Below are 72,089 nucleotides of genomic sequence, written 5' to 3'. Positions count from 1 at the left end.
ATATACTGCCTAATTATTTAAAGACAGAAATATTATTTCTTTACATAGATAATTCACAGTTTCTATTCTACTGGACTTGGCCATTAATTACCTCATTGAATCTGTTACTACATACATAGAAGTATGAATGTACTTATCCTAGAGACAGTGTTTAATAGCACTACATAGCCAATTGTGATGTACTTTAAGGAAATGAGAAGTAACTTTAAGTAGAGAGCCCTAATTGGGATGTATACATACTTTCTGGCAAGCCATATTGTACAGATCCTCTTCTCTTGAGAGCCAAAGGGCCAAAGGTATACAATACAGGGTACTGAATGCTTTTGTACAGAGAAATATGGAACAAGTTGTTCGTCAAGCAGGAAAAACCTTGGCCCCTCCTGACTTATTTGATTACATCCATGTTCTTCACTTAGCCTGCAAGGTTTACCTTTACCTGGCCCCTGCCTCCTTTCTAAGCTCCCCTCCTAGTGGTCCCCTTTTTAGCGCACACTATATATAGACTTGCACAATTAACATTGTATCTTCCCTTCTTTGTTCAATCAGCTCCATCTCAGGGAATGGGGTCACCACATCCCTTCCTTGCTTTCCTTGGCTAATAGCTACTTATACTTTAATATTCCATTCAGAGAACAAACTACAGGAAGACTTCTCTGTTCTTTCATCAATTTGTGCACATATTTGATTTAGTCTCCCAGTATATATACTATCTTTACAACTTGATGCATTGGTGTACTTGACCTACTTATTTATCCCATTCCCTGGAGAAGAAATTTTTTAGAGGAGAAGATGAGCTCTAACTTTCTTTACATTCTCTAAATTTAGCAGAACATCCAGAACACATAGAAGAGTTTCAGTAATAGCTTGATGAATGAATAATAGATGAATGAATGATGAAGACTTTGGATGACTACCAACACTGAAAATCAATAAACATGAATGCAGGGTAAGAAAATATCAAGACTTCAGTTTAAATACAGGTCTAGTTTGTTCTAAGTTGACCCTTAAATAAGGCTATGATGCACATAATTGTTAGATGGTAGATTTATGAAATATTATATTAATTCCACAGCTAAATGAAAATGTGAAATTCATTGTAGAGTTTTTTATAGATCATTAATTAAGAAATGGTTTAATATACAAAAATTTTTACATCCCAGTTTAAATTATTTTTCATATTCATACATACATATGAATATATATAAAATATATATATACATATGAATATATAATATAAATTTTATATATATATATATATATATATATATATATATATATATATATATATGAATGATTATAGTAATTTTACTCTGAGGAAAAAAATCATAATTATTCATGTATGTATATCTACATCATCTTATTCCTTAAGAGCTAAAGAAAACAAGAATTAACTTTTTAAGAGTTAAAGAAGTCAATTGATTAGTTCTATCAAAATCAATTAATGATATTTAAAATGTCAGACCAACTCCAAGAACTCTCTATTTTTTTTTAATTCCTATGAAAAGAAAAATTTCATTAAGTTTCATCAGCAAAAATAGAGATTGCCTAAGACCAACACACTTAGAACTAGATTCTAGTAATCTAGATGATTAGGACTCTGCCTATCATCAAAGCATTAGACCATTACTCTCTCTTACTATTTAATTAGAATCTGGTAATTGTCATTTTGCACATAAATTAAATTCTTTGAGGCACATTAGATCATACCCTAACATTTAAATAATGCTTTTCATCTTTAATATAATTTATAAACATGAATTAGTAATCTTCCAAAGTGGCTATTTGAAAATTTTATCTCCCTTGGAAGTAATTATGCCTAAAATTTCTACTTAGTGGCATTGTACTTAATTTTGCAACTATTACACTTCATAACTAAACTAATCCATCACTTTCTCCCCAATTACCATTTACTTTGATACTAAATGAGATAAGCATTAGACACTTAAATAGTAATTTTATCAAGGACTGAGACCAGTGAACAGTTTGACCTGCATATTCTAGTTCTTGTGCTTCTGGAGCGGGTCTCAATGGTGGATGGAGTTCTATTCCTTGGAAATAAACTGGACGACAGTCTTTTATACCCGGTTCTTAGTAAGAAAGAATGTTTACCACTGAAAGTATCACTTAGGTGTCATATTACTGGTGAAATGAAAGGGAGAACTGTGTTATGTATCATTTTTTGGTTCGCACTCAATGAACAGAGACACGTTCAGATAATGTGAGTAATGCAGGTTTATTTTGACAGGAGAGAAGACAGGAGACGGGAAACAGGAGAGAAGATACATATCTGCGAATGTCACATTCAAATTTCCCCACTGAAGGGAGATAAATGCCCCTTTGGGCTCTTGATATATCCTACATTAAGCCCTAGGCTACTAGCTGTTTGCTCAGTCGACTGGTTACAGACCAATTAAATGCTGGACAGAATGGCAGGGCCACATGATATAAGGTATAGTGATCTTTGTATAAAGATCTTTTTGGTGGAGAGCTGAATAACCATCAAATCCTTACCAAATGTCCAAAGGACAAAGTAAGTGGCAGGTATATGAGGCTTATCAGAAGAAACACATTACAACTGGTGATGGTGAAACGTCAGAGTTTTTCCAGTATAAAAATAATCATTTATGGAGTACTTACTTTGTGTGATATACACTGCATATGTCAATTATTTTATTTAATCATTATAACAACACAGGAAGGTAAACATTGTTAGCCTAATGTTGTAGATGAGGCGCAGAAATTTAAGGAATTTGATCAAGTTCACATGGTTAATAAGTACTAAAACCAAAATATCAGCTCAGGTTTGCCTGTTATTTCCTCAATTAAACCACACTGCCTTTCTTGGTAATTATTATAAACTCAATTAATGGCTGTAGGTTGATGCTCATGCTGATTGGTCATATGCATACAATAATCTCTTAATCTTGCTAACTTGGAGGAGATTCCTCTCCTATTTGGGAGAGGGAAACAAAAAATTATACACGTTCATGTATGTGGAAGAAATAATTATTTTTCTTTGGCTCAAAACTAATGGGCATTCAGCATAGACAAGATCATTAAAAACAGTCAGGGAGTACCTTGTCCCTTGTCCTCTGTCTCCTAGGCTGGTGCTTCTTGAATGGTACCATGCTGCCTCATTGCCTGCTGACCTTTCTACTGGACAGTCAGCATTCTTTTTATAGCTAGAAGAAAAATGCAATAGTTCAAATCACAGGTAAATCAAATATACTTTGATACGATGTACACAGCATTTTGCTCTCTATAGAACAAATTCTGCATTGATAAATAACTTTTAGAAAACCACATATAAACTACATGGACTCCAAGAAAAATTTAGACCTTTGATCCTAGAATAGAATGTCTTGAATATTAAAATAGGTTTCTCACTAGAATTCAGCAAAATAATAAAAAAGAAACCTTTGATTTTGCTTTTTGAAAAAAACTCTTTAAATTTTCCATATTGCAATCAAATTTTTATTGCATAGCAACCAGCAAAGATGGTGGTGATAAAATAGAAGAAAAACTAAATAGCAAAGTACTTCTGAAGCATATCATGTTCTTCTTTTACTGATACAAATTTTGAAAAGTCTCTTTGAACCTACAAATTGACCTATTTGGAAAAAAAACACCCAAATATATATAATGACAGTAATGTGATTTGTGAGCATTAAGGCTTTCAAACCAACCTCTATCCCTGAAAAAAAGGCATGCTTCATGTATTTATTATCTGAAAAAGAGGAAGTACTTCTAAAGAAGCTTTTACTTCTATGTTCTAATATATATATATATATTTTTTTTTTTTTTCTGAAACCTGAGAAAATACCCATAAAATTCAAAAGACTGTAGGAAGTGCTTGCTCTTACACAGGCAATAAGAATTCCTGTCTTGCCCAGAGGCTACAGCAAATCTAGTTCTTTTTAAGAAAACTGGCTTTCTTGGCCTATGGAATTTTGTTTAAAATGTGTTTTGCCTTATGAGTAATGTAGTTTCATCGACTCCTTATGTCTATATAAAGCACTTTATTCCTGTGATACTAAACAGCAGTATTAGTCATTCGAGATTTTCAAGTTGTCATCTCTCTGGATCCCTCTGGCTAATACCGTTCTCCTTTCCTCTCTTCCTCCCCTAGGAAATAAGGTTTCTATTTAAACAAAACCACAAAGTAGTCAAAATAATTTACCAATTTCCAAGAAGGAAGCTAAATGCAAATATGCTCTCTTTTGCACAAGGTAAAGAGTCAAATGAATAGATATTCTAGCAACACCTCAACAATGAGGAGGTCTTGAGAGTAGAGTCTACTGACTCAGAAACATTACATGGACTACATGGATGACACAGACATTTCTTCTGCTTCCACACCACACAGGAAAAGGTAAACTCTGGGATCTTGCTGCATTCTTGGCCCCATCAGACAACAGTGGCATGAGGCTTCTTCTGATCTAGTTGCCATAGGGGTTCTATCATCTCTCTCCTGGGAACTCTAAGACACACTAGCTTTTAATCTTTAGACTTTTCTCTCATTCTCCTCTCTCTTTCATCCCAGACAGGGCAGAAATTTTAACCTCACAGATAGAAAAAACTGACGTTGACTGATCAAAAAAAAAAAAAAAAATCTAATCCTTCTGCCATATGGAATAGTTGGAAATATCAAAAAAAGAAGCTTCCATCTGTTTACATCTCAAAACATTATCCTCACATACTTATTCAAATTGATGTCTTTCAGCAGATATCTTTGCCTGCTAAAGACAAAAATGTCACAAAAATTGGGACATTTGACATCTCCTTATTATGTAGATGCTTTTTAAAATCGTGGCTCAAATCTTTTAAGGCACTATATAAAGAACCCAATGCAGTTCCTGAAACATAGTAAATATTCAACTAATGATACTCATTTTTGATTATTATTGTAAGACTAGGTTTATAATTATTTGGAGTAGGACCTGCCACCAGAAGAATGTGACCCAATTTCAAACTCTGTTTAGGTTGACCTACTTCCCCAGGTATCCCAGCTCCAAAGTTACCTTTCTTTCATTGTTTTTAGTCTTTTAAACTGAATTTTGTCACTCATTATTCACAGTCCTCATTCAGCAAATATTCAGTAAGGTAGCAAGCATTATACTAAATAAAAATAATAAAATAATAACATTATTGTGTTAACAATAACTAACACAACCTTGCCTTCACAGAACTATAGTCTAGTGACAGAGATAGGTATTAACCAAATAATTACCCAAATTGCTATTATCATACGTGCTAGGAAGGAAAACTGCAAGAGAATATATTTGTCAAGGAAGTCAGGGAAGGCTGCATTGCTTGATCTGAGACCTGAGAAATGTCTCAGACTCCTTCTTCAGTTAGGAAGTGGAGGAGAAGGGAAGAAATTATGCTCCAGGCAATGAGGATAACATATACAGAGACCCTTGGGTAGAAAATTACATGACAGTAACTATGGATTATTATAAGAAGGGAGAACAGAAAGGACAAGAGAATAGTGCAAGATGCAGTTAAGGTTGGGGAGTTAGATATAGGTGAGGTCATTCAGGCTCTTAGGCTTTAACATGGACTTTAGCTTGACATTCGTATCACAACTGAGGGTTGAAAACATGAGAGTGACATGGACATAATAGAAAATAAATTGAGAAGGGAACAAGTGGAAGCAGACTGACCTGGGAAGTAGTACTTTTCACTTGTACTGAAGAGATGCAGAGAACTGAGATGTCAGCTCGCACGAGGAGTAGAATGGTGGCAGGGAGAAATGATGGAGTCCTGAATATTTAGGAAGAGAAGTCAACACCACTGCTAATAGACTACATGTGAGAGAGTGCATGAGAGGGAGGTGTTAAGGATGACTAACTGATTTCTAGTCTGGGTTCTGAATTGCAGGGACTAGGTTGGAAAGAAGTGTTTTAAAACAAGAAAATGATGTAGGCAGTGCCTTTACATTCATGGCCTGTTTTACTCATGTGTGTACAACAGCTAGTACTCTGGTGACAGGATGACTATGATTTTCTATAGATTTATAATTATTCCTCTACTAGAAAAAGTACAAAGTTTAGTTTAACTTAGTTTCCTCTTCCCACCTCATATGATTACATTATTATAGAGGAGTAAGCCAATCCATTCAACAAAATCATATAACGTCAGCAATTCATAAGGATTTTAGGAGATGTGTGCCATTTTGAAAAAGGAAAAGATTGAAATAAGTCTACAAATATCAGTAAATTCTTAATATATGTCAGATATTCTCTACTTAACATCAAAAGTAAATATATATGACCTATCAGTACTTTGGAAAATAGGAATATATGGGAATGTATGGCAGTAGTAGAAATTCATCATTTATTTCCAAAAATCCAATGTTTATAGATAAATAACCATATAATCATCCCCAAGCCTCTAATAGCATTTTTTATGGACTAGATTTCTATTAGTATTGTACTCTGACTCAACTCCACACCCTGTAAAGTAGCACATCTAATTTTAAGTCATTGCTTACATTCAGTGTCATGGCATATGCTATATGAAGCTTGACTGTGGACCTATTTCCAATAACATAATCCCAAATAAATATATGTAACTTATTTCAAAGTAATAAAGAAGCCTTTTACTAGGAAATAGTGAGCATAAGTGATTATTTCCAAAATATGTTAATAATTAAATAACAAATAATACTGTTTTGAAGATCAATAAATACATATTCCATATATAATCATAACTTTACAATAGTGTAATCCAAGTTAAACCCCATCTCCAAGTTTCACCAAAAACACATTCCTGCTTTATGAGCATATATGTGACAGTTAAATTATGTGTTTATCATTTTCACTGAGAATATTTGACATTTATAGGTTGTGGTAAAAACAAATAGGGTAATTTTGCTGCCTTAAAAAAGACAAATCCACTACAAAAACTGGATGATCTCTGCTTTCAAAGGAGGACAGATGCTGTTTCAAATGGGGTTTTTACATTTTTTCTCACATGTACATAAAATAAACGGAATTGCAGACACTGACAAGCTTTGTCAACCAAATTTTTATAAGCAGGATACCTTAGTTCTGGGCTAATAGTCATTTAAGAGACAAGCCACTTATTGACTTAAATGAAATAAAATCATTAACACATTTCTCTTGCTGGGACAATCTGTGTTGTTATTCCCAGAATGTTCTGCTGAAGCAGACTTATTTTGCATTGTAACATATGACCAAGGTTAGAGGTGTTCTATGGAAGCACAAGTATATCTAAGCCCTACCACCCAACCAGAATTATTTGCAACGTTTCCAGGGCATTACAATAGAGTTTTGTGTGACGGTGATTGCCATCAGGAAGGTCTACATTTTATCCCTACATTCTAGGTCAAAAAGAACAGCTTGACTTTCAGGTCTTCACCTTCTCTTGGGGGAAAGGGAGGTGTAAATTAGATACCAGAGAACCTTCTAGTCACAGCATTTAAGCTACAGTACTATAAAATGCTTGCTAGAGATTCAGGTTTTGATTTGCAAGATAAGTATCATAGAGTTCTTCTGTGCATTCTCAAGGAAATAACCAAAACTTAAAAGAGAGATGGGATTCCTCATTACAAACGAAATTATATTTGTAATTTTGGAGTTTTTATTACTCATCCTGTAAATAAGAGAATCCCTAAATGATACTTATCTGCAATAGATCATTAAGACAACATATTGTGAAAGTATTATTTAGTATCCAGTATCCAGTATTCCATCCTATCATGTTGTAAGACATTTAACCAGGGAAATAAAAAACAAAATGGTGGGGGCCCTGGGTGGCTCAGTCAGTTAAGCTTCCAACTCTTGATTTGGGCGCAGGTCATGATCTCACTGTTCATGGGATCGAACCCCAGTTCGGGCTCTAAGTTGACAACACGGAGCCTGCTTCGGATTCTCTCTTTATTTGACCCTCCCTCATTTGCTTGCGCGCTCTCTCTCTCTCTCTCTAATAAATAAACTTAAAAAAATGGTAACTAGGGGGCGCCTGGGTGGCTCAGTCGGTTAAGCGGCTGACTTCAGCTCAGGTCATGATCTCGCGGTCCGTGAGTTGGAGCCCCGTGTCGGGCTCTGTGCTGACAGCTCAGAGCCTGGAGCCTGTTTCAGATTCTGTGTCTCCCTCTCTCTCTGCCCCTCCCCCGTTCATGCTCTGTCTCTCCCTGTCTCAAAAATAAATAAAATGTTAAAAAAAAAAATGGTAACTAGCAAGTGTCACAGTTTTATGGCAAGATGGCATTGTGACTTGGGGCCAGAAAATCTGAAATCTTAATCTAATACTGCAGAAGGGTGCCCTGTTGAACTTGTCTCGAAATTCCACCATTTCCACTAACATCTCTTAATGCTTTCAAGCTGCACATCCCACCAAAAGAGTGACTGATCCTACTTTTGTGGTACATCAGACTCCTATGTCTCATTTAATCACATTCTTTCATTTACTTAATAAATAAAGACATTAATTCTTTTAATATGTACATGAAAAAAGAAATACCCAACATCTGGACAATGCTTAATTTTAGATTTCAGTCATATTTTTCCATGATGTATCCTACTCCTTAAATACTGTAAGATCCCTTTGCATTGTTCAAAATATGGAAAATGTCTACTTCTCAGGTTTATTATCAGAATGAAATGAGACACCAGAATATATTAGTTGAATGTCCAAAACATTATAAATCTAAAAAAAGAGAGCAGAGAACTCTTTTAATCTTGTCAAGACTTTAAAATATAAAAAAAAAAAAATCTCTCAAATAGTTTTTGGTTTAAAACCAAAACAGACTGCCTAGAAATGAGCACTAATGAAAATATTACATTCAATAGTCTATTTAACACATGTAAAGTAGTCTTTAGAGAAATATTGAATAGTTTAATGATTTACATTACTAAGCAAAAAATAAATACAATAAATATCTAACCTAAAAAGTTAAAGAGCAATAAAGAAGGGAGAATGTATTGAAAAAGTAATAAATAGCCATATTGAACTAAAAAGTTGAATTTAGTTTAATTTCTGAGAAATGCAGCCATAGTTAAAATAAAGAATAAACCAGATAAATCTTTAATCTTTTAAAAAAGGTTAAAGATGCAAAGATGGGAGAGACAGGGAAGATGGCGGCATAGGAGGACGCTGGGCTCACCGCGCGTCCTGCTGATCACTTAGATTCCACCTACACCTGCCTAAATAACCCAGAAAACCGCCAGAGGATTAGCAGAACGGAGTCTCCAGAGCCAAGTGCAGACGAGAGGCCCACGGAAGAGAGTAGGAAGGGCAGCTAGGCGGTACGAGCTCCACGGACTGGTGGGAGGGAGCCGGGGCGGAGGGGTGGCTCACCGGCCAAGCAGAGCCCCCGAGTCTGGCTGGCAAAAGCAGAGGGGCCAGACGGAGTGTGTTCCGACAGCAAGCGTGACTTAGCGTCTGGGAGGTCATAAGTTAACAGCTCTGCTCAGAAAGCGGGAAGGCTGGAGGACAAAGGGAGGGAGAGCTGCTGAGCCCCGGGACGACAGAGCTCCGTTTGGTGGGGAACAAAGGCGCTCCCCAGCGCCATCTCCCCCGCCCATCCCCCAGCCAAAATCCCAAAGGGAACCAGTTCCTGCCAGGGAACCAGTTCCTGCCAGGGAACTTGCTCGCTCCATGCAAATACCCAACTCTGTGCTTCTGCGGAGCCAAACCTCTGGCAGCGGATCTGACTCCCTCCCGCTGCCACAGGGCCCCTCCTGAAGTGGATCACCTAAGGAGAAGCAGCTAAGCCTGCCCCTCCTGCCCCCGTGCACCTTGCCTACCCACCCCAGCTAATACGCCAGATCCCCAGCAACACAAGCCTGGCAGTGTGCAAGTAGCCCAGACGGGCCATGCCACCCCACAGTGAATCCCGCCCCTAGGAGAGGGGAAGAGAAGGCACACACCGGTCTGACCGTGGCCCCAGTGGTGGGCTGGGGGCAGACATCAGGTCGGACTGTGGCCCCTCCCACCAACTCCAGTTATACACCACAGCACAGGGGAAGTGCCCTGCAGGTCCTCACCACGCCAGGGACTATCCAAAATGACCAAACGGAAGAATTCCCCTCAGAAGAATCTCCAGGAAATAACAACAGCTAATGAACTGATCAAAAAGGATTTAAATAATATAACAGAAAGCGAATTTAGAATAATAGTCATAAAATTAATCACTGGGCTTGAAAACAGTATAGAGGACAGCAGAGAATCTCTTGCTACAGAGATCAAGGGACTAAGGAACAGTCACGAGGACCTGAAAAACGCTTTAAATGAAATGCAAAACAAAATGGAAACCACGACGGCTCGGATTGAAGAGGCAGAGGAGAGAATAAGTGAACTAGAAGATAAAGTTATGGAAAAAGAGGAAGCTGAGAAAAAGAGAGATAAAAAAATCCAGGAGTATGAGGGGAAAATTAGAGAACTAAGTGATATACTAAAAAGAAATAATATACGCATAATTGGTATCCCAGAGGAGGAAGAGAGAGGGAAAGGTGCTGAAGGGGTACTTGAAGAAATAATAGCTGAGAACTTCCCTGAACTGGGGAAGGAAAAAGGCATTGAAATCCAAGAGGCACAGAGAACTCCTTTCAGACGTAACTTGAATCGATGTTCTGCATGACATATCATAGTGAAACTGGCAAAATACAAGGATAAAGAGAAAATTCTGAAAGCAGCAAGGAAAAAACGTGCCCTCACATATAAAGGGAGACCTATAAGACTCGTGACTGATCTCTCTTTTGAAACTTGGCAGGCCAGAAAGGATTGGCACGATATCTTCAGTGTGCTAAACAGAAAAAATATGCAGCCGAGAATCCTTTATCCAGCAAGTCTGTCATTTAGAATAGAAGGAGAGATAAAGGTCTTCCCAAACAAACAAAAACTGAAGGAATTTGTCACCACGAAACCAGCCCTACAAGAGATCCTAAGGGGGATCCTGTGAGACAAAGTACCAGAGACATCACTACAAGCATAAAACATACAGACATCACAATGACTCTAAACCCATATCTTTCTATAATAACACTGAATGTAAATGGATTAAATGCGCCAACCAAAAGACATAGGCTATCAGAATGGATAAAAAAACAAGACCCATCTATTTGCTGTCTACAAGAGACTCATTTTAGATCTGAGGACACCTTTAGATTGAGAGTGAGGGGATGGAGAACTATTTATCATGCTACTGGAAGCCAAGAGAAAGCTGGAGTAGCCATACTTATATCAGACAAACTAGACTTTAAATTAAAGGCTGTAACAAGAGATGAAGAAGGGCATTATATAATAATTACAGGGTCTATCCATCAGGAAGAGCTAACAATTATAAATGTCTATGCGCCGAACACCGGAGCCCCCATATATATAAAACAATTACTCATAAACATAAGCAACCTTATTGATAAGAATGTGGTAATTGCAGGGGACTTTAACACTCCACTTACAGAAATGGATAGATCATCTAGACACACGGTCAATGAAGAAACAAGGGCCCTGAATGATACATTGGATCAGATGGACTTGACAGATATATTTAGAACTCTGCATCCCAAAGCAACAGAATATACTTTCTTCTCAAGTGCACATGGAACATTCTCCAAGATAGATCATATACTGGGTCACAAAACAGCCCTTCATAAGTTTACAAGAATTGAAATTATACCATGCATACTTTCAGACCACAATGCTATGAAGCTTGAAATCAACCATAGGAAAAAGTCTGGAAAACCTCCAAAAGCATGGAGGTTAAAGAACACCCTACTAACGAATGAGTGGGTCAACCAGGCAATTAGAGAAGAAATTAAAATATATATGGAAACAAACGAAAATGAAAACACAACAATCCAAACGCTTTGGGATGCAGCGAAGGCAGTCCTGAGAGGAAAATACATTGCAATCCAGGCCTATCTCAAGAAACAAGAAAAATCCCAAATACAAAATCTAACAGCACACCTAAAGGAAATAGAAGCAGAACAGCAAAGGCAGCCTAAACCCAGCAGAAGAAGAGAAATAATAAAGATCAGAGCAGAAATAAACAATATAGAATCTAAAAAAACGGTAGAGCAGATCAACGAAACCAAGAGTTAGTTTTTTGAAAAAATAAACAAAATTGACAAACCTCTAGCCAGGCTTCTCAAAAAGAAAAGGGAGATGACCCAAATAGATAAAATAATGAGTGAAAATGGAATTATTACAACCAATCCCTCAGAGATACAAACAATTATCAGGGAATACTATGAAAAATTATATGTTAACAAATTGGACAACCTGGAAGAAATGGACAAATTCCTAAACACTCACACTCTTCCAAAACTCAATTGGGAGGAAATAGAAAGCTTGAACAGACCCATAACCAGCGAAGAAATTGAATCGGTTATCAAAAATCTCCCAACAAATAAGATTCCAGGACCAGATGGCTTCCCAGGGGAGTTCTACCAGACGTTTAAAGCAGAGATAATACCTATCCTTCTCAAGCTATTCCAAGAAATAGAAAGGGAAGGAAAACTTCCACACTCATTCTATGAAGCCAGTATTACTTTGATTCCTAAACCAGACAGAGACCCAGTAAAAAAAGAGAACTACAGGCCAATATCCCTGATGAATATGGATGCAAAAATTCTCAATAAGATACTAGCAAATCGAATTCAACGGCATATAAAAAGAATTATTCACCATGATCAAGTGGGATTCATTCCTGGGATGCAGGGCTGGTTCAACATTCGCAAATCGATCAACGTGATACATCATATTAACAAAAAAAAAGAGAAGAACCATATGATCCTGTCAATCGATGCAGAAAAGGCCTTTGACAAAATCTAGCACCCTTTCTTAATAAAAACCCTTGAGAAAGTCGGGATAGAAGGAACATACTTAAAGATCATAAAGGCCATTTATGAAAAGCCCACAGCTAACATCATCCTCAACGGGGAAAAACTGAGAGCTTTTTCTCTGAGATCAGGAACACGACAGGGATGCCCACTGTCACCGCTGTTGTTTAACATAGTGCTGGAAGTTCTAGCATCAGCAATCAGACAACAAAAGGAAATCAAAGGCATCAAAATTGGCAAAGATGAAGTCAAGCTTTCGCTTTTTGCAGATGACATGATATTATACATGGAAAATCCGATAGACTCCACCAAAAGTCTGCTAGAACTGATACATGAATTCAGCAAAGTTGCAGGATACAAAATCAATGTGCAGAAATCAGTTGCATTCTTATACACTAACAATGAAGCAACAGAAAGACAAATGAAGAAACTGATCCCATTCACAATTGCACCAAGAAGCATAAAATACCTAGGAATAAATCTAACCAAAGATGTAAAAGATCTGCATGCTGAAAACTATAGAAAGCTTATGCAGCTAATTGAAGAAGATATAAAGAAATGGAAAGACATTCCCTGCTCATGGATTGGAAGAATAAATATTGTCAAAATGTCAATACTACCCAAAGCTATCTACACATTCAATGCAATCCCAATCAAAATTGCACCAGTATTCTTCTCGAAACTAGAACAAGCAATCCTAAAACTCATATGGAACCACAAAAGGCCCCGAATAGCCAAAGTAATTTTGAAGAAGAAGACCAAAGCAGGAGGCATCACAATCCCAGATTTAGCCTCTACTACAAAGCTGTAATCATCAAGACAGCATGGTATTGGCACAAAAACAGACACATAGACCAATGGAATAGAATAGAAACCCCAGAACTAGACCCACAAACGTATGGCCAACTGATCTTTGACAAAGCAGGAAAGAACATCCAATGGAAAAAAGACAGTCTCATTAACAAATGGTGCTGGGAGAACTGGACAGCAACATGCAGAAGGTTGAAACTAGACCACTTTCTCACACCATTCACAAAAATAAACTCAAAATGGATAAAGGACCTGAATGTGAGACAGGAAACCATCAAAAGCCTAGAGGAGAAAGCAGGAAAAGACCTCTCTGACCTCAGCCGTAGCAATCTCTTACTCGACACATCCCCAAAGGCAAGGGAATTAAAAGCAAAAGTGAATTACTGGGACCTTATGAAGATAAAAAGCTTCTGCACAGCAAAGGAAACAAGTAACAAAACTAAAAGGCAACCAACAGAATGGGAAAAGATATTTGCAAATGACATATCGGACAAAGGGCTAGTATCCAAAATCTATAAAGAGCTCACCAAACTCCACACCCGAAAAACAAATAACCCAGTGAAGAAATGGGCAGAAAACATGAATAGACACTTCTCTAAAGAAGACATCCGGATGGCCAACAGGCACATGAAAAGATGTTCAACGTCGCTCCTTATCAGGGAAATACAAATCAAAACCACACTCAGATATCACCTCACACCAGTCAGAGTGGCCAAAATGAACAAATCAGGAGACTATAGTTGCTGGAGAGGATGTGGAGAAACGGGAACCCTTTTGCACTGTTGGTAGGAATGCAAATTGGTGCAGCTGCTCTGGAAAGCAGTGTGGAGGTTCCTCAGAAAATTAAAAATAGACCTACCCTATGACCCAGCAATAGCACTGCTAGGAATTTACCCAAGGGATACAGGAGTACTGATGCACAGGGGCACTTGTACCCCAATGTTTATAGCAGCACTCTCAACAATAGCCAAATTATGGTAAGAGCCTAAATGTCCATCAACTGATGAATGGATAAAGAAATTGTGGTTTATATAGACAATGGAATACTACGTGGCAATGAGAAAGAATGAAATATGGCCTTTTGTAGCAACGTGGATGGAACTGGAGAGTGTGATGCTAAGTGAAATAAGCCATACAGAGAAAGACAGATACCATATGGTTTCACTCTTATGTGGATCCTGAGAAACGTAACAGAAACCCATGGGGGAGGGGAAGGAAAAAAAAAAAGAGGTTAGAGTGGGAGAGAGCCAAAGCATAAGAGACTGTTAAAAACTGAGAACAAACTGAGGGTTGATGGGGGGTGGGAGGGAGGGGAGGGTGGGGGATCGGTATTGAGGAGGGCACCTTTTGGGATGAGCACTGGGTGTTGTATGGAAACCAATTTGACAATAAATTTCATATATTAAAAAAAAAAGATGCAAAGATGTAAATTTTCTTTTTTTTTAATTTTTTTTAACGTTTATTTATTTTTGAGACAGAGAGAGACAGAGCATGAATGGGGGAGCGTCAGAGAGAAGAAGACACAGTATCTGAAACAGGCTGCAGGCCCCGAGCTGTCAGCACAGAGCCTGATGTGGGGCTCGAACTCATGGACTGCGAGGTCATGACCTGAGCCGAAGTTGGCCGCTTAACCGACTGAGCCACCCAGGCACCCCAGAAGATGTGAATTTTCAAAGATGACAGTAAAGAATTATAAATAAACAATGAAAATTAATTTGCATATGTAGACAAAATAATAGAAGATAACTCACTCCAGATAGCATAAATTGAAACATACAAATTACCACAGAAGAAATAGAGAAACTTGTCAACGAACAACCTCTCACCTCCCACACCTCTGAACACATAAACCCATTCAAGATAAAGCACTAATTACAGATTCCTCAGAAAATTCATGGAATTCTACCAATTATTTAAGCAACATAAAATTTATACTATTTAAATTGTTCAAGAGCATCTTTAGCAAATCTAAACAAAAGTGAAAGACAAAGAAAATAATACATTTTCACTACTGGACACAAATCATAAATTAAGTATTAGCAGACAGAATATAGGAGTATAATCATATATTAATGCATATTAATGTAAATAATAAGAACAATATTTTATTAATTAGAGTCTACTGGATTCAGGTATAAGTCAGTATTTGTTAAATTTTTTTAATTTTTATTTATTTTTGAGAGAGAGAGAGAGAGAGAGATACAGAGCATGAGTGGGGGAGGGGCAGAGAGAGAGAGGGAAACACAGAATCCAAACCAGACTCCAGGCTCTGAGCTGTTAGCACAGAGCCCAATGTGGGGCTTGAACTCCAGAAGGACAAGATCATAACGTGAGCTGAGGTCACACGCTCAACCGACTGAGCCACCCTGGCTCCCCCAAGTATAGTTCAACATTGAAGGGGGTGCCTAGGTGGCTCAGTCAAACATCCAACTTTGGCTCAGGTCATGATCTCATGGTTCATGGGTTTGAACCCCATGTCAGGCTCTGTGCTGACAGCTCAGAGCCTGGAGCCTGCTTTGGATTCTGTGTCTCCCTCTCACTCCACCCCTCCCCCACGAGCATTGTATCTCTCTCTAAAAAAGAAATAAACGTTAAAAAATATTTCTAAAAAGAAAATTTTAAATATTGAAGGAATCTACTGATATTGTTGGGCACCTGCGTTGCTCACTTGGTTAAGCATCCAACTCTTGACTTCGGCTCAGGCATGATCTCATAGTCGTGAGATGGGAGTGCCACATCTGGCTCTGCATTGACAGCACAGTCTACTTGGGATTCTCTCTCTTCCACTCTCTCTGCCCTTTCCCTGCTCACTTTCTCTCAAAATAAATACACAAACTTAAAAAAAGAGAAGGAATCTACTATTATAATTTGTATAACAATATAAATGTAAAATATTTATCATCACTTCTTAAATGGTAAAAAGGTATTTGATTAAAATTTTACATCCACATCTGATTTAAATAGTACATAACGAATTTAAAATCCTGGATATTTATTAGACATTAGAAAATACAGACAATAGATGTAAGTTTAAACACGTATTTAGACATAAATCTAGAATTTATAGTTTTAATGTGGATACAGATTTTTGCATGCAAATCAGTGTTCTTGTTAAATTTATAAACAGTGCAAGGATATACACTATGACCACTGTTGTTTAACACTGTTTTTGATATAAGAGCTTACATGACTTGACAAAAGAGAGAAATAAGGTAAGAAACAAGCAAAATCATCATTATTTACCAAAACAATATTGTGTGCCTGGAAAACTAAGTAAATCAACTGAAAAATATTTTTAAAAATAAGGGCATTGTCTTAGAGGTTGAAATTTAAATTGCCTTCCTCTATCAAAAACAAAACCAGTTTGAAAACTTTCATTTACAATAGAAACAAGAAAGGATTAAACCTACAGAAATATATTTAATAAGTAATGTTCAAGATTCATATGAAATAAATTTTAAAACTCTCTTGTGGGACATAAAAATAAAATTTGAATCAATTAAACGGCAATATGCTGTTCCTGGCTAGAAACGCTCAGTAAGAAAAAATGTTAAATTTTCTAAATTAATATTTAAAGCATTATCTGTTACCAATAAAAGCCACAATGTAATTTTTTTAAACAAGTGAATTCTAAAGTTCCTACACATACATTAAAAATAACGAAGGAATATCAACAACTGTAAACTTCTGGAAATCCTATTATTCTGTTACTCGTGCAATATTAGACAAACCATAAGGAAGGAGAAAATAAATAGCCCTAAATTAGACCTTCATTACCATACACATGCGCGCGCACACACACACACACACACACATACACACAGGACTTTTGCATAACACTTCTACGATTTTTTTATTATCAGTTAAAACAATGCATTGTTCAATGAATAGTGTTGAAAAAATTCATACATCTTGAGGATATATAAAACTACCATCTCAAGGTTACACGAGAAGTAATTCCTGATGGGTTCAAGATGTAAATATTAAAAATAAACTGCAACAGTACAAGAAGAATGTATATCTTCAGTGTGGAAAAGACCTGCCTAAATTTCATATGAAACAAGAGAAGCCATAAAAAGTTATGTAAATTAAAATGAAGTAGCCTCTTTGGCAATATATACTATTACAGAGTCAAAAACAAACATCAAAAAGAAACAAAAGAAAAACAAGAAAAAAAGCAACATCACTAAAGAACATCTGGTACCAAAGGGGCTGTTTCCTTCAGAGTTCCTTCAAGTCCATAAAAAATTCAGAAATTAATTGATAATTTGTAAAGAGCAATACAGTGGACAGTTCACAGAAAAAGCAAGTATGTATGAATATACATAGAAATAATAAAAATAAGCTAATTTTTTCTTTTATTCCAGTATCATAGTGGTCTGCTGCCCTCTGATAACTCATAGATACTGAATAAATTACAATAAGCATTTTTACGATGTATGTCTAAGTTTGTAAAAAATCAGGGGAAATCCCAAAGAACCTACTTAGATAGAGGTAGCAAATTGAAAACAGCAAATACTAAGAAAGGGACAAATATCCAAATCGGAAAACTAGAGCACTGAAAATTAAGATGCTCAACTCTCAAAGCTCTAGTTAAAGGGCCATTTGGGAAAAAAGAAACTATTCTTGAATAATGAGAAGTGAGACCCACCCAGGCATTCCAGCAGTGCCATCCAATAGGACTTTCCATGTTTAAGTGTTTTATAGCTGTGCTACCAATACAATAGCCACTAGCCATATGAGGCTACTCAGCACTTAAAATATGCCTAGTGCATACTTGGTATTTATCTAAAAGGATACAGGTGTGCTGTTTTGAAGGGGCACATGCACCCCAATGTTTATGGCAGTGCTATCAACAATAGCCAAAGTATGGAAAAAGCCCAAATGTCTGTCGACAGATGCATGGATAAAGAAGATGTGGTATATATATATACAATGAAGTATTACTCGGCAATCAAAAAGAATGAAATCTTGCCATTTGCCATTTGCAACAATGTGGATGGCACTAGAGGGTATTTTGCTAAGCGAAATTAGTGAGAGAGAGACAAATATCATATGACATCACTCATATGTGGAATGTAAGATTAAAAAAAGATGAAAATAAGGGAAGGGATGCAAAAATAATATAAAAAATAGGGAAGGGGCAAAACATAAGATACTCTTAAATATAGAGAACAAACTGAGGGTTGCTGGAGGGTTGTGGGTGGAGGCATGGGCTAAATCAGCAAGGGGCATTAAAGAGGACACTTGCTGGAATGAGCACTCGGTATTATACGTAGGGGCTCAATCATTGGAATCTATTCCTGGACTCATTATTGCACTATATGCTAACTAACTTGGATGTAAATTTAAAAAATAAATAAATAATAAAAAATAGGCCTAGCACAGTTAAGGATTTAAATGTTTAATTTTGTTTAATTCACTTTTTTTCCCTTTTTTCTTTTATTAAGTAGGCTCTATGCCCCATGTGGGGCTCAAACTCACAACCCAGAGATCAAGGGTCACATGCTCTACCTAATTTAAATTTTAAAACCACACATGGCTAGGACCTATGGTATTATCACAGCTAAGAGTCCTCAACACCAGTAAAAAGTGGTTACACAAAGGTTTCTTTCCATGCAAAATGGAGCTAACAATGAAATTTAAAACTTAATTATCTTTAGAAGAACGTTGTATAGAAAAAGGAAAATTAATATGGGGTTAGATATATATTATTTACTGGTTATGGAAATACTAAGTCAATATATTAGACATATTTTTAAATTAAAAATAAACTTAAAAGAACTAAATAGCTGGTCACTAAGTCCATGTAAACTGGGATGATGTGTGTGTGTGCACACGTGGTCAAAATGAAAACATACTAAGTTCATTGAATTCTTCAGAAGGAAATTAGACACTGATTAACCATACAAATAATAAAATTCATAGTTGGATTTCAAGTATAGCTGGTTAAGAATATAAATAGAATGAAAAATTTCGTGTCTAGTACAAAGGAGAAAACCTAAATGGGAAAAAAATGATTGTTGAAAAAGTAAGTACGAAAGGAGAAAAAGACAGAAAAAAGGAAGATAACAAAAAATATAAAATAAGACTGTAGAAATATATTCAAATATATTCACAATTATCTTAAATGCTAATAAAATAATTCAACTGAAAGACAGAGATTGTTTAGTTAGATTAAAAATCCACTCCAACTTTTTCTGATTATAAGATGTTTATTCCAAACATGAGAACATAGAAAGACTACAAGGGATGGTCTGGAAACACATACAGAAAAATGGCAACTATAAAATGCTGACAAACTGTCATTAGTATAAAACAAAAGAGATTTTAAGGTCAGAAGAATTATCAGAGATAAAAATGGTGACTACAGAAACATAAAAGTTTTAATTGACTTAGAAGATATTAAAATTCTTGGGGCACTTGGCTCAGTTGGATAAGTGTTTGACTCTTTGACTCGATTTTGGCTTAGGTCATGAACTCAAGGTTCATGAGACTGAGCCCCATGTTGGGCTCTGTGCTGAGCATGGAGTCCCGTTGGGATTCTCTCTGTCCCTCTCCCTTTGCCCCTCACCTGCTTGCACACTCTCTCCCTCTCTCAAAGAAACACAATTTTACGAAAAGAAATTAAAATTCTAAATTTAAATGCATTTAATTAAACATCTTACCTTAATATGTAGAAAAACAGAAGCTGATGAACCCATGATCACAATGGGTTATTTCAACACGTCACTTATAAATTACTAACAATACGGCACCATTTAATGAACATACACAGAATTGTACTGTCAATAATTACAGAATAAACACACATAGAAACTTCATTAAAAATTAACCTCACAAAGTTCTGAAATGGATATTTTATACATTACAAAACCTCTGACTAATGCAATGAACTGAGAAAACAACCACTAAACGATAACCCTTTTTGTATGCAAAAATCTATTCCACATTCTTGAAAATAAAAAATGTGAAGAATACAACCTTACAAAAATATCAGGCACATCTTATTTATCTAGAAATAGTAAAATATCTCTCAAAGAAATCCTCAAATGTATACATAATTTAAAAAGCTGAAAAATTTGATTACACTAAAATTAAGAACTTCTCAATAATAGACCCTCAAATATGAGAAATATGTATAACATAAAGAAAAACTATTTCTACCCAAATTACATAATTTTTATAAGCAATTAAGAAAAGTATGTGCAACTCAATAGAAAAATATGTGTGTGTATGTATTTCCTAGAAAACTAAAAAAAACAATAAAGTTTAACAATGCAAATTTTTGTTAAAGATATAAAGATCACTCTCACAAACTGTTGATAATGTATATAAGTACACACAAAGTTGAAAAACAACATGGCAGTATCGAATAACATACAGACTGCAGATTATTGGCTATTGAAAAAATTATTGTAAACACATTGGAAAATACTAACTAAGCTTTTTGTTTCCATATCTACGATTAAGTTTTATAAGACTGGAAGAAAATTAAACTTAAATCAAGTGCAAAGGTCACTAATGAAAATGATATTAACAAAAAATAAACAAAGTTGAATGCTTGACTTGATTAAAAAGGTCAAATATAATCACTCAAGTTTTACCATCCGTAAGAACTAAAGTATACCACCAATTTTTTAAATCATATTTTAAATTATGATCTGTGTCTCCCTCTCTGCCCCTCCCCTGCTCACACTCTGCCTCTCTCTCTCTCTCAAAAATAAACATTAAAAAAAGTTTATTTTTAAATTATTAACAGACTTGGCCTCATTTGTTCCAAGACTGTACTATTAGGATAATAATTAAACATGAAATTTGAATTCTTTATTAATATACTTTCTATAGTGAGAAAGGAGTTTTAATGTCTATCTTAAAAATTTAGCCCACTGAAGCTCAATTCTTGCAGAGGAAGTACTTTTTTAAAAAAATTTTCTTAAGGTTATTTTGTGGAAGAGAATGCACTTGCACTCGGAGAGAGAATTCCAAGCTGGCTCCACACTGTCAGAGCAGAAACAGACCTGGTGGGACTCATCCCAGGAACTGTAAAATTACGACCTGAGCTGAGACAAAGAGTTGGGAGGCTTAACCGACTGAGCCACTCAGGTGTCCAGTATTTTTTTTTTTTTTTTAATCAGGATTCAATCTGATAAAAATTTTGCCAATTTATGCAGAGAGATAGTAGGTTCATTAACAAAAAGTGATGGAACTTTTTAAACTTACTCCAAAACAGAGGTTTGTGGGGTTTTTTGTTTTGTTGCACTAAACAAAAAAATAAACACACAAAGATAACTTATGAACAATCTTGGATTTGGAAATGCTGAGTCCATAATTCTCCCTGAATTATCAAGAACCTGTCCAAATAAAGTAATTTCTCTACTGTTTCAAATTTGTTTTCAAATTTCTATTGCTATCAGAGACATTAGGCTTATATCAATTATCTAACACTTCTGAATATGAATAAATTAAATACTCCAGTATAAAAATATGACTATGAAAACATACTCTCTGTCATACACATACAAGTTCTCAAAAAAATTTCCATATAATACATTCTAAAAATACTTAAAATAAAAATAACTTTTTGTTTCTTCTCCTAAATCTGACTTTGTAGAATTTTAAAACCATTTCTCAAATATGACATTTCCAGTAGCAGTTAATTTTCTTTTTTAATTATATAGTGTGTATGTACCAAACGAGTGCTCAACTTCCTGACATTCATCCCATCTATACTTGATGAATGTCTCTATTTGCAAATGGTCACTAGGTTTCTTTATTTAGCACTGCATTTCATGGAAGATTAAATCTCCCCACTGCCCTGAAGTTACTGCTCTGAAGTTTGATTAGTGATGTTGTAGAGAAAGATTTTTCAGACAATCTATTTACCTTTTCATATTATAGCAGTAATTTGAGGTTATATAATGGTTAGAAAAGCTCTTCTAGTTAGAAACTCAAATTTAGACTGTTAGATCTAGCTAACTACTGCACATGAAATTTTGGTGCCTAAAGCAGGCAGATGAAGCAATCAATGCTCATTAGGAAGTATTATAGTATATCTTTGTTTTATTTGACATCTTAGAAGAATTCTATAGTTTATGATTCAATTCTAGAAATGCCTTCCCCACTTAGCTTTCTGACAATTCTCCTCTCTCATAATATTGCTGTTTCTGGCCCATCACTTCTTACTTTTCTATTTGGCCTTCTCTTTCCCTACCTAACCTCTGAATTCTGCAGTTTCTTAGTCCTTAGAACTAAGTCTTGGTTCTAAGTCCTTTTCTTTTTTCTATCTGGAATGTCCCCTACTAATTAATGAATTAATTAACAAATGATGATTAAAGGCCATCTATAAGCTATATATGACCTCATTGAGCCTTGCTATTTATAGACTAATTATGCTTAATTTCATATTTTAACTTAGTATTTTCCTTTGAATTCCTTTTTTGTAGATTCCCTGCCTAAATATCTCAACTTTGATAGCTGATAGAACTCTCACTTCTCAGTATATCAAATTCACATTCAAACCAAACAAAATATATAACCAAAAGAGTGAGAATTTATAAATGGGAGATGGTAACTTTTTTTTTAAATGTCATTTATTTTGAGACAGAGCGAGAGTGTGTACATGATCCAGGGAGGGGCAAAGAGAGAGGAAAAGAGAGAATCCCAAGCAGACTCTGTGGTATCAGCAGAACTTGATGTGGGGCTCAATCTCACAAACCCAGAACTCATGGCCTTAGCCAATATCAAAAGTACTAAATATGGTACCTTATTTTATTAAGCATGGGTGTTTATGACCTCATTTTCTTTATAGGATCTTTATAAGATTCTTTAAATCTTCAAGATTTAAAACTATTCCAGAATATGTCAAACTAAGGTTGTTTTTCAGTTATCTGAACCTGGAATGTAGTAAATTCTTGTAGTTAATAGGTTAAAATATATATATACACACACAATTTTCAACAGAAAATTCACCAAAAAAAAAAGATGTAAAAATGGTCCTCAAACATATGAAAAGATGTTCAAACTCACTGATAACTAGAGAAACGATACTGAAAATGGTATAAAATACCATTTCTCAACTATCAGACTGACAACAATTTAAAAACATGACAATATTTTTTGTTCATGGGGATTAGGGAAACAGGCACACTGGTTCGTCGCTAATGGGAATGGATAGCGATACAATCTTTCCAGGGAAATATTTTGGCAATACACAAAAAAATCTTCATGTACACTTACTTTTTCACTCAGTAATTGCACTTCTAGAAATCTTATTGTTAAATTAACCTCTAACAATACGAAAATAAGCACAAGGTTATTCACTGCAGCACTGTTTATAGCAAGATATTGGAAGCAATCTAATGTTCACACACAGGAGGATGTAAAGTCACACAAGACTGCAGTACATGGGGGAGGACCCAACCAGAGCTCAGCAGATCCCCTAATGTGAGAAGATAAAGGTGAGAGACTGGTAGAGCAAAGTAAGTAGAGTTCACAGGGCAGAACACTGATGAAAAGAAAGCTGCCCAAAGAGAGAAATGTATAAACCTGCAGATGAGCCCTCTCAGCACTGATCAATATGTGTCTGTGAGGAAACTACCCAAAGTCAGGGAAAGAACCACCCAGAAGCCTAGAAGCAAAGGTGCTGGAATTCACATAGAACTGGAAATAGTGTCCATTCCCACCGAGCCAACTGGAAAACCTCATGATTCAGTCATTGGGTAGAGTACTCAGAAGAGCCCTGCCTCTGTTGTGGAGGAATAATTAGTCCTAAATTGAGCATTGCTGTGTTCCCAGCTAACAAATCTTAAAAGACAGACCTGAAATGGATCAATCTATTCCCAAGTAATTTATCTGATCCCGTAAGAAAGTTCAAATATATTTATAGGAGTTAGAGGGGAAGAAAAATCTCTTTCTCTAACCATCTTAGGTTCTCCAGCTGGGGATCTATAAATTAGATGGGCCTAAGACAGATTAACAAAAGAAAAACAAGTATTTACTAACATGCATTGCGCATATAACACATGAAGAGTACACAAGGTGAGTAACAGAGGTTTGGTTAGAACTTGGGCTTAGGTAGCATCTTAACAAAGGAACAATATGTTTTTAGAGAAGTGACAGGACAAACAAAAAGGGTTTCCAAGGCTGGCAAATTGTGGGAAGGCAAATATATGGGAAATTAATGACAGACAAGGCTAGTTAATAAAGTTTATTATGTAAATTCCTCTGGTGCTGTCGCTAAGTTGATAAAAGTCTTAAGTTGTCTCCAGTGATTAACTTGTGTCCTTCCCGGTAGAGAGGAGAAGAGGGCACCTTTATAAATTTATGTCCTGCTTTCAGGCAAATAGGGGACAGCAGACAGCTTTTTCTTGTATCTGCTTCTTCTCAACTGCTTTCTGCTCAAAATAAGTCTTATACAAAAATACCATATTTTTGGGTGACTTATTTTGCCACCCTACAAAACACAAAAATATTGAGCACCCAACAAAGTGGGATGTTTCTTATTAGAGACTAACAGCTATGCCAAATCTTGGGGCTGGTCGACAATAGAGAAGAATCTGGTTTTAAGTTTCCTACATATGCCATTTGCTCCACGTTATGCATTTAATTGCGTCTCTCAGTAAAAAATATTGAAATCCAAACTCCCAAACCTGTGAGGATGACCTTCTTTTGAAACCGAGTCTTTATAGATATAATCAAGTTAAAGTGGGGTCATAATGGATTAAGGCTGGCTTGAATCCAATGACTGAGGTCCTTATAAGGGGGAAATTTAAAAACAGACACAGCGGAGAAGAAAGCCACTGTGAAGACTAAGGCAAAGACTGGAGTGATAGATACATCCATAGCCAAGGAACACCAAGGATTGCTAGCAACCATCAGAAGCCAGGAGAGGCACAAAGGACAATTCTGCCTCAGAAATTCCTTGGGAGGAATAAACCTTGTCAGCATCTTAGTTTTTAGCGTCAAGCCTCCAGAACTGAGAATACATATCTGTTGTTTTAAGCCTCATGACTTTTAAGTTTTGGTACCTCGTTAAGGCAGCACTAGGAAACTAACACAATTAGTTAAGTGTGAGATTCTACAACTGCTCCTTGGTTCTTTGTTTAATAATCAGTCTAATAAACTCTGACTATGCAAAGAAGACATGCAGTTAATTTGGAGGGTACTGAATTGTTCTCCATTGTAGAGAGAGGGGAGATTTTTGATTTAGGGAGAGACAACCAGAATGAATGGGAATAAGAAACCTACAAAGGTGAGGCTCTTCAAGGAGAGGTGAATTTTGAAATTACTCAGTGATTAGATATGGCTGCTGAATGACTTTCAAGTTCTATATTGTTCTGTGCTGTGCTACAAATGTTACCCACATACCACCCTTGGAACCTCGGTCACAATTTTATATTGTTATGCACTCATTCTCATTTGGGTGGTTCTGTGGGAAAGGGATAAAGAAGAATGATAGCTCAGCAGGAGACAAAATGGAGTTTGATATAAGAACTGAATTTTAGACAAATATTTGAAATAGATCTTTTCCCCCCAAATCCCTGGAGATCTGAAGGAGAAAACTGGCCTCCCATGCTATATTAAATGAAAGTAGAATGAATTTTAATTAAATACTAATTGAATTTAAAGGTCATGGTAAGCCATCAAGCTGGAGTCAAATGGGAGTTTGTAGAGTTGATAATTGAATTTCCTAAGTGTCTTTTGCTACCAACACCCTTTATGAATAAGTTGGCCTTTAACCATGTTTTATTTTTGAAATGTTCTATTATATTATTTTAATTCCTATCATGTCTATGTTAGCCATTCTGTATTTTTGATGACTGTGCTTAGTTATGTATGCTATGTTGATTTTATGATTTAGCTCTCAGAGTAAAATAATTTTTCCAATGTCTAAATAATCAGGCCTTCTTATCTTGCCTCCCTCCCATGTCCCCCACTTCTAGCAACCAGTGCTCTGTTCTGTTTCTACTAATATGGGATTTTTTTTTCAGATTCTACTTGCAAATGAGATACAGTATTTTTCTTACTCTTTCTGACTTATTTCACTTAGTATAATGCCTTCTAAATCCAATCATGGCATTGCAAATGGCAGGATTTCTTTCTTCTTATGGCTAAAGAATATTCCTGTGTGTGTGTGTGTGTGTGTGTGTGTGTGTGTGCGCGCGCGCGCGCGCGCACGCGCACTGTATTTTTTTTTTTTTTTTACCCATCCGTCAGTAGATACTTAGGTTAACCTGTTTTTAGATTTTGGCTATTACAAATAATGCTACAGTGAAAATGGGGTTGCTGACATTTCTTTACAATAGTGACTTCACTTCCTTCAGATATATGCCTAGGAGTGGAACTGCTGGATCATACAGCTCTATCTTTAATATTCTGAGGAACCTCCATATTGTTTTTACATTCCCAAGGACTGCTTTATCTTTGGTTTTACATATTTACATTCTCAATGACTGCTTTATCTTTGGTTTTACATAATAACAGAGATATTTATGGTATTTTATGGTTCATTAATATGTTCATCTAAAGAGTTTTACTTGTTCCTTACAAAAATATGATTTTTAATTTTTTTTTAAGTTTATTTATTTTGGGAGACACAGGGAACAAGTGGGGGAGGGGGAGAGAGAGAGAGGTAGAGAGAATCCTAAGCAGGCCCCACAGTGTCAGCTCAAAGCCTGACACAGGGCTCGATCTCACAAATCATGAGGTCATGACTTGAGCTGAAATCAAGAGTCAGATGCTTAACCGACTGCACCACCCCAGCACCCACAAAAATATGATTTTTTAAATCAGATTATTGTCTTCTTACAGATTAAAAAAAAGATGCAGAGAATGATTTGCTATTCTCAAAATGCTGGAATGTGGGAAAATTAGAATTCAAACTCATGTTTATTGGCACCAATTTCCATAGTCTTTCAGTATAATACATGTATAAAATACATTACCTCTTACAAAATTTACTCATGATTTTCACTTATGAGCACACAGTTAATAGTGTTAAAGTGTTTAGCCAATGATGTTTTGAATCCTAAAATTCATTTGCTTTCAGGATAGAAAGAAAAGCAAAGAGAAAAAATGTATTTTTCTCATTTGAAATAAGGCAATGACTCATCTTTAAATAAGGGCATTTGGGGGGAATTGGTGATGAGAGTACTAATCATAATAATTCCCCAGAGAGACCATTTCAAATTTCCATTCAGTGAAAGATGATAAAAACCTGAATTTCAAGGATAAGTTATCCTTGAATTTACAATTGTTATACTTCTATGTGGTTAGACGTTTTGAGAGCTATTTCATTAAAGTTGAAAATATACATCAATTGTATAAATATAACTTTAAAGAGTAAATAGAAAGAAATGCCTTTGTGTTGGAAAGTTACATTTGTTTGTAAGAGAAAATAAGAAAGCAAATGCAATGTTTCTCTAATCTTTGATTCATTTGTTATTAAAACAGTAGCTTACAAATCTGAATGTCCGATTTCATAGAAAGTACAATTATTTTGAATCATAAAAGCCTACACAGTGTCTTGATTAAATCAAGATGTTTTCCAGCATAGAACAATGTGCCATTGATTTTTGTCCTTCTAATGTTCTACACTGTCAGAAAACTTAAAAATGACCTTTTATGCTGTAATTAATTTGCCTTTTTGTGGCAATTGTGTATTATTTTAGCTCAGAAGTTATATATACAACGTAAATTTCTATGAGAATAAGTGATTCATTTAAAAAATCTTATTTTCAAGGCTGAATGAAAGCAGCTATATACATTGAACTATACACTAAAATATTATATGAACTGTTTTTTTAAAAAAATACTAGTTATCTGAAATATGTGAAAACTTTTAAAAAATGTATAATAAAGAGAAGCATTTTGAATAATTTACACCCATCATATAAATAATGAACATATGGTACTGAATTATTTTTTCACGAGCAAAACATACTTTCATTAGTTTAGCCAACACTAGTACACACAATTTATTACAGAAACCAGATGAATTAGTAAAAGTGAGGCTGTGTTCTGGATATTTTAATTGTTCTGTGGCAAATGGAATTAGTTTGGGGAAATGCCACATTTACTACCATTCTGTTCTGTAAACAGTTCAATGAACAGAGCACCTGACTTAAAAATTCAAGGCATTCATTTATTTGGCAATAAATGTAGTCAAAATGCAATAGTAATTGCTTTTATTTGATACAATCATGTGGAAAATAATAATCAGTATTTAAATAAGAAATTCAGTATTACCTTAACGTAATCAGAGTGGTCAAAGTTGACTTTCTAGGCACTTATAATGTTAAACACACTTGATTAATTCTTCCATAAATAAGGAAATGTAAGTTCTATAACACTACCCCTTTAAAATCACCTCAAAGATGAGCCATTTAGAAATAATAAATAGAAGAGAGAATGAGGAGTCAGGTATGCAAGCTGTGAAGCTTTTTTATTTTTTAATTGGGATTATATTCAAAATTTAGAAGAGAGAGTGAAAACATATTACAGACTCAAACATGTGGCCTATTGCTAGGCATCATTTGTCCCATCTGGGTTCTTTGCCTCCTTTTGTGATTCACTTGTGCTCTAAATCTGATAGATAAAAGAAGCAAAAAAAAAAAAAAAAAAAAAGACAGAAGGAGAGGAAAGGAGAGGGGAGGGAAAGGGAGGAGAGGAAGAAGGAAGAGAAAAGGAAAGAAAAGGAAAAAGAACAAAAGGAAAGAAATCTACATTTTTTAGAACTAGTCGAACAAAAATTTCCATCTAGGACCTTTTGTATATACTTAGGAGCTTAGAGAAGGGATCTTAAAAAGAAATCTAATAGATATTCATTCTGTGTAAGTCTAACAAGACTTAGCATTAAAAGCAAAATTTATTATCAACCAGAAGTGTACTAAAGTGGCTTCTCTCTTTGCTCCTTTGTTCTCTCCTCTTCAGGGGTTTTGAAAAGTATGATGCATCCACAATATATGTAGAGTTTGGTGAGGCAATGGGCTTTTGGACCCAGGTCTTCTGATGGGCCTATCCCTACATACAAATGGGAAAGAAACTTGAGATTTCAAAAAGTTGCTCTAGCACAGGCACCAGCAATTACCATCATATAAACTGCTGCCTTACCCCACTTCAACTTAAGTTAATTCCCATAACTTCCCTGACTTCATTTTCACTGGCTTTGAATACAGACAGAATTATATAGCACTTTATGCTCTTTAATACTTTGCTCAATTGGAACTTAGTAGCTTTTGTTGCTATATGGTAACATACTGTCTTCTAAAAACATTTTTTAAACAAGCTTCTGTCTCTTGATAAGCTTCTGCCATCCCATCTGCACTCTTCCAGTTTTATGTGGCCTCTGGTTTCAGCACTCTCTCTGGGTCCAGTTTTGTCCGGATTGGTAAAATTCTTTGAGAACAGAGTACTCCATAAAATCACATCCTAGGTGTAAACAGCAGGAATGAGATAGGTGAAGTGAAAATGTGAGCTTTCTGGTTTGTCACTTCATTCTGCTGTTCCTCTGCCTCCCCCATGGTCTTCCATTTGCTTCCTGGCTTCAGAAGGAAGAATTCCCTAGACATCTTTTTTACCCCTTTTATTTAGGAAAGTTTGTTCTCAGTTGGCTAGTTGCCATTTTGGAAGGTAAGTGACAGATGATTTAATCCTCAGAAGTCTGACTTTTCTTAATTAAAATACTCCCTACCATCACAAATAGTGCAAGTACTAGCTGCATTAGAGCAGTTGATAATCTTGGTACCTAAATATTTAATTTCTGTAATGATTATAATGTAGCCATGAACTCAGAATAGTGACTATTTAGAAGGCCAGCTCCTTCTTACAAGCACATGCATCACATCAAGGAAACACCTTCTCTACTTACTTTGAAGGTTAGATTTTCTAATTTTACTTTAACAAACTTTCACCGACTTTCCAGACTTTCACCAATGTGCAATAAAGTATACAGACATGCAGACCTGCCGGATTTTAAATAGGTATTAGGAATTGGCTGGAAGTCAGTCATGCTTAGGCGTGAACTCCTTAGCTTTAGTTTTATTTTGCATCTCTTAAAATCAGGGGGAGCATGGTCATATTTTCTTCAACTGTGAATTTCACATTCTTTTAAAAGAGAACATGCTGGCTTGCTGGCTTTGAGCATGGTAAATGAAATCCAGAGTAAGTCCATAAGCTACTGTCGTTTAGGAGCCTTAACAGCACAGTGCAGTGCTACATCCCCAAACATGGCTCACGTATATGCATATGGTAGATGCCAAATACGTATTTGTTAATTGTCAAATGTAATATCAAACGATGATGACAATGTGGTTGAAAGTAGATTGTTGAGTTAGAATAACTAGGCCTAAAAAACGATTCCAGAATATATAGGATACTTCCTGAGAAGAAGCACAGGTAGGGGATTGATAAGAACTTACCTCATTAACAATTAAATGGCTATGATAAGTTAGACAGAATGATACTAGCACAAGGTCAGACAAACAGAACTGACTAGAAATCTCACCAATAATACACACATTTGGAAAATGGATATATGTAGAGGTGGCATTATACAACAAATTCCATTGGAATTTCCTGGGTGATAGGAGTGTCTTTTGTTCTTATGAGGCAATGGTTGGTGAGGCAATAGTCCTGAATGAGGGCCAGTCACTAAAAGACTAAGCTAGGATTAGAAGCTTAGAACTTTCAGCCCTTTAAAATTTTTAAGGCGTGATTTATGGCCCAGAACATAGTCTATCTTGGTAAATGTCCCATGTGAGCATGGACAGAACGTGTATTCTGCTGTTGTTTGATGAATTCTCAATAGATGTCAATTATATCCAGTTAACTGATGGCACTGTTGAGTTCAACTATGTCCATACTAATTTTCTGCGGCTGGATCTGTCCACTTCTGATGGAGGAGCATTGAAGTCTTCAATAGTAGATTCATCTACTTCCCTGTGTAGTTCTATCAGTTTTTGTTTCACATATTTTGATGTTCTATTATTAGACATGTATTTATTAAGGATCATCATTTCTTCTTGGAGCACTAACTTTTTTATAATTATGCAATTCCCTCTTTATCACTGATACCTTTCCTTGCTCTGAAGTCTGTTCTGGCTGAAATTAATATAGATGTTCACTCTTTTGATTAGTGTTAGTGTGGTATATCTTTCAGCATCCCTTTACTATTATTATTCAAAGATGTCCTTTTAATAAAATTGAGATTCTTACAGACAATATATACTGGGATCATATTCTTTGATCAGCATGACTATCTCTGTTTTTAATTGGTGCATAGACTATTGATGTTTAAAATGATTATTGATAGAGGTGGATTGATATATACCATATTTGTTACTTTTTTTTCTTCTTGCCCATTTTCTTACTTTTGTCTTCCACAGTTTTTCTGCCTTTTGCAGTTTTAACTGAGCATTTTGTATAATTCCATTTTATCTCCTTGTTTAAGAATATCAATTATACTTTTAAAAAACGTTATTTTTTTTAAAGACAGACACACAGAGAGAGACCACAAATGGGGAGAGGGGTAGCTGGAGAGAAAAGGAGAGAATCTTTTTTTTTAATGTTTATTTATTTGTGTATGTGTGTGTGTTAGTGTGTGTGTGTGTGAGAGAGAGAGAGAGAGAGAGAGAGAGAGAGAGAGAGAGAATGAGCAGGGGAAGGGGCAGAGAGAAAGGGAGACACAGAATCCAAAGCAGGGTCCAGGCTCTGTCAGCACAGAGCCCGATGTGGGGCTTGAACCCACGAACCGTGAGATCATGACCTGAGCTGAAGTTGAACGCTTAACTGACTGAGCCACCCAGGCACCGAGAGAGAGAGAGAGAGAGAGAGAGACAGAGAGAGAGAGAGAGAGAGAGAAGAGAAGAGAAGAGAAGAGAAGAGAAGAGAGAAGAGAGAGAAAGAGAGAGAGAGAGAAAGAATCCTAAACAGGCTCCACACTCACCACAGAGCCTGACATGGGGCTCAATCCCATGACCCTGGGATCATGACCTGAGTCAAAATCAAGAGTCAGACACTCAATTGACTGAGCCACCCCTTAAGTGCCCTTTAAAAACAAAAACTTTTTAAAAAGCATCTGAAGTATTTCTTCTTTATGCTGATACTTACCCTTGGGTCTTCTTTCCTTCTGTGTTTTGTGGTCTCTGATTATAAGCATTTCTTTTCTTGACCTTAGTCTGTGGGAATCATAAGGCCCTAAAAGTATGATACTTCAAACAAAAAAGGATTTGTTTGCTTCTGCTGTTATCCAACAGGTTCTGGTACCTACTTGGGGCTTCTTTAACCCTCCTGGTTAGGCTCCTGCACACTATGATACATCTTCATAACAGCATTTAATCACAGGGTTAGCCTGGGTATTTATTTATACCTTGGACCAACTCAGCTTTCCTGTTACTTATTCTTCACTGCTTCCTGGTAAGGTTTCAACTTACAGCTTTCTCTTTGCTTGCTTGGGCCCCTGAAGATTTCCTTTATTTCTTGAAACTCAGCAGTGTGTTTGTAATGCAAGATTTAGTTGTTTTGCAGGAGAGATCTTCTGAGTGTCTAAACCACTACTCTACCGGTAATGGACGTGTTTGAAACATTTTTTTTAGTTCTGTGAAATTTTAAATGTTAATATTTTCAGTCAAAAGGATTACATGCATCTCACTCAAATATTCTGTAGACTTGGTGAGAATACACTATCATCAGCATTTTAAATTTGCAACTCCTAAATTAGTTCAAATCCCCATGACTGAGAATGTATTATTTAAAATGTGTCATACTGGTGACTTAAGCCATTCTTTAATCACAAAAGTTAAAATAAGAAAAAGAGTAAAACAAGTAGGAGCTACTTAAAAATGACTTTCAACATGTAGCCAGTCTACAAGAAAAAGAAGAAGAAAAAAAAAAAAAAAGAACCGTTACCTCAATCATATACCTATGTCTTTCCAATTAGGTATCATTCCATTATCTACATTTTCTATGTTGGGCATTTAGCACCATAAATATACAACCTTTTTTGCTACAATAATATCTTCTTCAAAAAAACAAGACTTATAAACTTACATGATTTAATATTAGCTTAGCTATTTCTATTCCATTCTATTACACACTTCCAGGATATTAACAGAATTTGCAAACACCAGAGTCTCAGTATCACTATCAATTTGCATTAACATAAAACTCTTCTTCATACTGTCTGTAATTATTTCATGCCTCATAAATCCAACTTGGTCCCTGTGTATTAATTTACCCATAACTCTTCTAAGTCTTGTCACCAAAATCTTGGCATATATCTTTATAGCACATTTAGTTATTTAAATGTGCCTATAATTTTCCAGACTGTTATCCCTCCCTTTTCTAAATTAGTAATAGGTACTTTGCTCATAGCTGGGTAAAACTCACCTTGTCCTGTTTGCTCCACAAAAACTTATCATACAAGGTAGTCAACTTCATCCTGAAATTATGAAATGACTCATCGGATAGCCATATTCTCCTGTTCTTTGCCCTTAGCAAGTTTTCAAATGTCATTTAGAGAAAATTAATTTGTCTCCACAGGACGTTCTAATCAGTGACATTGAGGATATATTTTCAAGCATTTCGTAGCTTTTAAAGTTAGCAGGAAATAAATCCACTGGAGTTATGACACCATTTTCTCCCCTTTATATAAAACCAATGGAAATGAGAAACTGTTCTCCACCATCACAGCACTCTGAGCCTGTTTTCCCTTGGGCAAAACATACTTAGATATAGGACAGAAACTAGGGTGAAACACTATATTTGAGTGTTAAGGAAATTGTTCCTTAGAGGCCAGAAAAGTTAATGTGTCTCATTAAATTATGACCATGGAACAGTACCAGGTTACATAGAAAGTCAGAACTAGAAGAGGCTTAAGAAATCATCTAAAACTACAAAATCACTTTACAGGTAAGAAACTGAGGACCAGGAAAGTTATGTGACTTGGTGAAAGTTACACAACTAATTAATAAGAGATTGAAGATTAGAATTTAGGTTTCTAATTCTTCGATGTAGGTATTAACTCTGTATAACTTTGAGAACATATTAATCCTATTTTACTTTTATTAAACTTGATAATCTTTTAATTAAATAATTAATACTATCTGAACATATTTCAAATGTGGGACACACTTCCATGAGTTTGAGCTCATGAGATATTTCACAGTCCTCACCATCAAGGGACACATAATTCAAGGGAAGAAATAAATATATAAATAATTATAGAGTGCTATATAGCAGGATAATGAGACTAGATGGACAGGAGCCAACTCAGGAAGGTTTCTTATTCCATGTTAAGTAATTCTGGCTTTATCTTTTTTTTCTAAAAAAAATTTTTTAATGTTTATCTTTGAGAGAGAAAAAGACAGAGCATGAGCAGGGGAGGGACAGAGAGGGAGACACAGAATCCAAAGTAGGCTCCAGTTTCTGAGCCATCAGCACAGAGCCTGATGCAGGGCTCAAACTCATGAACCATGAGATCATGACTTGAGCTGAAGTCGGCTGCTGAATCCACTGCCCCAAGTAATTCTGGCTTTATCTTAAGAGCCATGAAAACTCATTGAAGGGTTCCAAGCAGACAAGAACTAGAAAAAATTCACTGTTTCAGAAAGCTGTATCTATGCCAAAATTTTAGACAGTGGTTGGGGGTGAAGAACAAGACACTAGCCAATAGGCTATTGTATTATTAATACATAAATGCAAAGAATAATAAGGCTAACCTACAGTCATTTGTAATGAATATGAAGAGGAAAGAAGAGTTTGATAATTTTTTAAGTAGATAAAACTGATAAAAGGTCGAGACTTGGGCAACTAGTATATGTAGTGATAACGGATACTCTGGGAGGAATACATTTGTATTAGTCAGATGCTTAACTGAGCCACCCAGGTGAATCCTCCACTTAGAAGGAGAATTTGTATTAGAATGCTAAACTGGTTTTGTTTATTTTTTTACAGTTGTTGAACCTGAGGTATCTGTTGGATATTCAGATGAATGTTAGGTATGTAGTAAAACAGAACCTAAAAAAGATTTGGTCTAATGAGAGAGATTTATGTACATAATAAGTGGAAATTGAACTTATGGATATGGATAAATTTTTATAGGTTTAAGTAGAATTAAAGAAAAGTTGAACAAGGGTTCGTGGAATACCAATATTAAAGAAGAGGGTAAAGAAAGGAAAAAAAAAAACAGAGTGGCTAGAGAAGTTGAGGAAAAAAAAGTAAAAAGAAATGTCATGAAATACCATGATGGAGAGAACTTCAAAATGGCAAAAGTGCCCCAAAAGGTCACATCCTGCAGAGATGTTACATGAGATAAGAATTCCTATGCTCATCTTGGGTTAGTCACACAAATGTCTTTGGTGACCTAAAAAATAATAATTAATCTGTCAAATGGTAAGAGAAAAGCCATTTCAAAAAGTTGAGGTATTAGTGAATCAGAGTTATAAATGTGGAAAAATGCATGAACCTATTCCTTCAGAAGCTTCTCTCCAAAGGAAAGGAAAGGAAATTAGAAAACCCTACAATAGAAGGAACATGGAAAATACACAATAATGAGAGAAAGAAGTTGAGAAATTCTATTATAATATTAAAGTAAAACACTCACCAAGGGGCACCTGGGTGGCTCAGTCAGTTGAGTGTCCAACTTGGCTTAGGTCATGATATCACGGTTCGTGAGTTTGAGCCCTGCATCAGGCTCCATGCTGACAGCTGAGAGCCTGAAGCTGGATTTGGATTCTGTGTCACCCTCTCCCTCTGCCCCTCCCCTGCTCGCGTTCTGTCTCTCTCCCTCTCTCAAAAATAAATAAATGTTAAAAAAAAAAAACAAAAACCACTCACCAAACATTCAAGGTAGAAGACATTTGAGGCTAATTGCAACCTGTTCACACACATGGTTAAGTCCAAGAGGAAAAGTTATTGACATAAGTAATCACTGTCAAGCAGTAAAGGATCTAGTACCAAAACTGACGTCTCCACAACAAAACATGGTATTGCTGTGGGTACTACTCAGTTCAACAACTGGTAATTTTTTTATAATAAACTTCTATTACTGAGGCAACACCAGTATTTCTAATCAAATATGGAAGGAGAATTTCTTTTAATGTTTATTTATTTATTTGGGGGGAAGTGTGAGGGGGGGAGGGGCAGAGAGAGGGAGAGAGAATCCCAAGCAGGCTCTGCATATCAGCACAGAGCCCACCGCAGGGTTTGAACTCAAGAACTATGAGATCACGGGGGCGCCTGGGTGGCGCAGTCGGTTAAGCGTCCGACTTCAGCCAGGTCATGATCTCTCGGTCTGTGAGTTCGAGCCCTGCGTCCGGCTCTGGGCTGATGGCTCGGAGCCTGGAGCCTGTTTCCGATTCTGTGTCTCCCTCTCTCTCTGCCCCTCCCCCGTTCCCGTTCATGCTCTGTCTCTCTCTGTCCCAAAATAAATAAAAAACGTTGAAAAAAAAAATTTTAAATAAAAAAAAAAAAAAAAAAAGAACTATGAGATCACGACCTGAGCTGAAACCAAGAGTCAGATGCTTAACTGAGCCATCCAGGTGAATTCTCCACTTAGAAGGACAATTTGAATAGATGTGTTCATTACCACTGGTAAACACAGATCTATCTGGAAATGATTGTTCCTGCCAATTCAGAGTACAAATCAGGAACTGTGCAGAATATTATATGAAGTTATTCTGAGAAAGAGAAGGAATAGATATTCTAAATCTCTTTAGACTGATTTTAAGCAACCTTAACTCTAATAATGTTATTGTTTTTTTCTAGTTTCTGTCTTTTACATTTCTATCACTGTTTAACCACTTGCTATGCTAAACATTCTGTCTTTCAAAGAGATTTCCACAGATTAATGACTTCATTCATCTAATACTTGTTTTCTCTTTAAAGATGCTCCTACACTTTACTAGTTCTCCTAAGATAAGCTCTAAAAGTTAAAAAAGCACCAGGCATTTGAAAGCATAGATTTTCCTTTAAATTATGTTGTTTTTAAAAGCAGTTTTACTACACAGTTGTACCTAAATATGACAGCTTAATTACAGTTTATCTGTACTACATCCTAAAACATTTGAGATACCATAAAATGGTAATACCTCTATTTAACAGGAAAGCTTGATATGCATGCTTTGAGAACCAACATGGTGGGATGTGTTTCCTTCAGTGCTGAGCCTCAGCACCTCACTCCCATCCCAGAACTAAGTGCAGTTGAATGAAAAATGTCAAAAGTTTCCTCCCCAAAAGTAAAAATATATGCATCAGAATATGGGAAATCTTAGCTACTGCATGCTGCAATAAATTTACAGAATGTGGGGGATTTTAGCTAGTTCTTGTGGTGAATTATTTATCACCAGTATGAACATTTGCCTCAGTTTTCCCAGGACAGCCTCAGTTATTTTGAACAGTTATCCTTGTGTCTGGCCTGGTTAGCACCTCTGTTCATTTTAAAAAATATCCATGTTTTGACAGCTATTTATGTAGTGATCATATTCATTAGCTATACTTTCAGTTTACTGATTAGGTACATTCTTTCTTCCTACACTTTCTTAAATCTTGGCTAATGTTGTAAAAGTTGAAAATACAATTGGTCCTAGAACAACATGGGATTAGGGGCAATGATCAGGGGCAATTAGGGGCCATGCAGTCAAAAATTCACATATAATTTTTGACTCCCTCAAAACTTAACTACTAGTAGCCTACTGCTGACTAGAAGCCTTAAAGATAACATGAGCATCCAATTAACACATACTTGGTATGTTGTATGTATTATATACTGTATTCTTAGAATGAAGGAAGCTTGAAAAAAAAAGTCTTGTTAAGAAAATCATCAACAAAATACACATACAGTAGGGCACTGTAAAACATCTGCATGTAAGTGGACCCACGTAGTACAAACTCCTTTTGTTCAAGACTCAACTGTAACTAGCAGGGAGTAGAATCAAACAAATTTAGTCTAAAATGTATAGGAAAAGGGTAGGTATACACAAAATGAAGTGAATATTAGAATAACTGTTTGAATTAGTCAGAAAATATATATTTTTGTTTTACCTGAATAGCTCAGGAAAGTGTTTTGATGAAATTTTAAGAATTATAGAAACGAAGTTTCTCTAAGTCATATAGTCATTAGAAAAAAGTAAACTAGAAGATACAGACAAGAGCAATTATGGAAATTTTAGAAGTTGGAATGTTCTTCTCAAGACATTTTGAGAGAAAGGAATATATATTTTGGGAAGGGAAAGCTAATTGTTTCCCTGTGAACATTCTAAAATGATTCTGTAAGCTGATCAATAAGCTGAGGCAACTTATTTTATAAACATAAATTTATTAATTCTATAATTATGGATTTATTTGATTAAGAGTAAAGTTGTTTTTAAAAATAACCCACATTGCTAATCTACAACTAACAACTTTTAATTCTATGATAACAGGAACCATTAGTAACAGTTCATGTGTTCTTTGAATTTGTTTACTCTCTTTCTACTAAAAATTCATATTGCTGGATTCAGAGGAATATAGCTCATGCTTTCAACCTCAACAGCTTCTGAAATTATGGTAAGTATAAATTGACAAGAAAGTTTAGTTTCTATTTACCAAATAACCTGGGAGTGAAATAAAAAGCAGCAACAATAACTTTAGTAAAGCAACCATATAAATCCTGTGCTTTTGATCAGGAAACACAATTTTAACTTAAGAATCTGCCCTTCCATTTGTAATATCCTCTCTAGGGGAAAGATAACTAACCTTAAATAAATAGCAGCCAGCCTATAAGGCCACTGTGAAGAAATAGCTAAAAATTATTACTTAGCTTACTGCAAAAATAATATTCAATTACATTTTTAAATATTTTTAATGTTTATTATTATTGAGAGAGAGAGAGAAAGAAAGTGTGTGTGTGTGTGTGTGTGTGTGAGAGAGAGAGAGAGAGAGAGAGAGAGAGAGAGAGAATGAGTGGGAGAGGGGCAGAGAGAGAAAGGGACAGAGGATCCAAAGCAGGATCCTGGCTGACAGCTGTGAGCCAGATGTGGGACTCTAACCCACAAGCCTCGTGAGATCATGACCTGAGCTGAAGTCTGATGCTCAACTGACTGGGCCACCCAGGTGCCCTGAAATTCAGCTACATTTAAGATACATTTTTTACTTTATTTTCCAAAATGACAACATATTATAATATGTAAAAGAAAGGCATTGCATGGATATAAAATGCCACCTTCATGTGGCTTACATTCCATTGAAGATATGTTATATGCTATGGGGAGGAGCTCAGGGGAAACAATAATCAAATATGTAGAATAGGCTAGATAAGGAATGATGAGAACATTAAATTAATGATTGTTCACAGTGACTGAATATGTCAGTAATTACAAAAGATCCATCAGTAAGTCACAGAAAATTACTGACTTTCTTCAGTAAGTCCAAAATTAGAAACCACTGGTTGGAAAATAATAAGAAAAATCAAATAAGTATGTAAGACAAGAAAAGCAGCCAATTCCAAATACTTTTATTTTAATGGGTAACTTTTACTTTTTACCACTTCACTGATACAAAATATTTTAAAACTCATGCAACTGAATAAGCTTTTTAATAAATGAGGAACGTGAGGCAAAAAGAAAGCTTAAGTAGTAAAAATTTATAATTAAGTAACAGGTGTTTACTAAGGTTTGTGGTTTGAAGTTGTTCAGGCTATTACTGGGTTCATGCTCCTTTGAGGAAAACAAATTACAGTATCTCTCTGATGAAAATTTTCCAATATTGCTTTCTACTCTTCTGTGCCTACTCTCTACCACAATGACCTATTCTCTCTCCCTCCAAAAAATCCAATAACCAAGAACAGAAAACTTTCTAGACAGGATGGAGCCACCTTGAGGTTTTGGTAACTAGAAAGTCCTAGACCACATCACAGCTAGACTGTCTCCGAATCTCTAGAGCAGGCTCAGCAACCAGCATTATTAAATCCAGGATTAAGTTCCTCAAATGATATGAGTCACATTTTTAACTATTGCTCCTTAAAATAAGAAACTCATGGGGCTGCCAGGGTAGGTGAAAGATCTCAAGATAGCTGGGCAAAAACTTGCTCTAAAAGTCATTGACTGGGTAGCTTTTGGGGAGACCATAACCGGAAACCAAAAGGCCATTGCTAACTCCCTGAAATCCTGGAATGAGACCCTCACCTCCATCTAGGTTGGCTACTCTCTCCTAGAATCCACCTGCTGGAAGCCCTTTACTGGGCTTACTACAAGGTCAATGTGGTGAAGTCTGGCTTGGTAGATGACTTTGAGAAGTTTAATGCCCAGAGGTAAATATACTGTCCAGGTAGATGCTGAAGAAAAAGAAGATGTGAAAAGATGTGCTGAGTTTTTGTCTCCCTCAAAGGCCAGGAATGAGTAATATGAAAAAGAGCTGGAGAAGACGAAGAATATAATTCCATGTGAGCAGATGAGCATTGAGGACCTGAATAAAGTCTTTCCAGAAACCAAATTAGACAAAAAAAAAAAAAAAAAAAAAAGTATCCCTACTGACCTCACAAGCCAATTGAAAAATTTATAAACCTGAGTTGGGGAGAAAGTTCTGGTCCTTGTATTATAAACTCTGGACCCAATAAATAAACAAACAAAGAAACAAACAAACAGAAACTCACTGTCATGAGAATTAAATAACTAGATTTGACAGGACATATCATTGACTCATTGACCACTGTATCAAAGAAATAGAAGAAATGAGTATTTTTTTAAAAACTCTGTAGCTAACTTCTTTTTATTCTCAATCTTTACTGGCCAATCTTCTAAAAGTCTTCAGTTCTTAACCATGTAAAAATTATATTTTTCTGGGGAACCTGTGTGACTCAGAAGACTAAGTGTCTGAGTCCGGCTCAGGTCATGATCTCATGTTCTTTGTGAGTTCAAGCCTCACATCGGGCTCTCTGCTCTCAGCACAGAGCCTGCTTCAGATCCTCTGTCCTCACCTCTCTCTGACCCTTCCCCACTTGCACGTGCATGCACTTTGTCTCTCTAAAGTGAATGAACATTTTTTAAAAAAGAAAGAAATTATATTCTCCTTAAGGATGAAGAATATAAAATCATCAATGCAGAAAAGAAGTCTGTTTTAATCCCCAATTGGATTTTAATGATAGCCCACTGCCTCCCTATTTATTAATGGTATACCTTTCTCATATGGAATTCCTGATGTCTGACATAAAAGAATCATGACCTTTTTGGTCCTGATTTACATAAGGACCTCTCAATGTTCTGCCAGCTACTGCAAGCCCTGCACACATGTGATCCCTTGTGGTCATCCCACTTTCCATGACAGACCCTCTAGTTGCATACCAGGTATCCATTTACCTCTTCTTTCAGAAAAGAATCCTAACATTTGTTCAGGAGCGATCTTTAGCCAAGATCAATTTCTTAGCCTCCCACTAGGTATGTCCACGTTACTAATTTCTTACATACTACTGGTATATGAGTGGGGATGCTGAGAATGCGGACTCCCCTGAGGTATCCCCCTTGAGGTATCTGACATGTTCTCTTTCCATCTTTATCCTTTATGCTGCTCAGGACATAACTATGTTGCCTAGAGCATCAGAAGCTACATTGGGCCATAGAAAAACCTCAGAAATGGAAGCCATACACTAAACATGAAGAATATTAAACTCAGGAGTAGGACAGGCCCCCAATAACACTGTTGAATCACCATGCTAGTCATGGACAATCTGCATCCAGCATGAGCAGAGGAGAGGGGCAGAGGGTGAAAGAGAGAGAATCCCAAGTTGGCTTCACACTTAGTGTGGAGACTAACCCGGGACCCGATCCTATGATCCTGGGATCATGACCTGGGCAGAAATCAAGAGACAGACACTCAACTTACTGAGCCAAACTCTGTCTTAAATTATGCCCAGAAGGAATCTTTTAAAGGGTTCATTCCGTCATATGTTGCTCAATATAAAGGAAGAAAATGTGTCCAAGTGTGACTTTTGGCTAAAGATAATAACAAAGAAGCATTTTAACATGTGTTATAGGTATGATGTCTTCTTAAAGAAGAATAATTTTAGAGCTCCATCATGATTAAAATGTGGTCAGTTTTTATAGTTGGTTTGAATTGTAATTATAGTAAGCCAATGAATTAAATTTTTAGCCAATCATACACTCTTCTGGGAGGTTAAAGAAACAGAGCTTCTTTGTGCCTTGCTTTCAGTTCTGTTCCTGCTTCTTTCACACTGGAGGATGATCTGGGTATGGTCACTATTATCCACCATTCCCCAACTCCCACTTCCACACACAAACAAAAGTTACTGAGATGACTACATTATTTCTCCTATGAATTATTATGAAGACCAAAGGAAGAGGAATGTCTTAACTTTCCCAGTTGTTAACTCTGCCTACCCAGATGTTCTGACCCCAAGCTGATAAACGTGGATCACAATAGTAGTATACTGAATCAATTCATTAAATGGGATAGATTTCAACAACTTAAATGCTTATGCATGTAGTCATGAACAATAAATGCTTACTGAAAGAACGAATCATTAAAACAATATGAAGCCTATAATGATGTGTAAGTAACCACACCATACTTTAAGCTCATCTTCTGGATTCAAGACAGGAATGTAAAGAGAGGCCCTCTCAAAGAATCAAATCCAATATTCATGATACTGAACCAAGTTAATAAATAAAATGTTTAAGAATGCTAGATTTCATTTGTAGGTCTCTCAAAGAAACTTCTTCTTCACCTTTCTTAAAACATCTTCTCCTTCAGTCTGACAAATCTTTGCCCATTTTGACCCTGTTTTCTCTTTACTGTCATTCATGTTTGCCCTATAGATTTCAAATATTCATAACGAAGGGCAATTCTTATGGATAGTGCTTAAAAATCAGTAGGTAACATGATAAAAGTCATGATTTTTATATTTCCCTTCAGGATCGATCCAAAGAAGGCACAGTATTATACACCTTTCAAGACTCAGATGAAGGTTTACATCTTATATTGTGGAAAATTAAAGCTTTTAGATAGGAAGTCAGCATTTCTAACCTGAATGGCATAAAGTTATACACCAAAATCATGAAAAGGCACTGAAGGATTTAGAAATTTGGTATTTGTCCCATATGGAGACATTTGTCCCATGGAGAGTTCTACTGACTGGACATGGCCATTGGGTCACATTTGCCTACTTTGATCTTAAAATCCACTTGACATCAGACATATAATAAAGTTTATAAGAATTGTACCTATTGATGAAGATGAGTAGAATACAGGAAACATGAAGAGAGATTATGAACTGAGAAAGAAATGTGGGTATAAATTCTTTGCTACTTCTGTAGTAGCACAATCTTGAGGACAAATTTCTTAAATTCAAGCAGGATCGAGAAGAATGGTTCCTGCCATAAACTAAATCTTTGATTAGAGGGTAGTAATGCACTGATGATTATTAAATTGGCATTTTAAACACATTGAGTCTTAATTCTTTGTAATATCAAATGCACATCTGTTTCCTCACACAATATCACTGATGACTTCATAATATTTGCAACTTTTTAAAAAATGAGAAGAGCTTGGTAACTCAGTGAGCAATAAATCCCAAACTATGTCTCCTTTATTTTTAGAGAGGCAAACTTTTATTTACTTTACCTGTTTGTATTGCTTTCCTTTCTTCCCTTTCCTTCCCTTCCCTTTCCTTCCTCACATTCTTAATAACAACCACTACTGAGCATCTTCTGCATGCCAGATGATTTTCTATGTAGTAAGAGGTTAAACATGTCCCTGTAAGCATAGCATTTAATTCTACTAGACAAAGATTGATAGTAAACAAATCAATTTGTCATCTTTTAGATGATAAGTGTTACGGTGAAATCTAAAGAAAGGTAAAGGGGACAGGCAGTTTAGGAAAGGCCATTCTGGCAAAATGATCTTTGACCAATGACCCGATCAAAGAAAAGTGATGAGACACATGGCTCCCTGGAAGAACATCCAAAGCAGAGGAAACAATAGATTCAAAGGCCTTGTGGCAGGAGAAGGTCCCCTTTATTCACCTTTCAAGTAGAACAAAGGTTTACAAGGATGAAATTGTGAGGATATTATTCAGACAGATGGCAGACAGAAAATTCCTTTGCTATTTTCCTGTGGCAACCGGGGTGGAATTTTTCTGGGTTACAATTCACAATATATGCCTGTGTGGTTCCTGGCCTTCTCATGGCAACTCAACTCCTGCTTCCTATACTTTTCGAATCAGGGGTCAGGATTATTAGTATATATCAGGACTAGAGCCCCATATTCCTTAGTTTTCCCTATGGACATCTTGGCTAGGTGTCTATTCAGTGTTCTTTGCTTTTCTGATTCTTTTCAAATGCCTGTGGCTTCTTCCATTCTTGATTTCCAGTTTAGCTATGCATTTAATTTATCCAGCTATGTATTCTATATGTTTGAGGCATAGAGTAGATTCCCTGTGATATTACATCCCATCATATTTACCTAAAAATGTTTCTTCATGTTAGCTGACCAGTGGGCCCAACTGTTTGACCAAATTGACTATCTTCATAAAAATACATTTTTAAAGGATCATAATTCTCATATCCAAGCTTTACTCAGGAGCTTAAAGAAAATAAATATATCTGGTAAATTTACAGATTAAGCTTACAGAAGATACCTTTTGTATCCTGGTTCTTTTTACTTGCTGATATTCCAGTGAATGTTAGGCTTTATATAATGTTGGCCAATATGGTATGAACAGGATGAAACTTCTAGTCCCAAACTTCTAGCCTAACTCATAGGATATATTTGATCATGTTGATAAATGTATAAAACAGGTTATTTTAGTCAATTTTAAATATAAAATATAGGGAACATTTAAAAAGAAACTAACCCAAATATATGCCAACATTCCAGTAGTGAAAATTCAGTTTCCTATTTTATTGGAAATATAATAGTTATAACTACATTTTCAAAGTCCACACTAAAGGAATAATGGTAAATAAATCAATGAAGCTCAGACTGTGTCCTCATAACTCATTGAATTAAATGCCTAATTTTTTCCACCAGACTCCACAGAAAATGAAACCTAATTTCATCAGAAACATTTACAGATTCACCTACCTAATTCATTTACTGGTGAAGACTCGATTACACTTGAATAATTGGTGCAGGAGGAATATAAATTTGGGGATCACTAAAGAAATGAAAACATTCACAAGTAACAAGTATTGACTTGCTGTCAGGTAGCAACCACAGAAATAACTGGTAAACAATATACTAAGTGGTTGTAGAAATGCTATGCTTTTTATGCCCTTTCGTGAGAGCAAAAGAAAGTAATAACTAACAAGCTAAAATCATGCTTTTATCTGGCAGAACAAAGGCTCATTTATCCAACATCCATCCATCCATCCAAGTCTCCAATTACTCAAGATGTAGTCTTCTCAATGACAAACTCCTGCTCTGCCACTTATTAGCGACTGATCCTGGGCAAATCATTTAACCTGTCTCTTGGTTTCCTCAACTGCAAAATGCAGATAATTATAGTACCCCTTCATAATTTATTTATGGGAAACAATTAGGTTAAAATATATACGGGGCTAAGACTAGTCCCTGACACAGAGTAAAAATTATAAAAGTGCTCCCTATTATTATTTATTGCTTTATGTGACATGAACTGGATTGTATAGAGGCAGTATAACTACCTATATAAGCATTGTATGAAAAAGGTGATGGGGGGGAGAGGGGGCTTCTCAAGCCAGGTATCATTTCTTGGAAACTTTATACAAGGAAAGACATGTGAAAGTCACAGACCAGAGACATGGGCTCACTAAAAGGCTGAGATTCAATAATAAGATTATTAAATACTTCTTCCCCGCTATGCCTTACCACCATACCAGGAGACTATAGTAAATCAGAGTGGATTATAGCTGAAAAACCTGCAAAATGCAAATGCTCTCTGGAAAGGAGAACTTAAAAATGCCCAAAGTTATGAAGAGACAAAACCAAGGACACTAGAGGAATTTAGAATATCTTGTAACTACAACAACAACAAAATTAAAATACAGTGTAACACCTACCCGTATTAACATAAATCCTCACACTAGAGACTCATTTATCTCAGTTCCTATTACCCAAAACAACAAGTCCAAATTTAAACCAAAAAAATGAAAAACACACTAAGAGAAAAAACATGGACCATGGGGAAAAAAAGCAAACATCATGGCCAGATTCAGATATGACAAAATGTGGGAATTACCAACAAGGAATATAAAATAATTATAATAAATGTGTTAAAAGGCTCTAATGGAAAAAAAAAACAGATACATATACAATAACAGATGGATTTTGTAAGCAGAGGCATGGGAATTTGAATTTAGAATCAAAAGAAAATGCTGAAAGCAAATTTTTTTTAAACATGATACAGAAATAAAGAAATCTTTAATGGGTTCATCAATAAACTTGAATTGGCTAAGGAAAGAATTAGTGAGCTTAAATACATAGCAATAAAAATTTCCAAAAGTGAAATGGAAATACAGAAAAAAAAATCCTGAAAAAAAATCCAAGAACTTTGAGGGCAATTTCAAAACACCTAATATATAAACATTTGGAAAATCAGAAAGAGAAGACAGAATATACAGAGCAGAAGAAATATTTGAATCAGCAATGGCTAAGAGCTTTCTAAAATTAATGATGCTCATCAAACCACAGATACAGGAAAACCAGAGAACACCCAGCAGACAAACAGCAAAAATACCCACCAAAAGCAAAACATGAGGTATATCCTATTCAAACAACAGAACACCAAAGACTATGGGGCCACTTTAAAAGAAGTAGGGGTGGAGGGATTACCTTACAGGAAAACAACTTTAAGAATTACAGCAGACTTCTCTGAAAACGTACAAGCATGAGGACAGCGAAGCAAAATATTTTAAGTGTTAAAAGAAAAAAAATCAATTTATAAATCTGCACTTAGCAAAATTATCCTCAAAAGTGAAGGAAAAATAGATTCTCAGACAAAAAAAAGCAGAGAATTAATTTATCACTAGCTGACCTGCCCTGTAAAATCTACCCAAAGAAGTTAATTCAGAGAGAAGTAAAATTAAGTCAGAAACAGATATATGTAAAGAAAAAAAAGAACAGTGGGAAAGGAAAAAATGAAAATAAAATAAAACATTTTTCTTATTTCTTTTTCTACAGCTTTATTGGGATATAATTGACATGTACCATTGGATTGGTTTAAGGTGTATAATGGGATGATTTGATATTAGAATACTGTGAAAGGATTGCCATAATAAGGTTAGTTAACACATCCACCACCTAATAGTTACCATTTTTGTGTGTTTGTATGTGGTGAGAACTTCTGAGATCTACACTCTTAGCAACTTTTCTTTTTTTTTTTTTTAATTTTTTTTTAAAGTTTATTTATTTTTGAGACAGAGAGAGACAGAGCATGAACGGGGGAGGGGCAGAGAGAGAGGGAGACACAGAATCGGAAGCAGGCTCCAGGCTCTGAGCCATCAGCCCAGAGCCCGACCGGGCTCGAACTCACGGACCGCGAGATCGTGACCTGAGCTGAAGTCGGACGTTTAACCGACTGAGCCACCCAGGCGCCCCACTTAGCAACTTTTCAAGTGTATCGTATAGTATTGTTAACTATAGCCATTATTTTGTACATTATCCCCGGAACTTATTTATCTTATAACTAGCAGTTTGTATCCTTTGACTTCTCTCACCCATTTCTTCCATCTGCCTGATCCTGGGCAGCACTAACTTACTCTCTGTTTCTACATGTTTGGTTTTATTAGATTCCACATATAAGTAAGATCACACAGTATTTGTCTGATTTCTTTTAATTAACTTAATGCCCTCAAGGTTGATCCATGTTGTCATAAGTGGCAGGATTTCTTTTCTTTTTTTTTCTTTTTTTAAGTTTATTCACTTTTGAGAGAGAGAGAGAGACAGAGTGTGAACAGGGGAAGGGCAGAGAGAGAGACACACACACAGAATCCGAAGCAGGCTCCAGGCTCTGAGCTGTCAGCACAGAGCCTGACGTGGGCTCCAACTCATGAACCATGAGATCATGACCTGAGCTGAAGTCACACGCTTAACCGACTGAACCACCCAGGCGCCCCTGGAAGGATTTCTTTTTAATGGTGGAATAATCATCCATTGTGTGTGTGTGTGTGTGTGCGTGCGCGCGTGTATATGTATCACATTTTTTTCATCTATTAACCCACTGACGAACACCTGTTTCTATGTCTTGGCTATTATAACAATACCGCAGTGAACTAGGGGTATAGATATCTCTTCAAGATAGCGATTTCATTTCCCTCAGATAATACCCAGAAGTGGAATCCTGAATCATATGATATTTGTAATATTTTGAGAAACCTCCATACTGATTTCCAGAGTGGCTATACAAATTTACATTTCCATGAACAGCACACAGCATTATTTTTTCTCTACATCCTCACCAGCACTGATGGCCATTCTAACAGGTGTGAGATGATATCTTATTGTGGTTTCAATTTGCATTTCCCTGATCATTAGCTATACTGAGCACCTTTTCATGTACCACTGACCATTTGTATATGTTCTCTGGGAAAGTCTATTTAGATCCCTTGCCCATTTTTGTTTTTATTTTCTTATTTTTAATATATATTTGTTTCTGAGAGAGACAGAGACAGAGACAGAGAGAGAACACAAGGGGCAGAGAGAAAAGGGAATAAAGAAAATACCAAGCAGGTTCCACACCATCAGCACAGGGCCTGATGCAGGGTTCGAACCCAGAAACTGTGAGATCATGACCTGAGCTGAAATCAAGAGTCAGACACAACCGACTGAGCCACCCAGTTGCCCCTTTGCACATTTTTAACTGTATTATTTGTCTTTTGGCTATTGACGTATATGGGTTCCTTATATATTTTGCATATTAACCTCTTATCACATTTATGTTTTGAGAATATTTTCTCCCATTTTGTAGGCTTCCTTTTCTCTTTTGTTGTGCAGAAACTTTTTAGTTACATATAGTCTGACTTGCTGATGTCCAATGACAAGGAGCTTTCCCTCCCTCTATGTTTTCTTGTAGGAGTTTCACAGTTTCAGGTCTTAACTTAATCTTTAATCCATTTTCAGCTAACTTTTGTGAGTGTTGTAAGGTAGGGACCTTTTCTTCTTCTTAATTGATCTAGAAGTTAATTGTATTTAAAGTAATAATAGCAATAAGGCATTGGGTGATAGTAGCATACACATAAGCAAAGTAAAATGACACCAATGTTATAAGGAGCAGGAGCAAGAGATTGGGAACGCTTGGACTTAAGATACTTGCACTACAAGAGAAGGAGAATAGTGTTATTTGAAGGTAGACTTACATTAGTCAAAAAGCGTATTGTAAACTCTGAGGTAGCCAATAACATATTTGTAAAAATGTATCCTTGATATTTTAGGAGGATACATAAAATGAAACTGTGTAATATGCTTAATTAAAATGAAAGAAGTCTGAAAAAGAAATCTCTGACAAGAAATAAAAAATATTTACAAACATGGTTAATATTAATCCAAACATGGGGCGCCTGGGTGGCTCAGTCGGTTAAGCGTCCGACTTCGGCTCAGGCCATGATCTCGTGGTCTGTGAGTTCGAGCCCCACGTCAGGCTATGTTCTGACAGCTCAGAGCCTGGAGCATGTTTCAGATTCTGCGTCTCCCTCTTTTTCTGACCCTCCCCTGTTCATGCTCTCTCTCTGTCTCAAAAATAAGTAAATGTTAAAAAAATATATTAATCCAAACATATCAATAATCACTTTAAATTAAAATACTCTAAGGAGCGCCTGGCTGGCTCAGTTGGTGGAATGTACCGCTCTTGATATCAGAGCTGTGAATTTGAGCCCATGTTGGGTATAGAGGTTACTTAAAAAAATAAAATCTTAAAATAAAATAAAATGTTCTAAATATAGCAATTAAAAATAAAAATTTTCAGACTGGATAAAAAACAAAACACAACTTCTTTTTGTCTAAAACAAAATCATTTCAAATATAAAGAGTCTGATAGGATAAATACAAAGGAAGGGATAACACTAATTATACTAAGACTCATCAAAAGAAAGCTGGAAGAATAATATTAGTTTCCAACAAGAAAAACTCAGAACAAAGAGAATTACCAGTGATAAAGAGGATCATTACACAATGATGAAGGGGTTAATTCTCCAAGAAGGCAAAACAATCCAAAAAGGGTATGACCTAGTGCTAGAGCATCAAAATATGTGAGGCAAAAACTAATAGAAATGAAAAGAGAAATAGGCAAACCCTCTATTATAGCTGGAAATTAAAACATCCTCCTCTTTAGTAATTGATAGTTCAAGTAGGTAGAAAATCAATGAGAGAGTAGACTCGAACAGCAATATCAATCATCTTGGTCTAATTGATAATTTTAGAATACTCTCTTCATTAACAGCTGAATATTCATTCTTCTCAAGTTGATATGGAACACCAACCAAAAGAGGCCACATTCTGGGCCATAAAACATCCTTAACAAATTTAAAGGTATATAAATACTACAAAGTATGTTCTCCAACTACAATGAGATTAAACTAGAAGTCAATAACAGAAACTGAGCTAGAAAATCACCAAATATTTGGAAATTAAATGGTACATTTCTAAATAACACATGGGTTAAATAAGAGTCTCAAGAGGAATTAAAACATATTTTGAACTAAATGAAAATAAAAATACAACTTATCAAAGTTACTGTCATGCTGGGAAAACAGTGCAGTGTCTAAAGGGAAATGAGTAACATTTACCACTTATGATATAAAAGAAATATCTAAAATCAATTAACTTCAGCTTCAACTTTAAAAGACTATAAAAAGGTTATCAGTTTAATTCTAAAGCAAGAAAAAGGAAAAAAAAATGAAGTTAGAGCACTAAGCATAAAATTGAAAACAAGAAAACAATAGAAAAAATAAATAAAACTAAAAGGTAGTTCTTTGAAAACAGCCATAAAATTTATAAACTTCTATCCAGGCTAACCATACAAAAAAGAAAGAAAACACAAATTATTAATATGGGAGTTGAAAGGGACTCATGACTGCTGATTCCATGGATTAAAATGATAAAGGAATAATATGAACAGTTCTATGGCCACAAATATGATAATTTAAATAAAATGGACTAATTCCTTGAAAGACACAAACTACCAAAATTCACACAAAACTTGAATGATTCTATATCCATGAAAGAAGTTGAATCATAAGCAATAGGCTTCCAAACCAACAAATCACCAGACCCAGATCATTTCATTGGTAAATTCTAACAAACATTTAAGGAAAAAATGGCACCAATTCTCTAACATCTCTTTCAGAAAAAAGATGCAAAGGAGATACTTCCCAACTCTTTCTCTGAGATAGCAGTGCCCCAACATCAAAACAAATAAAGACTTTACAAGAAAGGAACGCTATAAACCAATGTCTCTCATGAACAAAGACACAAAAATCCTCAAAAATATCATCAACTTGAATGCATCAATGTATAAAAAGTGTCATACACCATAACCAAGTGAAACTTATTCCAAGTGTGCAAGGCTAACTCACATTTGAGAATTAATCAATATAATTAACATAAACAGAAAAATCCTACGATCATATTAACTGATTCAGAAAAGCATTTAATAAAATCCAATATCCACTCATGGTAAAAACCCACATAAAACTAGGAATCAAGAAAAATTCTTCAATTTGATAAAGAACATCTACATAAAACCTACAGCTAACACCATACTAAATCATGAGAAGCTGAACACACTCCTTCTAAGATCAGGAACAAAAAGAATGTTCTTTCTCTCCATTCATATTCAACATTGTGCTGGAAGTAAAAAGACAATAATACAAGTAAAAGAATAATATAAGAAGACAAAAAAAGAAATAAAAGATAAATAGATTGAAAAAGAAAAAACTGTCTCAGAGACAATACAATTGGCTATAAAGAAAATTCTACAGAATTTATTCCTCTCACCAAAAAAATCTTCCTAGAAATCTGTGTAAAAAAGCAAGCATATCAAAGGTGCAAATTATGGTTATATTATATTGTATATTATTATAGTATACAATCTAGTATATAATATGTTGTGTAATATAATATATGTACATTATATTATAGCAATTCAAAAAATAAAATACTTAAGTATAAATCTAACAAAATATATGCAGAATCTATATGCAGAAAACCTCAAAAACTGGAAAAAAACAAAGACAACATAAATAAATGAAGAGATATTTTGTGGTAATGGATTAAAGACTCAGTATTTTTAACAAGTCAATTCTGAAATTGAGCTATGTAGTCACACAATCCCAAATAAAACCAATATTACACTGTATATTAACTAACTTGAATTTAAAATTTTTAAAAAGCTTTGCATCAATAAAAATTTTTAAATGTGGTCCATCCATAAAATGGAATATTATTCATCCATAAAAAGGAAAGCAGTCCTGACACAGGCTACATGATGGTATATCCCTTTAGGACTAAAAGTTATACCTGATTCAGGCACCAGACTGTTCTGCAGGTGCTACTCTAATTTCTCCTGTTTTCTCTCACTCCTTCACCTATGGGCAGGACAGGAGTTTGTGCAGGGTAGATTACCATGTAGTTCTGCAGTCAAAGGGAAATACTGCCCTCAGTTAAATGTCAAAATGTCAGACAAGTGTTTAATCTAGGTGAATCAACAAATATTAATTTTTCTTTCTTCCTTGTAGCCTACAAACATATTATAGTGCATTGTAATATAATCTTCTTGGCCCTTGTCTGCCCCTCCTGAAGCTACCACTGAGAACAATTTGCAAAGAGATGCCTACATGTATTTCCTCTCTCCGCTCACCTCCGCATCTCAAATCCCTGTGGATAGGGTCTCTCACATGAGTTGAAGGAAGATATAAAAGCAGGAAAAGGAAGGAAGGAAGGAAGGAAGGAAGGAAGGAAGGAAGGAAGGAAGGAAGGAAGGAATAAAGGGAAAGAAAGAACAAAGAAAGACAGAAAGAAAAAGGAAGGAAGGAAGGAAGGAAGGAAGGAAGGAAGGAAGGAAGGAAAGAAGGAAGGAGGAAGGAAGGAGGAAGGAAGAAGACAGAAAGAAAGAGAAAAAAGAATGCAGGCAGTAAGGAAGGAAGGAAAGAAGAAGTTATTAGTGACTTTCCACTTTCAATTCCAAATTGTTTTATGTTTGGTTTGTATTTACTCTGAGAAATTTTTGCTATTTTTGTTTTAATAAACAAATAACTTCATTCCCTAAATTCCTGAGTAGAAGAATGCTATTGGTTCTTGTGAATGAAACATACACTAAAACTGATTCAAACCATCTGATCCCAATTGGTTATCCAATGTAATTTAGAATTACCTTGACACAAACTATGATTTTTTAAGAAAAACACAAACACGTTGATTTAAAAGAATTTCCTGGGGTGCTTGGGTGGCTCAGTCAGTTAAGCATCCGACTCTATTTCGGCTCAGGCCATGATCTCACAGTTGTGAGACAGAGCACTGCATTGGACTCTACACTGAGAATGGAGCCTCCTTGGGATTCTCTTTCTCCCTCTCTCTCTCTTCCCCTCCCTTGCTCATGCTCTTTCTCAAGAAAAAAAAATAATAATAATAAAACATTTTTAGAAATAAGTAGATAAATAAATAAATAGATAAATAAAAGAATTTGGGCATTATATATTTGATTAGTTATTCTAATAAAACACTGATGCAATGAAAGTAAATTTTTCAATTCAGTAAAAAGACTTCCAAAAGCTTCGGATTCCTTCTCTTGTTACTGATTCAGCACGTTGTTGTTTTTTAGACATAAATAAGTTCAGTTAAAAGTTCCCTGGAACTACTCTACTTGAAGATAAGGCTGACATGAAAATTAGTTGACTATATCCTTTGAAGCAAAGGTAAACACTGATAAAAATGTTTTCAAATAATCTTAATGGTAATGACACGTTTATGAGAGTAACTCTTTTACAATCAACTACAAAAAGAAGCAAAGGCAAATGAATGTCAGTAGAAATAGAGGTATTTTTAAATTTTAGAACATGAGAATATTAACTAATATCCAAAGTGAGATTTTAGCATTGATCATGTTCAAGGGATTCTTGTCAACACAAGTAAGTGTGATGAAACAAGAGAAAACACCTCATTAAAATATCCAGCTTCACATATGGTAAGCAATTTGCCAAAAACCATGTTAGAATCTATTCTCTCCATGTTTTTCCCACTGGTATTTGAATACTAATAATTTTAAAATTATTTACAGCATAAGCGTTATACAATTCAAGGTCAAATGTAAAAGTGAAATGTCTTTGGTCAAATTTTTGAACTTGCCTTATATGCTGAAACAAACTTAGGTTAAAATTAATCCTCATAGTAATTATTACTGTGCCAGTTACAACTGTCACAAGCAGAGAACTCTATTCCAAGGGAACCAGCTCTTGTTGCAAGCTAACTATGTGCCATTTACAACAGAATCGTTTCCTATATTTTCCATGTAATCCTCTCAACATCCCTGTGTGGCAGCTATTAATAACTCCACTGAGAGAGGAGAAAATTACCTGACTTGCCCAAAGTCAAATATCCAGTATTAGCAGCTCTGAATTCAAATGAGGCTGGTGCAACTTTAGAGTCAATAGGTACACAATATATTCATTTGCTCAAGAAATGAGAAATCTGGGGTTTAGCTTGTGTGACAAGAAAATAAAATTTACCCTTCTCTTTGTCTACTAAGGAGAATTCTGAATCCCTACACAATTTCTGTTTCTCCATTGTTTAGAAGCAGGGTGATGATTAGGAAATTTTAAGAGGCACAAAATCAACTTCATTTTGGTTTTTGTTTGTTTTGTTTTTGTTTTTGCAAAATATGAAAAGCCACTGATGGGTCTGGTGCCCAAAAGGAGACTGGAAAAAGGAGACGAGATTTGACTCAAGCTAAGAAGATGGAGAATTTTCTGGAATTTTACCAAAAGAAGACATGATTCAAAGAAGTAGCTATCAGATTCTGAGAGAAATAGTTGAGGACATAGAATTTTTAGGAACTCTTCTTTGTATTTGGAAAATAATGTTCTTTTGTTGTTTTCTCAATTTAATCTCTATACGTTTTTAAAATTACTTTTAGATACAGAAATTTATTAAACTACAACACTGGGTGAAGACTGGGTCACGTGGAGATTGACTTTATTTTGATTATAGGAGACTTCTAACTAGCACTGAGATGGAACTTCACCTTTAAAAATGCCTGTCATTTCCTTTATACTATGACCAAAGCCTCTGGCAATTAGTATGGGTCATTGAGCCTAAAATTACTCCATCCCCAATGGCTACCTCCCGTGGGCCTTCTCCTGAAAGCTAAAGACCAACTTCTTTCTTTGGGAAAGGAAGTTTCTAACCATCAAATTTCCTCCAAGCCTTGGAGACTTTATCGAAGAGGTCAGTTGTCTGCCAACAGGCAGCAGCAGTCTAAAGAAACACGTGAGAATTTCATTCTAGCCAAGCTGGAAATAGCCAAGCCCATCCCCACTCCCACAACCCCTCAGTAACCCTGTTTGTTCTCTATATTTAAGAGCCTCTTATGTTTTGTCCCCTCCCTGTTTTGATATTATTTTTGCTTCCCTTCCCTTATGTTCATCTGTTTTGTATCTTAAATTCTACATATGAGTGAAGTCATATGATATTTATCTTTCTCTGACTAATTTCGCTTAGCATAATACCCTCTAGTTCCATCCATGAGTTGCAAATGTCAAGATTTCATTCTTTCTGATCACCAAGTATGTATATATATGTATGTGTGTGTACATATATATACATATACACCAAGTATATATATATATATACACATATATATGTGTGTGTGTGTATATATATATATATATATATATATATATATATATATACACCAAGTATATATATAATATTTTCCTGACAGATACATAAGAAATAGACCTGTAACAGTCCTCAAAAGGGCTGCTTCTCTCCATAGACAATAGCCAAAGTATGGAAGGAGCCCAAATGCCCATCCATGGGTGAATGGATAAAGATGTGGTATAGAGAAGCAGCCCTTTTGAGGACTGTTATAGGTCTATTTCTTATGTATCTGTCAGGAAAATATTCAAGATGTTTTAACCTAGAGTCTAAAGTATCATGGGACATCACCTTTGGGAATTATTTCTTATGGGGAAATGTGCAGTGATACCATCTAGTTAGAAACTGACTCAGATGATCAAAGTGAGCCCCTGAGATGTTGGTTAAGACCTGGGATATGAACGTGGGAAACAGTTCATCCAGTGTGATGAGGTACTACACTACCACCATGTGTTAATGCAGCCTGGTCAAAGCAAGCACTGCACAGGATCCTCAGGGATGTGGGATATGTGCTATATGAGTACTTGCTTCACCTGTACTAAGCAGCCTGAAGGACCAACATACCTTTTTCTGAGCCCGCACCTTCTGACATCAACAGGCCTACTCCCATGGCAGGCTTACTGAGGGACACCTTCCTTTCTGTACTACAAAATCATGTTCAGGCAGGCCCACTACAATGATACCCTAACATGAAGAAGACAGCCTCCAAAAAACGATATACTTCATCTTCATCTTCTGTGCTGGTCCCCTTTTTATACATGCAACTGCCCACGTATCCATAAACAATGCTGTCTCTGTGGGATGCCATGCTACTCAGGTCTAACTTCAGTCTCTGAATTGTTTTTAGGTTGTAAAGTATGCTCTTTGTAGTCCTCTAATGTTGATTCCACTTATCTAGTGTTCATGAAATAAGGTATATTCACTAGGTGTGGAAGAATACTTCCACTGCTTTCTCCCATCTCTCTTTTAAGTTTTGTTTGTTTTTGAGAGCGAGAGCAAGCAGGGTAGGGGCAGAGAGAGAAGGAGACCAAGGATCCGAAGCAGACTCTGTGATGGTAGCAAAAGGCCCTATGCAGGCTCAAACTCATGAGCCATGAGATCATGACCTGAGCCAAAGTCAGACACTTAACTGACTGAGCTACCCAGGCACACACCCCCATCTTTATCATAGCCAATCCTCTTGAACAAGTTGTCTGTTCTCTATCATTGCATTTTATTTTCTATTTGTTCTCCAATGCCCTTCATTTTTGCATCACAAATGCTTTACTGAGCTAGGTCTTCCTAATTTCACACATGAGTTACATGTTGGTAAATTAAATATTTTTCTATTTTCAATTCCTCTTTCTTGACTTTTGAAGAAAACATTAATCCATTTATTCAGTTTATTTTACTAATATTTTTTTTTGAGAGAGAGAGAGATAAAGAGCACAAGTGGGGGAGAGGGACAGGGAGAGAGGGAGAGAGAGAAACAGAGAGACAATCTTAAGCAGGCTCCATGCTCAATGAGGCACGGGCTCAATTGCATGACCCTGGAATCATGACCTAAGCCAAAATCAAGAGTTGGAAACTCAACTGACTGACTCACCTAGGCTCCCCTCTACTAATATTTTTAAATACCTACCTTTCCCAAAGAGTATTCTAAGAAATAGTAATCAAGCAAAGATCAATAAAGACATGGTCCATGTTCTCATGAAGCATGTATTCTAGTGTAAGCAAATAATCACAAAATTCTGTTTAATTAAAAATCCAAGTTAAGTCCTCTAAAGCAAAGGAACTCAGTTCTATAACAATGGAGTCTTGCCTATGTTGGAAGTTGAGGCCAAGCATTCCTAAAGAAGTAAGTCTTGAGCTGAGATGAAAAATGAACAAAACTTTACCTAAAGAGGTTAGGAGATAGCATGCTGAGTAAAAGCTTTTGGCAGAGTCTTATTTTCATGTACATTTACCCTCAGGAACACGGAGATAATAAAACACTTAAGAGGGAAAGTGATGACGCATAATTATAATTTAAGCTGTCATAGAGTTTTTTTTTTGTACTCAGGGACCTTTCAGACATTATCATGTATTTTTTTATTCAAGTATAATTAACATAGTGTTACATTAGTTTCTGGTGTACAATAAAATGACTCAACTATCTACACATTACTCAATATTCACCACAGAAAATGGACGCTTAATCCCCTTTACCTATTTCACCCATCCTACTCATCTTCCCTCTGGTAACCATCAGTTTGTTCTCTATAGGTAAGAGTCTGTTTTTTGTTTCTTTTTTAATTTTGTCTGGTTTCTTAAATTCCACACGAATGAAATCATGTGGTATTTGTCTTTCTCTTATTTCACTTAGCATTATACCTTCTAGTTCCATTCATGTTATTTCAAGTGGCAAGATTTCATTTTTTATGGCTGAATAATATTCCTATATGTGTGTGTATGCTCATGCATATGTGTTCACGCATACACACACACACACACACACACACACACACACACACCACACTTTCTTTGCCCATTCATCTATGAATGGACACTCGGGTTCCTTCCGTATCTTGGCTATTGTAAATGCTACAATAAAATTAGGGTACAAATATCTTTTCAAGTTAGTGTTTTCATATTCAAACTTATTATTTGTTTTCATAAATTACCTAGTAGTAGAATTACAGGATCATATGGTAATTCCATTTTTAATTTTTTGAGAAACTTCCATAGTGTTTTCCTCAGTGGCTGCACTAGTTTGCATTCCCAGCAACAATGCACAAGGGTTCCTTTTTCTCCACATCCTTGCTAACACCTGTTGTTTCTTATGTTGTTAATTGTAGCCATTCTGACAGGTGTGAGGTGGTATATCATTGTGGTTTTAATTTGCATTTTCCTGATGAATAGTGATGTTGAGCATCTTTTCATGTGTCTCTTTGCCATCTGTATGTACTCTTTGAAAAAATGTCTATTCATGTCTTCTCATTTTTAATTGGATTGTGTTTTTTGGTGTTGAGTTGCTTAAGTTCTTTATATATTTTGGATATTAACCCCTCATTGGATATACCATTTGCAAATATCTTCTCCCATTCAGTAGGTCCTTTTTGTTTTGTTGATGGTTTACTTTGCTGTGCAAAAGTTTTTTATTTGATGTAGTCTCAATAGTTTAATTTTGCTTTTGTTTCCCTTGCCATAGGAAACAGAACTACAAAAGTGTTTCTATGGCTTATATCAAAGAGATTACTACCTATATTTTCTTACAGGAGTTTTATGGTTTCAGGTCTCACATTTAGGTCTCTAATCCATTTTGAATTTATTTTTGGACATTATCATATTTGATCTTCAAATGCCCCTGAGATAGGCAGGTAAGTATTCTTACCCTTTACTTTATAGATGAGCAAACTGAGGCACAGAGGGTTCATAATAGTGGTATCCTGATTATAAATGTGATTCCTGAAGACCAGTGATATACTTAAAAGACATATACCCCAAGATAGTCTTTCTTTTCCTTCTATACTTCTGGTCAGTTCTCAGCCTCCTTTGTAGACTCTTTTATTCCTCTAATCTTTAAAATGCTGTAGTTCTTCTAGGCTTGACCCTATGTGCTAGTCTCTGTCCACTCTACACTTTTTCCCAGGCAAGCTCATCCACTTTCCTAACTTCAATTACACTCTGACATACAATGACTCACACATTGATGCCTTTAGCCTTGACCTCACCTTTGAGTTGCAGAACCTCAGAACCATCTCCCTATTTGACATCTCTATTTGTAGAAGCACTTCTATCTCTCTCTATAAAACTTAGATTATTTCTTCCAAAAACGATTAATACTTTTATATCCTCTATTTCAGTGACTGGCACAATTATTATGCAGTTATATAAGAGAGAAACTTGATTCTTCCTTCTTGCTTACTCCTTAGATCCATTCCAACAACAAATCCTGCCATCACCATATTCTATATCTATACCACCACTTTCTTGGATACTGAAGTAGTCTCCTCACTGCTTTCTTTAAATTCATTCTTGTCCTCAACCCAACACATTCTTCCTAGTACTTTTTAGAGACAAATCTATTTGTGACATTTCACTGACCCAAGAACTTAAATAGATGCCCACTCAAGTAGGATAAAACATAAAATCTTTAATGTGGTCAATTAGGAATCACAGAAATTAACCCTTGTCTACCATTCTCTGCCTTTCACTCCCAAAGGCTCCCTTTCTTTTTTCCTTTTTAATAAAGATTTTATTTATGTAAGTAATCTCTATATCCAACGTGGGGCCAGAAATCACAACCATAAGATTAAGAATTGCCTGCTCCACAGAGCAGAGACAACCACGTGCTCCCCAAAAGCTCTCATTCCAAATTTATTTACTCACACTCATCATACTTAATCATTCTTCCAGAGTGCACAAAGACTGCTCCTTGTGACGATAGTATTTATGTATCCTTCCTGCACACATTTTCTAGAAACTTCTACTTACCCTTTGTATAATTTACTCAGACACATTTACAAATGCCCTAAACTAAGTTATATACCCTCCTGATGTGCTCTCTTTACATTCTGAAATTTCTCTTTATAGTAATCTTGGCAATTACATTCATTAATAAATTGTGTAATTACATTCTTTAAATTTGTCTCTCCAGTTAATATGTGGGATTCATGAGAGAAAGAAAAACATTTGCTTCTTGCAGGCTGTATCTCCAATGCTTTTCAGAGAATAGGTAGTAGGTACATATTGGTCAAATGAATACTAAACTGTTGTTATGCCTAACCAACAACATGATTGCTCCCCATGTCCATCTATACTGATTTGTTGCTGTCCCTCATCAAAAATATCCTTTTTCATAGTAACAGTGGATTCCTTTCCTACTCTTGGTATACTTTTGAAAAAATACACAATCCTTGTAAGTTCCCTGAAGATCTCTAGAAAAACCTCTGTTTCATGAAATTCTACCAATGAATATCCCACCTTACTCTGCTCTTACTTATGCAGAAAATGAATACTAACTGCCCACCCAGCACCTCAAGTTCTAAATTGATGACCGACTCAGGCTGGAGAGGAGTGAGCTTATAAATTGTCCAACCTGTGAGCTCTATGATGACATGGACAATTTCTATTTTGACTTGCCCTCAACATCTTGTACAGCCCTTGGCATTTGATAAACTCTTATTTTTAACTGAATAAAGTGGTAAACAAAGTGAGTGGAGAGAGAGGCTCTCATTAATGCCTTGGCAACTGCACCTTTGTTAGTTGGAAAGTCCATCCCTGTAGGGCCATGGTCAGAAATCATTTCTCTACAGTGGAATATATAAAGGCATATTTAAACCACCCACTAAGAAAACCTGAAAAAAAAAAACATCTCCACCCTGCTTGAGATTAGGGATTTCTGAAGAAGGGGTAGAATTTCAAGAAAACTTACTGCCCTTAAGAATGCACTTTTTACCAAAGGCAGAAAGCACGGGAGGCTGTCAAGAGAATCTCTGACAAAATTCTCCTGGCACAGAGAATTCTTCCAGATTATTCTTTCCTTGGGTAAGAGTTCTCATCAAAATTATACATTTACTTCCTTGATAGTATTTGGATTTTTTCTCAGTTATTTGTTCTGCTTGGCATTCAATTTTGGTTTCTTCACAAGATGATATTCCTTTTCCTCCCTTTATTAATGTGTACCACAGCCCATAAGTTCACTCTCCCTGCTGCTCTCCCCAGCCCAAGCTCCTGGAACACCACGCCTATGGAAGTACAGCTCAGATGTTAATTTACATGCCATCTCTGTCCACAAAGGTATTGAGATTAGCTTTATCAATTTTATTACTATTTCACAGGGCTTAGGTAAAAGCATAGAAATAACATAGGTTTGAGTATAAGAATGTGAGGAAAGGTAGAAGTGGAAAAAGTGTTAAAACCCTGAAAGACTTATTTGATGGCCAGAGTTGAAATTAAGTACTTGTCCAGTTGGTAGTGTTCTAGAATTTCCCCCAAATGTACGAGAACATGAATTGAAAATTCATGAGCCAGATGAGGAAGACGTGAAGGAGAAAGTAGAGGACAAGTGTCACTTGCTGAAATAGTTTGTCAAAAGAATCCACGGGACAGGAAAGGACTGCTTCTCGAGGAAAGTTGTCTTGGGAATGGAGCACTAATTTGGAATATGGCATGTTCCGCAAGAAATGATGGGATTGGTGCTGAAGGCGCCATAATAAGCAGCTCCTTGGGGAACATACAATTTATGAAAATGCTACATTCTGCCAGTGCCTCCTACCCCCATTCCACATTAATCACCCTAACCTCCCTGTCACTGTGTGGTGAACAGCCACTGATTTTACATCACATACATTCATAAGAGAATGTCTTATCAGCATGATCCAAAAAAGTCTGAAAATTATGAAGATTCTATCAGGTTTATAGAATATTTTTTTTCAGAGTATAGAAAGAAGATAGTTCCTTTGGTTATCTGATAATCTAGGTTTTCTTTGTTAAAATTGACAGTTCTAATTACTATAATATTCCATTTCTCTACAATAATATCCAGGTCATAGAAAGAAGATTTTATGTTAGGAAAGAGTAATGTTGTTTTTGCCATAATGAGTACAATGTGCTAGTTACTTTTTTTATTAATTCAGTTTTTATTCTATTATTTCTATATCTTATAAGTATACAATTATATTGTTTCAGATTATACATGCCTTAAAGGCAAAAGCAGTACCAGTACAAATACAATAAAAATGTTCACAGTAAATTTAAAAGGGCTTCTTTTGGTAGTCTGAGACTCAATTTCCAATGTGGAAAGGGGGGTTCCCTCACATTGACTAATAATTCTCAGACGCCAGCAGGGGGTTGGAGAATTTGACTCAATTCTTACACTAGCTACCCAGAGATAGCATCAGAATCCACAGGTTAGGAGTTCAGTCCTACAAGACTGATACCCCAGCTCCAACACGTGCATGCGCATACACCCACCCACGCACGCACCAACACCCACACACCAATGCCCACACACACATACACACACACTCTTCAGATACCAGTTTCAAGGCCTGGTTGTTACCCATACTTCTGAAAGAGTGGCTATAAATGAAAGGTGCCCAGGATCTCCACCTTGGGTTCAATTAACTTGCTGGAGTGGCTCACACAACTCAGAAAAACATTTTAATTTCTAGATTACCAGTTTATTACAAAAGGGTATGACTCAGGAATAGCCAGATGGAAAAGATACACAGGACAACGTATGGAGAAAGGGCACGAAGCCTCCATGCCCTCTCCAGGGCACCTCTCTCACTGAATAGCTATGCGTTCACCAAGCCAGAAACTCTCCAAATCCATTCTTTTAGGTTTTAAAGAAGCTTTATGACCTAAGTACCATTGATTAAATCATCAGCCTTCGCAAATAAACTCAATTTCCACCTCTTCTCCCCTCCCCAGAGATCAGGGGGTGAGACTTAAAATTCTAACCTTCTAATCACTTGGTTGGCTCTCTTGGCAACCAGGCTCCATCTTTAAGTGCTTTCCAAATGGTACCCTGTTAACATAACAAAAGACACTTTTAACACTTTCCACACTTAAAAATTGCTATGGATTGGGAGCTGTGAGCCAGGAACTGTGAACAAAGACCAAATATATATGAGAAATATGTTTTGGCCATCTGAATGACTAAATATATATTTCTTACAATCACAATATCATAGGGCTAGAGTTAAGAACTTACTTATCAAAATAGATCCCAAATTGGTTTCTTAAAGCCAAATAAAAAAAGGAAATTATACCATTGAACAAGTTTATTGCTTTTACTTGCCACTCCCCACCCTCCTTCCATTACCTCTTTGCCACACATTGCTTTTCTTATAACTAGATTGACTAGTTATAAAAACTGATTAACGGTTATTACAAACTCACCTATCTACTACTCAAGACTTGAGTTTGGCTATAAAGTCAAGCTGTAACTGGACTTACTATTATTTGAAGTCTGGTTCTTCAAAGAATTAAATATGGGAGAACTGATAGTAAAATATAGTTTTGACTATTCTGCGTCCCAGTTGAGTATATGTGTCTAATTGTCTATCTGTGTGTTGGTGTGTGTGTGTGTGTGTGTGTGTGTGTGTGTGCACATGTGCATACAGGTGGGTAGGAGAACAAAGTTAAAGCTTAAAATATTCTATAATTGTGCAAATAAATTACTGAATACAAGACAGTTTTCTTTACAAGATTTTGACAGTCTAATACATTAGAACAGGGTTATATTGAGTCACACTTTACAGTCCATGTTACAGGGAAGTCCCATGACTTGTTGACTGAGTCATCCAGTTTAGAAAGCTCACAGATCCCAGGAGTTGAGAATTTCTTTAAATGCTATCCCTTAATCTATATTGGTCCCAAATAAATGTTTTTAATCTAAACCATACATTGCTTTCAAAGTGTGAGAATGGTAACTGTTTTAGAGCACAAGCATTTCATTTATTACATACCAAATTTCATAATTTCATCACCACATTCCTTTAGATGACCTGTATTTATATAAGTATCACAATAACTAAAATAGGATTCCTGTAAACTTATGATGGTAATAAAATATCAATTAAGAAACACGTTTATTTCTGAAGAATGTCTAATGTAAGGGAAGAAAAAGAGTTAATGTGCCTCATTTTACTCACTTTGACTTTTTTCCTACCATCATGAATGAATCTGAAACATTGCTTAGCAGTAACCCACGATAGTAAATGAGCCTCCAAATCATTATTAGGCCAATAATCATACTTTTCATTCCAAATTTAAAACCAACAGAACTTAGCTCAGAAAATTGGCTTTGAAACAGACTAATTTTTTCTTAAATATTTAAGCAGGGCATTAACATCTTCAGAAACAACCCTTACAGAGATTTCCTTAGTTTTATAATCATTTAAACTTTCACCATTCTTAAATGATCCATTTTAGCTATCATCTCTAATGGATTTATGATAATGGTTGGTTGCATGTACATTTGCCATTGTTTCACATTACTTGCATTTAACAAAAGTCCTATGTGTAAGGACTCTTTCAACTTAGGAGGCAAACGCCCCTCCCGTACAGAAGTCAAATAACCCTTCCCCTTTTGGAAGCCTGGATTCAAACACTTGCTTCTGAGCTTTAATTGGAAGCCAGTGAAGAAGTGAGAGTCACACGGCATCCATTCTTGGAGAGACAGTGACAGTGGCAGGTGCTTCCTCTTTGCTCATTGTAAGAGTATAGCAGTTATCTGTACACCATCTAGAATCCAGAGGCAAATGTCACTGGAGGTTATCGGGGTATTATTGGTATAGGCTGTGGTGTCTGAATCCAGTTTCAAGATCCAAGAGCATAATCAAACTGGAAATGATTTCTTGCTGATTAGCCTTAGATTCCAGCTTTCCCAATCTCCGTAAGAATTCTTTCATGACTTCTCTTTAAACTGCTTTTCTGCCCATATTAGCTACAGTTGATTTCTGTTATTAAGAGCCCTGCCCAATATATTTGTGACTGAATAAAAGGGCAGGATTGAGGGAAAAAGTACATTATCAAAGATTTTACTAAGCTGTATCCTGCTCTTTCTTTTGGCATGACCCCATAAAATGTTAAAATTTGTATTTCAGACTGGGACTTAAGGTAAGGCCACTCATATCTGACAGGGACAGGTCTGGGGAGTCCATACACTTTACATAAGAGTTGAGGAGATAAATAACTCAATGTCTCTGTAACCTTTAACTGAGAACACATTCTTGCAATTTTATCCTTTATTCTCTTATTTTTGCTTGTTGAATAATGAAAAATAAATTCTGCAAAATATATTTATATAAAATTTAAATAGACTTAACTATGAAAATATTGGAAAGTAACTATAAAAAGCATTTGGTTAAAAAGACACACACACACACACACACACACACACACACACACTCCAGAGAGGCCATTTTATTGATATTTATGTAAATAAAGAGATTAGAATTAAGCACACTCTTGTGACCTTTAATACTTAAGGCTGCTCCCATCAGAATCCCTAACCTAAAGTATACAATATAAAGGATTCAGAGGACTCTAGATCCAGTTAAAATAATATAAACTAGTATAGTTTCACCAGGGGATTATTAAAAATCTATGAAATCTGGGAAATGTTCCAGAGTTCAACTAGAAAGTCTGAGTTTGAAACATTTATTGAAAGTATAATATGCTCAACTAGCACACAAATAGGTTCTACACAGATTTGGCTAAAGCATTTGGTCAATGTATTCTCAGAATACAATCCCTGAAAACCTTTGTTATTGGGCTTTGTCATAAGCAAAAGACATTTTGGGGGATGACAATAAGACAAATATCTTTATGAGTCAGGCAGATAACTAACTGGCGGTACCAGTATACTCACTGAGTGTTTAAACCAAAGAACATCCCAGCAGTTACTCCAGAAACGGATTTCAGAGTCCTCACTTTCAAAAGTGAGAATCGTAACAGTGCCTATTACCTATGTTAGTTACCTTGTGTGTAATAACAAATTAACCAAAAATTTAGTGGCTTAAGGCAACATTTACTATCTCACAGTTCTTGTGGGTGGGGAACCCTGGGTGTAGCTTAGCTGGACCCTCTATTCCCTGGCTCACAGTCTTTCTCTCAAGGCCTCTACCAAGGTAGAGGCCAATTGTTATGGCCTCCTGGCCAAGGCAAAAGTTTTTACTGATGCAAATATCATGTTTCCTAATTCTAAGATAATATCTTCAGTGTTTTGAACTTTTTAAAACCTCAGACATGATTTAAAACTTTCAGATATGTCGCAAAACTGGTAAAAGAAACCCAACTCATTATAATGAATACATGTCATGAAACCTTTGTCCAAAACTACAGAATCAACAAGAGTGAGCCATAATGTAAACTACAGATTTTTGGCGATTATGATGTGTCAATGTAGCTTCATCAATTGTAATAAAAAGGTCCCATTTTGGTGGGGGATGGTTGATAGTGGGGGGGAGCAGGCTATGCATGTGTGGACATGGGGTATATGAAAAATTTCTGTGTTGCTGTGAACTTAAAACTGCTCTAAAAAAATATATTTAAAAAAAAGAGAAGAATCTCAGTATACACGTCATCTGCATTTCGCACTTGGCTTTATTATTTGCTTTTTTGTATGTTTGTGTATATAATACACCTGTCTATATAAATATATGTATGTATATATACATGTACATATATATACAATACACTTTCTCTACCACTTAATAAATTAAAATCAAAATGATCCTATTACTCCTTAATACTTCAGTTTGCATACACTAAAAATAACAACTTTTTCCTACAAAACCAAATTATAACCATCAAAATCACAAAATTAGCATTATGCACTAGATTATCATTTAATTCACAGAACTCACTCAACTTTGCCAATTATCCCAGTAAAGTCTTTAATACATCCAGGATCACATGTTGAATTTAGTTGTCATGTTTCTTCACCCTACTGTAAACTGGAACAGCTTCTCATTGTTTCCTTGTCTTTCATAACTTTGACATACAGGTCAGTAATTTCATTAAAGAAGTCCCTCATTTGGGGTTTTTCTGATTTTCCACATAAATAAATTGTTCCTTTGTTTAGAATTCAAAGATACATTGAATGTTTTCTGCTCAGTGCATAATATCACAGGTTACATGATGTTTCTACCTCTCATTATCAATGATGTTAGTTTTATCACTTGCTTAAGATCATATCTGCCAAATTTCTCCACTGAAAAGTTAATTTATAGTATTTTACATTCATTAATCAATGAGTGATTATTTTAAGCGGAGATACTGTATGGTAGAGCTTCCTTTCTACTGAATTTATTTAGGTATTCATTATTTATTTACATAAATATGGGTCCATGGTTTCCTAATTTGCTTAAAGTGTTTAAAATTGAGGGCTAACATTTTATTTTGATTTTCAATTTGCCCCAATTACCATTTGGATATGTCTCCATCACTTTTTGAGTACTTTCTTTCTTTCTGGTACCAAAACATGTTCTAAGGTTATGGTGTATTTTCCTTTCACCAGCAACACAGTCACACATTTCTTCAATGAACTACAGTACGTTCTGGAAGAATGGAATTTAGAAATAAGGGTGAGGTCTCCAAATGCAAGTGCACATACTTCACAGGTACTCAAAGCAACCATTATTATGTGGGAGAATAATATTAGACTTTATATTTACTGTAGCTTATTCTTTAAAAATGTCTAGTGTATTTTCTAATATGTATAATATATTATTAATACAATGATGCATGCATATAAAGAACAAACAAAGCATATATTGGGAGAAATGCTAAAAAATTTACTGATTTAAGTACTTAACTAAAGATTTTTATAGAATGCTGCCTTTGAGTATGGGAGAGATGCTTTCAGCTTGAGAAAAAAATGTAGGCATATGATGTCTTCCACCAGAATAAAGGACCATCTCATTCCATGTTAAGAACTAACAAGCATTGTCACCTTACGTGTCTGCCAGGAAAAATCTGAAACTTCTAGATTGGCATTGTTCAGTAAGGTATCCACTAGCCACACATGCATATGGGTTATCATACTGTCAACACAAAAGAAGAAAACAATAAAAAAATGTGCCTTTACTGGATTTCACTTCATCACTAACTCCTTTAGGGCTAAGCCCAGAGGAACTGCTATCTTCTCACACTCTAAACCAGCTATTATTTATGATCCTGCCCTAGATAAATTCTGATAACCTTTCCTAACAATAATCCCTGACTGCATGATATTCTATAACAGGTAACTGAGGACCTCTATTCTGAGGTCCTCACAAATACAATTTCAGCAATTCTCTAGAAAGATTCTGAGGGCTCAAATGCAGCTGTATTCGCAGCTATAGTTTATTACAGCAGTCTGCAAGGGAAAAAGACACATCAGGTGGAATCTAGAGGAACTCATGCACAGGCTTCCTACAGTCTCTTTATTCCAATAGCAAAATGTAACAGCACTTATGCAGTTTTCCTGCTCAAGTAAGGCCCCTTAAAACTCCAAGGTTTTTTATTGTGAGCCAGTAAGACAGACACTCTGCCTTTATGATCAGCCACAATCATTGAAATCTCAGACTGTTAAAAGAAAAGTAAGAGCTCACTATTGATCACACTGTTGGTATATAGCCTAGACAAGTTGGACAACAGAATCCATTGTCCCAGGCACACAGAACAACCTATCAATCAGAGATCATTACAAAAGCCAGCCAAGGGTCAGCCGGGCAAGCGGACTCTTCTGATAATCAGTCCTAAGTTAGCTCCTCTCCGCACACCTGTTAAGGTACTGGTTGTTACAAAAATCACCCTATCCCATAGTGTTACACTCCTATAGATCTGTAGTACATTATATATGAAAAAGAAAATAAAACAGTCTTCAAGTTATTAATATTTACATGATTTTGACCTTCAATTTTCTTAAGGAAAAGCCTTGAAAATTAATGTTCTGGAGAGAACAGTAAAACAGATGCATCTTTCAGGAAAACTTATCAGGGCCAAAGTAAGAATATAAAATAACTCATGATCATACAACTCAACAGCAAAAAAAAAAAAAAAAAAACAAAGAAAAAAAAAAGAAAAGAAAAGAAAAAAGTCACAATCCAATTAAAAAGTGGACAAAGGATCTGAATAGACATTTTTTTCAAAAAAGGCATAGAGATGGCTAACAGGTAGATACATGAAAAGGTGCTCAAAATCACTAATCATCAGGGAAATGCAAATCAAAACCAAATGAGATTATCACCGCACACCTGTTATGATGTCTATTATCAAAAAGACAGGAAATAACAAGTGTTGTTGAGAATATGAAGAAAAGGAAACCCTTGTGCACTGTTGGTGGGAATGCAAATTGGGGCAGTCACAATGGAAAACAGCCTGGACAGTCAGGGTGGAAAACAGCATGTAAAGAATGCAAAATGGGGCAGTCACTATGAAAAACAGCAGGGAACCACAATATGATCCAGCAATTCCACCTCTGGGTATTCATCCACAGGAAATGAAAACACTAACTCAAAAAGGTATCTATATCCCATGTTCACTGCAGCATTATTAAAAACAGCTAAGACATGAAAACACCGTAAGTGTCCAAAGATGGATGAAGGGATAAGTAGAAATGTGGCATATATATACAAAGGGATATTATCCAGCCATAAACAAAGTAAATCCTGCCATTTACAACAGCATCAATGGATCTTGAGGGCATTATGCTAAGTGAAGTAAGCCAGACAAAGACAAAAACAGTATGATCTCACTTATATGTAAAATTTAAAAAACAAAAAGAACACTCACAGATACAGAAAACAAGTTGGCTGTTGCCAAAGAAGGAAGTAGGGGGCGGGGTGAGCAAACTGGGTAAAGGTGGTTAAAAGGTACAAGCTTTTACTTATGAAATAAATAAAGTCCTGGGTACATAATACAAGTCATGGTAACTATAGTTAACAATACTATATGGTATATTTAAAAGTTGTTGAGAACAAGATCTTAAAAGTTCTCATATTACATGAAAAAAATTATGTCGTACACATGAAACTAATAACATGTTATATGTCAATTATATCTCAATAAAAATGACTTCATTATTTATAATAAAGCAAATATTTACTAGGCCTTTACTTTGTGCCAGTTACTGAAATTAAACTAAACCCTTTATGTCATTTATTTTACTTAATCCCCATATAATCCTGCAAACCAGTTATTACTATTTTCTCCATTTCACTATCGGGGAAATGAGGCTTAAGGAATTAACACATATGATTACAGTTACCTAACTAGAAAGGGTAGAGAAAGCAGTTTGATTCCAGATACTAAGCATATAACCACTAGACCACACCCCCTCACTTGTTTGAATTAATTATACAAGCATATCCTTCTATAGCTCAATTCTTACCATCTTTTCTTTCCCATTTATATACTTTCTTCAGGCTCTACTCAAATCTGGGAATATGAGCTATTCTACTTGACAAGTCATGAGAGTGAGAAACATTTATTTGTCATCAGGTATAGTTTTTCCCAAGAATATTATGTATTCATAATTTTATAGCCATGCTTATTACCTATATTAACGAATTCTAATTTAAAAACAAGGAATAGTAAAGTTAACCTTGAATTGCCCTCTTAAGAAGTTAACTATTTCTTCTGATGAGTATTTCTAACATAAGTAATTGTATTTACATGTTTTAAATTCATTTGGTAAATGTAATGATTGAGTCATAGTTTTAGTTTGCCTGACACACTTGCCTAAAATACAACTTACCACTTTTTAAATGCTTCTTAACTTCTAATTCCCAACACAATTTTTTAAATTGGGGTATGTCATGTTTCAGTTCAAAAAATTAAAATGCAGCAAAAAATAAGTCTGTAGCTGTTAGGCAGAGAATTAAACTACTCTTCAGGAGGAGACAATAAGAAACTTAAAAGATCAGTTATGTCTGCAGGGGGTAAATTGTCCTTGAAAGAAATAAAGGAAGCATAAAGAGGAATTTATAATATATCTCTTGGGTTCAACAATATTAATTTGTCTTAACCATCTTTGAAGTCCTGACCACAGTGATACTTTCCTAGGTGCATTTTAATTAGCATGATACCATCTCAATAAGCTACCCAGAATTCAGCAGAGAACAAACCATTATCTCGAAAGCATTTGTCATGAAATATATTACAATCTCAAAT

The 72,089-nt window shown here is 35.6% G+C and overlaps 1 pseudogene; it reads left to right on the top strand.

Annotated features, from left to right (window-relative positions):
• Positions 1 to 31,385: 31,385 nt before the first annotated feature.
• LOC122213203 lies at positions 31,386 to 41,218 on the top strand (annotated as a pseudogene).
• Positions 41,219 to 72,089: the final 30,871 nt, after the last annotated feature.

The sequence above is a fragment of the Panthera leo genome, chromosome A2, assembly GCF_018350215.1.
Source record: "Panthera leo isolate Ple1 chromosome A2, P.leo_Ple1_pat1.1, whole genome shotgun sequence".
Lineage (NCBI taxonomy): Eukaryota > Metazoa > Chordata > Mammalia > Carnivora > Felidae > Panthera > Panthera leo.
The sequence above is the reverse complement of the archived record's forward strand: the minus strand, read 5'-3'. Positions and strand labels throughout refer to the sequence as shown.